Here is a 72089-nt window from a genome sequence, read left to right on the forward strand (position 1 = left end):
CCTGTTGAAGAAGGGCGCTCTCCAAGATATCCTCGACGGATCCCCAAGGCTTCTTCAGTCGACTCTTTCTTGTAAAGAAGGCATCTGGAGACTGGAGACCACTCATCGACCACTCGGCTCTGAACAAGTTTGTCAAACAAACTCCGTTCAGCATGGAGACCACAGACACGGTCAGACTGGCAGTGAGACCGCAAGACTTCATGTGTACTGTACACTGGATCTGAAGGACGCGTACTTCCAGATCCCAGTCCATCCGTCTTCAAGGAAGTACTTAAGATTCAACCTAGACAACAAGGAGTACCAGTTCAAGGTGCTGTGTTTTGGTCTCTCCACAGCACCGCAGGTTTTCACCAGAGTGTTCATCCTAATATCTTCGTGGGCACACAGGATCGGCATCCATCTCCTCCGTCATCTGGACGACTGGCTGATCCTAGCAGACTCGGTGTCATCCCTTCTTCAACACCGGGACAAACTTCTGGGACTTTGCCAGGATCTAGGGATCATGGTAAATCTCAAGAAGTCCTCTCTGCTTCCCACTCAAAGACTGGTATATCTAGGCGTGGTTATAGACACCAATCTCCACAAAGCCTTCCCATCAGACGACAGGATAGCAAGGCTGAGGAAGGTCGCAAGCCCTTTTCTCAGACGAGAAGAACTTCCAGCCCAATCGTGGTTACGTCTCCTCGGTCACCTTTCTTCTTTGGCTCGTCTAGTTCCAACGGTCGCCTCAGGATGAGATCCCTCCAGTGGCGGCTCAAGTCCCGGTGGAATCAAGGTTACGATTCCCCGGATATCATGATCCCTATGGGACCTGCGGAACGGACGGAGCTCCAGTGGTGGGTGACAGACGAGAACCTACGAAAAGGAGTGGATCTTCTCGTCCTCCCCCCAAATTTGATGCTGTTTTCGGATGCCTCAAAGAAAGGGTGGGGGCCCCACGTACTGCACCACACGACCTCAGGCCTGTGGTCAGAATCAGAAAAGTGCCTCCATATAAATCTTCTAGAGATGAAGGCCATCTTTCTGGCCCTTCAACAGTTCCAACAGTACCTGGCGGGTCACTCTGTGGTGGTGATGAGCGACAACACCACAGTAGTGGCTTACATCAGCAAACAAGGAGGTACCTTTTCAAAGCAGCTATCCCATCTTGCAGTAGAGATGCTGAGATAGACCGAAATCCACTCGATTCCGCTATCAGCTCGTTTCATTCCAGGCAAGAGGAATGTGCTCACCGACAATCTGAGCAGAGCGTCTCAGATAGTGAGTACCGAGTGGTCTTTGGATCATCTTGTAGCCAACAAAGTCCTGACTTTGTGGGGTTCTCCGACTGTGGATCTGTTCGCAACAGCTCTGAACTTCAAGCTTCCGCTGTACTGCTCCCCAGTCCCAGACCCCAAGGCTCTCTGGCAAGATGCCTTCCAACAACGGTGGGACAACATCGACATTTACGCCTTTCCCCCGTTCTGTCTGATGAGGAGGGTGCTCAACAAGACCAGAACATTGGTCAATCTTTCGATGACCCTCATAGCTCCGCTATGGCATCACGCGGAATGGTTTCCGGACCTTCTGCAACTCCTAACGGAGCTACCGAGAGAGCTCCCTCCACGGCACAATCTACTCAAACAACCACATGCCAACATCTTCCACAAAGCCGTAGCTTCGCTACGGCTTCACGCCTGGAGACTATCCAGCATCTCCTCGATGAGAGGATTTTCGCAACAACTTGCGATTAGGATGTCTGGACATCTGCGAAAGTCATCCGCAGCTGTCTACCAGGCAAAGTGGAAAGTCTTCTGTGGTTGGTGTCGCGGAAGGGGTATCTCTCCACTCGATGCCACTATTCCAACAATACTGTAGCGGAGTTCCTCGTGTATTTGTGGGAAGAAATGCGCCTTTCAGTCTCAGCAGTGAAAGCCTATCGCTCAGCCTTAAGTCTAGCCTTCATGCTCAAAGGAATGGACATTTCTTCTTCGCTGGAACTTTCCCTACTCATACGAAGTTATGAACTTACCTGCCCTCAGTCGGAAGTGAGACCTCCTCCATGGAAAGTGGTTCGAGTTCTCAGGTCTCTTAAGAGACCTCCCTATGAACCATTACGCCAGGCTTCAGATCGCCACCTAACCTGGAAGACGGTGTTCCTACTAGCTTTGGCTTCGGCCAAGCGTGTTAGCGAACTTCATGGTCTCTCGTATGACATCGCCCATTCAAGGGGATGGGGGAGGTAACGTTCAGATTCGTCCCTGAGTTCATTGCTAAGACTCAGAATCCTGGAGTAGCGGATCCTCGATTCGACTCCTTCCGAATTTCTAGTCTCCGTTCTGTAACAGATGACCCAGACCATCTCCTACTATGCCCAGTAAGGAGTTTGAGGCTATATCTTAAAAGAACAGCTGCAGTTCGTCCTCATGTGTCAGCCTTATTCGTTAGCACAGGGAGGACTAAGAGGAGGGTCACCAAGAACCCCATCTCGGCATGGATTCGTAGGGTGATTCATCTGTCCCTGAATCCAGATCCTCCTCCGTCACGTCGCCCTAGAGCACATGATGTCAGGGGCGTAGCTACGTCCCTGGCCTTCAAAAATAATTTTTCAGTGACGCAGGTCCTTCAAGCTGGGGTGTGGAAGCGTCAGACAATCTTCAGAGCCCACTACCTGCAAGACGTGACCCACAGGAGGCTCGATAGGTTCTCTATCGGCCCTGTGGTGGCTGCACAACAGCTGGTTTAAAACCTCATGCTCCTTATTGGGCAAGTAGCAGAAGGTTGAGGGCATTGTTACCCGGTTTTAGTCTGCATGAATGAAAAGGTTTGACTGGCCGTTATTCTTTTCTTCATCATCTCCTTTCTTGGGGAAAGCAGCATCCTGGGTTCTCTGCATAGCTGACCTCAAACCACTGCAGGTAAACCATGTTTCCTTGTGTCCCTAGTATTAAGTTAATACTGTCATGTCCCCATACCTCGACGAGGTGGTATTGGGAGAGTCCTAGTCTACAAGTTTCCATCTAAAGAATTCCAGATCAACTTCCTAGGATGAGTCACACTTCGTTATGCCTTCACACACAGCAAGGTCCTAGCGAGGTGCAGGGATTCCTTATTTCTTGGGTGCTGACACACTCAAATAACAAGCCCCCGGGCAAAGCCAAAAAGCCAGTACTGGCTGGGACATCCACCCTTCCTATGGGTGAGTCACCCCTATTAAATAGCGTGGTTTGTATGTCAGTTACAGAACAAATGACAAATTTGTAGATGATTTGTATTTTTCCTAACTATATAAACCTTAGCTATTTAATCAAACTTGCCCGCCAGCCCTATCCCTCTTGAAGTCCTCCCTCCAAGCAAAGTGAGCTCAAGCACAGGTGTGTGTGAGGGGGGAGTGGGGATAGCAAGCTACCCTCCCCTACCCCCGCTAACTAGCGGTTTGGGTAGTAAACAATTGTTAAATTTTAATGGCTCGTCATTTCAGCTACGCCGAAAGTAATACCCCCCTATTAAATAGCTAAGGTTTGTATACTGTAGTTAGGAAAAATACAAATTATCTACGAATTTGTCTTATTAAAATGTAATGATTACCGAATTCACAATAACAAAAGAAATACTGCATTTTCTTGTAGGGATCAATGTTTTTGGCATATTGAGTTACAGTACTTTTACTTATTACCCTGTAACTATGAAAGTAAGAGGAATTTTGACAAAATATTTTGTGTACGCATTCTCCATTGACATACGAAGCTCAATTAATTTTTTCAGGATTTTGCGTTTTTTGTCCTATACTGTACCCTCATATATTGGCTTACCGGCCGGGTCCCTAAAAGGACAAAAGTTTGTGTGTTCCGTCACTAATTACAAACCATGTCGCACTTTGTCGGGAATATACTTTCGGCGAAGCTGGAAACTATCCATAAGACTTTTAATTAGGTATAACTAGCCATCACTAGTTAGCGGGGTATAAGGGGTAGTATCGGCTACCCGCTCACACACACGCGCCTGTGCTATATCATCACTTTTGCCTTTGGCTCAGGGGAGTGAGGACATTCCGTTCTCTCTCCCACATTAATAAACTGGCTATGACTTTCTTGTTCTAGACCGTCCTGCATGCAGTCTCTCTCTGCTTGTAAGACTCCTGGTATTAAGTGTCGGGAGTGACCATCCTCCCAGTGGGTAAGATTGGTAGGTGGTGAAGAGGAAGTCTAAAGGTATTCTTCTCCTTCAGTGTCTTCCTCGAAGGCGAGAAAACCGCGCTTTCCTTCGCCGTTGGCGATCCCTCCTCTCTTACTTTGCTCGCTAGTTCTCCTCTGGAAGACAGTTGAGTACGAATGATGAGCGTTCTAGAGGTAATGCACCAATAGAACTCGCGACCCCCAGACAACTTGTAGGTGAGAACATCATCGTTTTCCTCAGCGAAGCAGCGACATCCACCACCGGGGGAGTCTCTCCTCTCTCCTGTTGGACTCCTGCCTTCCTTGGGACTTTTGGGTCTCCCCGCTAAGGAATGGTTCGTCAAGAATCTACAATTAAAGATTAACCACAGTTATCCTTTCCAAGAATCTAGAGGTAATACACCAACAGTTTTCTCATGCCCTTAGCGGCAGCTCTTGTTCCTCCTAATTCTGGAGTACAAGGGCAACCAGTGCTCCTTGTAGTTACCGGTCAGGTTTTTCTCCCCCGTTCTTTGTAATGCTGGGGTACAAGGGTGACCCAGAAACTGCTCGAACCGGTGCTCATACCTGCGGCTATGTTTCACAGGCAACTCTCGATGCTGGCCTTCAACTTGAGCTCAGTTTTTGATGGGAAGTAGAGAGTGCCACCCAGAGGTCTGCCTCCAGGTGTTGGGCAACTTTCCCTTCTGAGGGAGAGTTACCCTCCACCAGCCACTGTCCAGCAATCTTCCCGCTTGCGGGGAGAATTGCCGACAGTGGCAACAGGGGTTGGTCACCTTTAGACTGCCTTTCTTCCATACCCTCAGTGTCTTCCATCGACGAGCCTTGTAGGTTTTAACTCTTAAGGGTTATTGTCGACATCATGCCTTTGTGCACAACAAACTCTTGGAGCTTTATGAGGCCAGATCCTTCAGGATCTGTACCTCATGGGTTGTAACCTCTTACAGTACAAGGGAGAAACCTCTCGTTGGCTATATTTCTTTGGCGTTATTACCTACATCATACCTCTTCGAGGCACAACAAAGCTCGTGGAGCTTTACGAAGCCAGTCCCCTAGGGACTTGTGCCTATGTTTTCAAACTCTACCTGCAAGACGTAACCTTCAGGGTCATAGAGACATTCTCCATCGTTCCTGTGGTGACTGCACAAGTGGTCTAAACACCTGAAGCTCCGTGATTGTACAAGTAGCAGGCGGTTGAGGGTAGGCGTTACCCAGTAATAAGTCTGGGAGGAAGGACAAGAAGGACTGGCCTTGTCTTTCCTTCATCTTCTCCTCTCTTTGGGTACAGCACCTTCGGTACGCTGCAAGCTGGCCTCCTCCATCTGCAGGTACAAACCATTTCCCTTGTGTAACCTGAAATATGTTTATATATTTGCGTCCCCATTTCCCTAGCGAGGTTGGAATCAGGCAATGTCCAATGGTTAGATAATTGGAGCCCTACTACTCCAAGAATTCTTACCTGGACAAATCACAGTGCTTAGTTATCACACAATCACATGAATTTCCCAGGCCGGTACCTCACGCATATGCACGAGAATTTAGCGAGATGTCGGGGTGATTCCTCTATAAAGTTCGTGCGAAGTATGGAGGAACACGTCTGGTCAAAAACTAGCCAGTTGGTTAGGACTTCCACCCACCTAAGGGCGAATCTTTCCCTATAAAGAGCGAAGTGGTATGTATTTAGTGATGGAACAAATGACAAATTTGGAAGTATATTGTATTTTTCCTAACGATACAAACCTTGAGATCTTTATACAGATTTGCCCTGCCTTCACCTATCCCCCTGCAAGTCATGCCTCCAATCAAAAGTGGCAATACTGTATAGAACTGGTGTATGTGTGAGCCTGGTAGCTGATACTACTCCCCTAACCCCTCCCCTTGCTAACTAGCTGGGGTTAGTTATACTGTACCTCGCCAAGTTTAATGGCTATTTTCCAGCTTTGCCGAAAGTATAATCCTTATAAAGAGCTCAAGATTTGTATCATTAGGAAAAATACAAATTACTTCTAAATTTCTCATATTTGTTTAGGAACAAATCACAAATTTTTAAAGTACAGTAATTTGTATTTTTCATACCTATACAAACCTTAGTCTTTTAAGTTATACTGTGCTGTACTTCCTGCCTCTAACAACCCGCAAGCCCTAGGTGAAGGTCAAAGTGGCTTCTCAGTGTGCTGACTAGAGGCCATGGCTTCCCTGACAGTAACTACCAACTCCTCGTTGAATGTTTTAAGTGTAAAGTTCCAGCTTTGATGAAAACATAGTTAGAAATTACTTAGAATTTCTGATATTTTTCTCTAAGGGAATCATGCAATATTACATGCCATCCACATAAAAATAAGAGGTTGCTTTAGAGTGCTTGGGATATTATCGTGCATTCCATACTACCAACTCTGTCTTTTGCCTCACAATCTAGTCTAAGAGAGTGGCTAGGATTGCGGGAAAGCGAGGGTTTGCAGCTGAAGTGTCTAAAGCAAATAAAGAATTGCAGGCTCTTTGGGTGTACCTTGAGTCTGTGACGCGCTGTGCACCATCAGAACCCTTTACTGAATGGAGAACTAGAACCACTAGACACAACTTGAGGAGTTTGGATAGTATTTGAAACATGGCAGTTTAGTTCAGAATTACTGCTCTTAAGTGAAGACTCACTGGCCTTCTTAAATTTCACAAAAGAAGCTGAAGAAGTTGAAAGGTTTGAAGCTCGTAACCATCAAATCTAGACTCGTTAGGTGCTCTATTGGAGTTCAGTGCTTGAGTTGTTTATTCGTAATCATTCCATGCTGTAATCAATTGAGCTTTTAATTTGGTCATCAACCATGGAAACATACTTTTCCATAAGAGGAACAATGAGACCTTCACATCCCTCAATGATTTTTAAAAAATCACATCAGAGTGCCCGACATAAAACACAAAGAGAATGTGAATCATGATTGCCCAGAAACTAAAATTGCTAAGAAATCCATTAGACATTTCTAAAAACAGTAAAAATGTAAATGACAAAACAATCTGGAGTAAAGGGTCTGTCATTCAAACAGAATTTGATGTACAGACTGAAGACAAAGATAGTATAACTTGTCATTGCCATTGTTATTGACAATAGCTGCTAGATTGTTCCATCACCAAATGCACAGCGGGCAGTCACTGTTAGCAATTTTGTTATATGGATGACAATCTAAGGGTGTATATGACGTCATAGATGAGGAAACAAAAGGCAAACCATCGAAGTACCACTGCCCATTGTTGAGGCACTGAGTGGGCACCTGACTACTGTCTGACTGCACTCTGGCCTCTGCCCGGCGTCTAGGCCAAGTTAATCTTTCCCCTGCTTGTGCCTACTGTCTGCCTTGGACTCTTTAATCTGGTATCACTTTTTCAAAGCGGAAGAATTACAGGGAAATCAGAGTGCCGGCCCTGTATTTGCCCCTCATGTGGAAGGGACTTTACTAGAGGCCTATCTATATTGGAAGGTAAGAAAACAGGAAATTTTATAATTTCTAGGGGTTGTGGTAGCCTTTTAAAAATGTCCTTGCCTGGCAATTTGCTGGGCTGGGGTTTGAGACCCACTCAAGCCCAATAGTTTCTTGTAGTATCTGCAACCTCAACATCCTTGTGAGCTAGACGTGAGGTTTTGTGGACCCTATAGATCTACGTGCTGAGTCATCAGGAGGCCTTTCCTGGCCTTTCTTGGTCCTAGCTTGGGTGGATAAGGGCCTTAAGTGCTGATCATATATATTTATGATGTCTGTAGGGCATTGCCACTGTCCCTTGCCTCTGTGTTTCATGACCAACCTTTAAACCTTAAAAACCGAGCTTTGAGAGAGAAGTAATATGAGCATCAGGGGAGGTTCATACAAATATATAACCTTGGATAAGATCGTCTCATAAGATTATGAAATATAACATAAACCTACTAGAACCTTCAAGCTAATTGATCCTGAATCTTTATTCACAAAATAGCGAAGGTGAATATAATTGCAGTTGAAGTAAAATACCTTCTCTAGAGAGATGAAAGATACTGATAACTCACCCAAACCTTTATCAGGTTAACTCAAGATTTCCCATGAATCATGAAGTTTGAATTCATAGGGTGCTTCCTCGTTGCCTTGTACTGTACAGTATAACACATCACATTTAAGCTGCATACTTCCAAAAGCCTCAGAACATATTCAAGGACCCTTTTTTATAAACTAACTAAATTTACAATTTGGATTAATAAATTGATGAACATATGATATATACAAAGTCTGTGTAACTGGAGATGAAAGTCAACTGTATATATAGAGGGAGATTTTTGTAAGTTCTCATATGAGTTAGAACCTCCTTTGCTATTCAGCATCTGGTGATCATCTTCCCCACCGTTATCCCCACATTAAAGGGTCGGTTGCCTGATCCGTCCTCTCCAATGCCTTCGATTAAAGGCATCCTCTTCCACCAAACCTCATCTCTCCATATCATCCTTCACCTTATTTTGCCATCTAATTCTCAGCCTCCCCCTTGATCTTCTCCCCCTTACAGGTTACTCCTAAGCCCTCCTCACTCCCTCCCCACCATCCATCCTTAACCCTTTTACCCCCAGGCTATTTGGAAATTTCCAACCCTTAACCCCCAGGGGGTTATTTTTTTCCCAGCACATTTTGAAGTATATTTTTTTTTAAATTGCTCTAACAGCCTTAATTTTTGTCATAGAGAGGTCAGGTTGGTCTCATTCTCTTGGAAAATGCCTGAATTTTCTCAAAAAATATAAAAAATATAAAAAAAAAAAAATTTTATAGCATTTTTTTGCAAGGACGTACCGGTACGTCCATGGGGGGTAAAGGGATGGCTTTTGTGAAACGTACCAGTACGTCCTTTGGGGGTAAAAGGGTTAACACATGTCCACGATTAGCATTTAGTGATGACAAGTTTTGAATATTAAAGATTACACACCGAATTAAGAATCTTTCTGATATGTTCATGTAGTAAGTGCGGTATATATGGATCCTCTAACCGATGGTGATACTATTCATATATTCAGCAAAACGACTATAGTCAATTTCTTTTAGCGAGGCAGATTTGCACCGACTCGCACCGGTGCCCCTTTAGCTCGGAAAAGTTTCCTGATCGCTGATTGGTTGGACGAGATAATTTTAACCAATCAGCGATCAGGGAACTTTTCCGAGCTAAAAGGGCACCGCTGCGAGTCTGTGCAAATCTGCCTCGCTAAAAGAAATGGACTATAGTACCAAGTACTCTTCCTTGTGCAAATTCTTCATTACATTTATATAGACACTTGAAGTTAGTTAAAGTAAAACTCCAATTTATAAAGACACTTGAAGTGAGGTAAAAAGTAAAACTCCAATTTATAAAGACACTTGAAGTGAGGTAAAAGTAAAACTCCAATTTATAAAGATGCTTGAAGTGAGGTAAAAAGTAAAACTCTAATTTATAAAGACGCTTGAAGTGAGGTAAAAAGTAAAACTCCTATTTATAAAGACACGAAGTGAGGTAAAAGTAAAACTCCAATTTATAAAGACACTTGAAGTGAGGTAAAAAGTAAAACTCCTATTTATAAAGACACTTGAAGTGAGGTAAAAAGTAAAACTCCAATTTATAAAGACGCTCGAAGTGAGGTAAAAAGTAAAACTCCAATTTATAAAGACACTTAAAAGTGAGGTAAAAGTAAAACTCCAATATCTATGAACAATGTTATGATGCTAAAACCTTGTTAAATACAGCCAACAAGAAATGTCTGTAAATAAATAACAACAATAATGAGAAATGATATAAAAGTATATAACAATGTTTCCACAGTATGTAGTGTACTTTGAAAAAAGTAACTGGGATAAAAGGAGCCGGAGTACAATAGTAGAAGCAGATTTAAACAAATGTTCATCTTACACACAGTGGCATCTGCATATAGGGTAGAGGGTCACTGGACTTCATCTATTTGTAGTACGTGAATTTACATTGTGAAATTGCAGCATTGGCCACACAGGGGCATACTGTGTAAAGAAAACACATGGGAATATATTTTTCAATCCACATCAACGAGTTTAAGTCGAACGGATTTCATTCGCATTCTTTCTTAATGGACGAGTCTACTACATCATCGAGTAACAAGTGCAATCGCAACAGGCATTCTGGAATATATATGCTTGGCAACTTCCCAAATCACAACAGGCATTCGCGGAATGCATACTCTTCGCAACTTCCCAATTTGAAACAGGCATTCCTTAAATGCATATAGGTTTAAAAACTTCCCGATCGCAACAGGCATTTTCGGAATACATACTCTTTGCAACTTTCCAAATTGCAACAGGCATTCTCGGAATACATACTCTTGGCAACTTTCCAAATCACAACAGGCATTCTCAGAATACATACTCTTTGCTACTTCCCAAATTGCAACAGGCATTCTCGGAATACATACTCTTGGCAACTTTCCAAATTGCAACAGGCATTCTCGGAATACATACTCTTGGCAACTTTCCAAATCACAACAGGCATTCTCAGAATACATACTCTTTGCTACTTCCCAAATTGCAACAGGCATTCTCGGAATACATACGTACTCTTGGCAACTTCCCAAATTGCAACAGGCATTCTCGAAGTACATACGTACTCTTGGCAGCTTCCCAAACCGCAACAGGCATTCTCGGAATACATACGTACTCTTGGCAACTTCCCCAATTGCAACAGGCATTCTCAGAATACATACTCTTGGCAACTTCCCAAACCGCAGCAGGCATTCTCGGAATACATACGTACTCTTGGCAACTTCCCAAACCGCAACAGGAATACATACGTACTCTTGGCAACTTCCCAAACCGCAGCAGGCATTCTCGGAATACATACGTACTCTTGGCAACCTCCCAAACCGCAGCAGGCATTCTCGGATTACATACGTACTATTGGCAACTTCCCAAATTGCAACAGGCATTCTCAGAATACATACTCTTGGCAACCTCCCAAACCGCAGCAGGCATTCTCGGATTACATACGTACTATTGGCAACTTCCCAAATTGCAACAGGCATTCTCAGATTACATACGTACTCTTGGCAACCTCCCAAACCGCAACAGGCATTCTCGGAATACATACGCACTCTTGGCAACTTCCCAAACCGCAACAGGCATTCTCGGAATACATACGTATTCTCGGCAACTTCCCAAACAGCAAAAGGCATTCTCGGATTACATATGTACTATTGGCAACTTCCCAAATTGCAACAGGCATTCTCAGATTACATACGTACTCTTGGCAACTTCCCAAACCACAACAGGCATTCTCGGAATACATACGTACTCTTGCCAACTTCCCAAATCATAACAGGCATTCCTGGAATATATACATAGGCTTAGCAACTTCCCAAATCGCAACAGGCATTTCCCAAATACAAATTCTTGGAAACTTTCCAAGTCAAGTGATCAAATATAATATTTACAACTCAATTGGCAGTTACTTGTTACTTTCCCTTGAGAGACCAGAAACAGAGTCAAAACTAAACACTGTACTATGAGTTCATACACAGTAATGCTATTAAAAGCATTAAGTCACAGTAAAAAAATCCTACAAAATAATAATGAATTAGAAATAGAAAAACTTTATAACCTTTGAGGGATTTCATTACTAACCAGTAAACTTTAGTTAATATCTGATCATTAATTTTAACTTATTTTGGAAATTTTAATTAACACCTAACAAAATATTTTTGGACAAAGTTTAAATTAAAAAAATGGGTTCCGGTTTAATATGAACTTAACATATACTGAAGTTCGTCAAAAGGAATAAAACTAGAAGTATCCCTATTTATACAAAAATTGTATTAAACAGATGCATTTATGGTAAAACAATCTCTTTGTAACTCAACATATAAATACAGATATTTACAGGTGCTGAAAAAAAAATATACATCCTCTCCACGATAAAAGCCTTCCTTTGACAAATCTTAAATGTGACGCACTGCAGGCGCTTTTAATACACCCATATGGACGGTCGGTAGCTGCATTGCTTTGCCCTTTAACAGTACAGTAATCTACTGAAATCTTCTATTCGAAATTTTACTTTCTAAAGCCCTGTCCACACGATCGATCATGCCCGACGTGCAAACAGTGATACCAGACCACAATAGTTAGTGAAAATGAGGGATGATGACGTCAGAAGCGGGAAAACTAAAGGCAGGGATCTGGCAATACTGTATGATGCCAGATCCCTGTCTGTGGTTTTCCCGCTTCTGACGTCATTAACCCTCATTCTTACTAACTATTGTAGTCTGGTATCACTGTTTGCCCGTCAGGCATGCTCAATCGTGTGGACAGGGCTTTAGACTGCAACTCGTGTTTGAAACTATTATGAGTTTGTGATCAAATGTATTATTGCCGGAGGTCCTCGGAAATAGACGGCTTATACAGAAGTTCCACAACATACAAACCTTCGGAAATACAAACACAAATGCAACTGAAATCGTAAATTTAATTACAGTACTTCTTACTGTAATAAGATAAAGAAATACTGCAAGAAAACAATATTACATTTCAATACAGTAAGCAAGACGTCACACACAAATCTAACTGAAATCATAAATTTTATTACTGTAAAAAGATAAAGAAATACTGCAAGAAAACAATATGTTTAAATACAGTACTGTAAGCAAAACATCATTTGCAATAACCTGATACGGTATTTATTATATGAAACGGGACTATTTGCCGACTTTTTTAGCTGAAAATCGTACGCATGGGGGTCAGGTTAGGCCTACCCAAGACAAATTTAACAAAATTCGACCTACAGACCTCTTGGAACCTATTAACCCTTTTACCCCCATGGACGTACAGGTACGTCCTTGCAAAAAACTGCTATTTACATTTTTTTGCATATTTTTGATAGCTTTATGCAAAACTTCAGGCATTTTCCTAAAGAATGAGACCAGCCTGACCTCTCTATGACGAAAATTAAGGCTGTTAGAGCAATTTAAAAAAAAGAATATTGCAAAATGTACTTGAAAAAAAAATTGCCTGGGGGTTAAGGGTTGGAAAGTTCCAAATAGGGTTAAGTTTGTACGTTGTGGACCTTCTGTACAATATAACTTTTAACGCACTGAATTATTCATATATATCAAGACGATATACTGTAGTTCCATAAACGGATGAATGATATGTAGGCAATACATAACGTATGCATCAGACACGGGGAGTTCTATCGTTCATATTCTATGCGTCCACACACACACACACACACATGCCCTATAATAAAGACTAAATCAAGTACTGTACCCGATAAGAGTCTTTGCTGGCACGTGCATAATGATATGTAACTATTAACTGTTGCGTTAATTGTGCTTGATCAGCAGTTAATATGGATTGACCGGTAATTCTGATTCAAGAACTAATTTTTCACCATCTGGATACCTGTTCCCATACTTAACTAATGGCCCTAGGTGATTTAAACGTTCATCAGGGCTTAACCTATGTCCTATGTGCAACTTCCTTCTTGGTTGGATTTTAATTAGGAGTACAGTATTTTGTTTGTAGAATATGTAGATATTTTTTGTGTAACAAAGACTGCTAGAGATTTCAAGCTTCCAGCACACTATATTTCAGTGTAGAAGTGACATTGTAGTTGTGTTTGAATAAGTTACCTGGAACTGCCCTTGGCACCAAATTTAAACTCACTACCATCTAAGAATCAAATATCTGAAACCCAAGCACTAGCCCACAAGATTCAAATTTCACAAATATATCCAGTCCTTTTTTCCTGATACAGTACAACGAAGATCTTAACCCAGAATATTTGATGTATTATTGTTTTTCCCAAGTACCTTTTTGAATATCTAGGATCAGCTATGAATAATTATTGATATATAATTATATATATAAAGTGGACAGAAAGGAGGAATTAATCAAAAAAAATTTTGATCCAAAGCACTTCAGCGAGGAATAAACTTGAAAGGATTTTTAGTCGAGCTGTATTGCGATTTAGAGTTAAAAAATATCTTAAGTAGAGTATATCTTGTCTACATTAAGAACCACACCACCTCTTTATCTCACAAGACTAAAATTAAAATTCTGAAAACCCAGCTTCTCATCATGGTATTGCTGATGTGCTCTAAACTTTTCAAGAAGACTTTCAGCTCTTATTATTAATCTCTTTCAATCCAAAACCACTGAAACTTTCAGTAAACTCAAAGAGGAGAGAAAATGCCGAAAACCATCCAGTACAGTAACCAAAACTGTTCTTATGCCAACAGAAACGATGGTTTCTAACGCAGTCATCAACATTACTCTCAAGTTTTAACACAGGCAGACTGAAACCATTACTTTTCATGCTGCAGAATGCAAGCACTCATTACAATGGTACAGCGATTTTCCTATGCCCCATATGCATGACAGATCACGTATGGCATTACACGATGTCTGAAAAGACCTTGTCGTTGTGGTATGACATTTTCTTTTAAACCAATTTAGTTCAAGAAATTATATAAGAGGAATTCAGTGATACCGTTATGCTCTCCATTATAGATGAAGACTAATAGGAGTGATATATCACATTGAACACTAAATTTCCTTTCACATACACCTGGGGAATATTAAGAAAACTAAATTGGAGGCAGCATTATTTTACAACTTGCTCACTATAAGATCTCGGCTCCCTACTCGCGCAATGACTACCCGGCGAGAGAAGGGACTCCTCTCTTAATGAATGCCAACTCATTTACCTCCATTCTTCCCGTAATAGCACGGCTCCAAAAGTCTTTGTGAACTTCATTACCATTGAATCAAGAGACATTAAATCAAACTCTTGCTGTGTCACACGGTATGACCTGTTAATGAATAAAGTGTACAAGATTTTCAAAGTCAACTTTCAATGCAAGGAGATCTTGAATGGATTCTCTCAGGAAATTGGTAGACTGAAGATTCCTCATGATGGACCGAATGAAATCATTACTTAAGTAGCAGGAAATTAAAAAAGAAAAAAGTGAAGATAAAATTGTGGTCATGAACTGTCTTTGGGATATTCCATGGAGTTTTTGCAGTAGTCTACACAGCATCATCAAGAGCCACTATGGAACTTGTATCATTACTCAAAGAATTGACAATCTTCCCTGATTTTAAGAGTTATGTAAGAAATCAAAATTCTCAAATCAAATTTAATGAAGCTGTGGACACGTGTGCAATAAAATCTCTGATCATATATTTTATCTACAAAATATCAATGGACAAGGCTAGTTTTTAAATAACTGGTCATATATCATTGCAATCCTTTAACCGTAGAAATATATAGCTTTCACAAGTAACATTTAAATACTGGGCCTCTCTGTTAGAGCATCCACAGTAGTGTTATATAAAAGAAAAAATTTCCTCCAGCTAGAGATCTGGAGAAAAATTACTTAAAAGACCAACAAATAACTTATATCCAGAACAATAAAATGACTCGCCTAGCAAAGCAACGAGTACATTTTTTAAAATATGTATCAATTTCCAACAAAGCAGGAGCTATTACTTGCATACAATTACCTCGATGCATTTCCAATTTTGCCGAACTGTCTATCCTATTTACCGCGTGACCTTGCGATTTAGTGAAAATTTAAACAATACCCAAAACACCTTAACAAAGTGAAACAGACCCAAGATTGTAAGGAAACCACAGCTATTGTAATAAATACCTCTTATCTGTCAACAGATGTAACTTGCAGCCAGTCAGAAGACAGGTGGGGGGACATTAGGTCGAGAAAAGTCTTCTTGACATCTAATAAGTTTGTTTTCGATTACATGTCCTGTATGTCAGATATATTTGTACACTTGAGAAATCTTATTTAGGGATCTTAATATTCCTTTCAAACAGTTTACAAGATTTCTCCCAACTAAATCAATATACTATAATGCCTCCTCTCTAGCACAAATGTAGGAAGATCAACATTTCCCTATAAAGCTCTACAGAATTAAGAACTTCATAGACCAAGCTGTTGTCACGTTGAAGATTTTAAAAGTTAAAGAATCTGTAACTCTCTCTATTGTTTGTCAGCCGAACACCTTAATACAATAACTTTATGTCTTTGGCAGAAACTCTCGTGCATAGTTAGCAAGGCCCAAAGATCTACACAAGCTCACGTTAATGAAATTGGACAAACAAGGGGGGAGGGACTGAAGGCAAGACACTAGTTTAAAGTATGAGGCAGATAGCAATGCTACTGGACTCTGTTGATAAATGCGAGCTACATACATCATACTGTGGGTGGTATCATCAAAAATAAGACAGAATGGAATAGAGGAAAAGGGTTAATGAGGCCGTTCTGGACAAGAAATGAGTACAGTCAAGGTAAATTCTCCAGGTTGATCATAATGCAGTGGCTCAAGTGTAAAACTATAATAGGTTTGCATGAAAAACGGTATCGTCTAAACACTTAAAATATGTAAGAGTAAACCATTTCAGCTTGTAATGTATAAAGTGTACCACAGTTCATGAAATGTAGGCCATAATAAATTACACCTTGGTGTCAATACGAATCTACAGGTGAAGCGTAGCGTTGATTATATTCACACAAAATTAATACTTTATTTATAATAATAAAGTCAAAACTAACAATTTAAATCTTCAACACTACACTTTTCTCACGTTTAAAAAATTAAACCTGCTATTAAATCTCGGTTTTGATTTGAAAATCCAAAATAGCTTAGGGAAATATCTCTAAAACTTTTTTGTTTACTTTTCAAGGCTTTTCAAACCCATATCGTCACCCTCATAAACTAACTGCCTAAGTCATTTTCTCTACTTGTTGGGAAATAAAAACCAACCTTCTCATTTCCTAATTCTTTATATCATTGTGTTGAGCTTCAATTAACAAATTCTAATTCACAAATTCTTCTCTTAAGAATTTGTTAATTGAAGCTCAACACAATGATATAAAGAATTAGGAAATGAGAAGGTTTTTTATTTATTTCCCAACAAGTGGAGAAAATGACTTAGGCAGTTAGTTTAGGAGGGTGACGATATGTCAATTATTCCAGAACCGATTGTAAAATGGTGGAAGACACATACAACAAAACTATAAAAAGAGAATTTATTTCACCAATCTCTCAGGTGTCCATAGCATATCACACACACCTTTGTAATAATGACCAACCTTTCGGGGGGCAGACAAGAATGCGATTAAAATACCATAAAAGCATCTGTAACACAGAAGGAATAAAAACAAGAGGACAAATACAAACGAGGAAGAGACGTAAAAATGATTATACCTACAATAACACCTCTCTTTGTGTTCTCATTTAGATATCTTAAAAAAAAAAAAATTACTTTCCTTACTTCACGTGACCTCCAATTATGAAATTGACAATGAAAAGGGACCCGCGAGCATCCGATCAAGACGGACACTCGGCGGAGATAAGCATAATGTCAATATATTAATTCCTTCAATAATAATAAAAATTAATAAAAATAATTTCCTAGTAAAATAAACTATTTTTCTCTCTTTCTTTTAAGGCAAATCTAAACTATCCACTACAGTCACCATCATTGGGCTGCTCATATTCACTTCTCTTTGACGATATTCTGTGCCTTAGTTCTTGCACGGGTGGGGTCGATCTTGCGGTGCTTTCGGCGTCGGGGGAAGGAGGCAATGCAGTCGCTCCTATATTTTTAAGATGCAAAGGATCCGTTCCTTCCGAAGGAATGTCTTCAGATAAGTCGTCTCCCTGAGAGTGGACTCCCAGGAGATTAGCACTACTACACACGCCTCCTATACCTGGAGAGGCCTTTCGTTCATCGGCTGTATGCTGGCGAGAGCTGTTGCCAGAGAACGTGCTCACTGGAACCGCTTCATAAAGCTTACCGTCGTTACTTTCCCCGCTCGTAGTCCCTGAAGCTTGGGGACCATTAAAGTTCTCCTTGACTTTTGAGGAGACGTCTGAACCAACGACGAATGAAGGCGACTCGTTCTTGGAACTAGAAGCAAAGGCGCTACGAGCCGTCGGATCGACCGCAGCAGAAGGTTCGCCCCCCGATCCAACCTCAGACGTAGCGCCCACCGTCGAGGTGGTAGTCGTATTTGTTGACGCCGTGGTAAAAGTGGGAGCTGTGGTTGTCGTCAGTCTTCCAGCGGCAGTAGTGAAGATGGTGTTCGCCGGCTGCAAGTTCTGCACGATGTTCCTGACGTTCCTGAAGACAAAGTTCAGCGAGGCATTCCCGTTCCTGTTGTTGGCCATAGCGCCCGTGATGTTCCGAAAGACCAGGTTGACGACCGGGGGTATGTTTCCCCTGGCCGGCCTCTCGTTTCCAGCGCCGGCCGCGGCAGGAGCAGGGTTCCCACCGGTGCTCCTCTCACCGGCGTTGCTGTCGTTCGGGGATGCATTCGCAGCGGCGTTGGCGTTTTGGTTGTTAGCGTTGTTGTTGTTCGGTACGTTCCTCAAGACGATGTTGACTGTGTGAACGCGACCGAGCTGCTGGATTTGTGCTTGTTGAAGTATCGCCGGCAACTCGTAATGATGGAAGAAGTACAGCATGGAATGCTAAAACAAAAGAGAACAATGAATAACGAAAAGAAAACAGAATTTATATCATTGAATCTTCATTATTCATAATTCATAAAATTTTAAAAATGCCAAGCCAAAATATGCCTAACTAATCCAATGACAACACAAAAACAAAATTTTCTTTTATTTCTACATTATGGCAATTAATCTTATGACAAAACAAGAACAAAATTCTTATTCATTTCTACACTTTCCAGATGTTCACATTGCTTCCTCTGCAGAAGCTGTTTATCGACGTTAACCGATAATTAAATTTTGTCCCTTTTACCCTTTTAAAAAGATACATATCCCCAGTAAAGTTATGAAACAATATGGCAATTAAATTACAGTAATAAGAAAGATTGGAAAGCAAAGCATATCTATGAAAAATAGTTAAAGAGGTAAAAGGGAGACTGCCAAGACAAAATGATTCAGAGGACAGGAGTCTGCTACAAGTATTCCAAATGTAGAAAAATAGTAGTTTAAATGAGACGGTTATTGGGAATCCTCAAAAGAATGTTTTCAAGAAAAGAATTATTTAGGAAGAGATATTAAATCAACTAAAAATGCCTTCAAATTAGACTGCTAGTTATTAGGAATAAGAACAGACACCAAAAAGTTCATGAGGGAGATGGAAAAGTAATGGAGAGGTATTACAAATTGCTCAAGATACTAAGAATACCCTTTATTCTATTCCAAAACAGAAGAAGAGGGGTACTGTATAAGAAGACTAAAGGTTCATGAGTTAACTACGTTATGGTATTAAAAAGTAAGATAACTTTGTCAAAACTATTATTACTACAACATTAAATAATAAAAGACATCAGAACACTTACGAGAATGAAGAGCCAGGAGGTCATCAGAGCCAGCCAAGAATACTGTAAATAAAAAAAAAATATAAAAATTAAATAATTTTCAATTAGGATCAACGTCACTACAACTGAGATTTTTCTATTCCAACTTTCTTCCAAGCGATAAATGCTACAAATTCATGCTTCATTTTTTTCTAGTTTGTATGTAAATTCTAAGCATTCACATGTTAAAATTATTTTATAACTACCCTATGTTTAGTATCCGATTCACTTGTACTTATTAATAGTATATTTGGCTATCACTGCAAATGCTGGTGGCTAATTTAGAAATGGTTATAAGACAATACGCTTATGTACTGAATTTTAAGCAATGTATACATGCTAGGAACTGTGGGGCAGAAATCAAAAGGCCAGGTATATAAAAGTTGGGGAAACAGTTACATTAATAAAACTACACTTAAAAATATTTCGGTTTCCTTCACAGGTATTTTAACACACTGCCCGTAGCAGTGAGCCTTGATCAGCAGGCCCAAATAGCCTTACACCCTCTCTTTGTCCTTTTAACTTTTACCCAGAGCTTTTGTTCTCACCCCACCTAACTTTTTAACTACTGCAACTTTCTCTTGCCTCAATTCTGAACTCCCAATCATCAATGGCGAATATTTTGGCCAAACCAAATTTGAAAATGTGAAATCACAAACATGATATTACAATATATTTAAACTTCTTACAGCAGCAACAAAAAAGCCTTTGATAACATCGGCAGACATTTGAAATTGTTCATCGTCTTTTCCAGATAAATGTTCCATTTTCCTTCAACAACCGATACCAAATTGAACTGGAGAAAACCTGACAAATATGTTATGCTGGAAGTCATTCTACCGTACACATTTACATTTGAATAATGTAAAGAGCAATTCCTTACTTCATCAAGTAAATCTTCCATCATTTATCATAAGTTAAATATCCCGAGAGGTTGCAGGCTATGGAAATGTGATTTTGGAGAACGCTGAAAATATCATGGACCGACAGGAAAGCTAATCAGGAGGTACTGGATAGGGTGGGAGTTGGGAGAGAGCTTTTAGCACAAGTGAGAGGTAGGCAAATGCGGTTTGTGGGTCACGTAGTGAGAAAAAAATTAGATCATCTCAGTGGTAAACTCGATGGAAGGAGACCTAAAGGAAGAACTACATAAATATGTATGAATAGTTCTATCTTATTTCTCTTCCTCTTGTTTTGTTAAAGTTTTTATAGTTTATATAGGATATAATTAATCTAATGTTACTCTCCTTGAAATATTTTATTTTCCCTTACGTTTCCTTTCCTTACTGGGCTATTTTCCCTGTTGGAGCCCCTGGGCTTATAGCATCCGTTTTTTCCAAATAGGGTTGTAGCCTAGCAAGTAATAATAATAGAATGACTGCCGTAAGAATATAAGCAGCTCGGTTGCTGCAGGAAGCCCAAAATAAAAGAGGAATGGCGAGCCAGGATCGCCCACATCCTTGGGGATACGGCACCTGGACGACTACATAAAATCTACAATACTGCAAGTCATGCGATTCTTACCTGTCCATTGAAGCGATAATGGTAGGCATAAAAGGCAAAGTGATACAGGTAGAAGAATCTCAGCCAGTGGCGGCGAGTTATCGGCGTGTGACAGCATATGGCCTCGTACTGGTCGCAGACCCACACGAGCACGATGATGTAGAACGCAGTTGATGTGTCGTTGAAGAACTCCGACATGATCGCTTCCATGCCTGAAAATACAATGGTAATACAGTACTGTAATCTCAATTGGATTAAGATTAGTTGCCAGATATCGTTCAGATGCCAAGTAAATACCGAGAACAGATTCCAAGAAAGACTTACCAAGCTGTAGGAAAAATTCTCAAAAATTAATTAAGATTTAAATTCTCAAAGTTGTACATTAATTACAAATCAGTACTATTACCAAAAATCATCTATTCTCCTACAACATTTACAACTTATTAGAATCCAGGACAGAAGATTTTTTATATGAAATAAAAATTCCAAAATATATAAGAATTCAAGATTAAATAGTTTTGGTATGAAATAAAAAAATCTACAATATATAAGAATCAAAGACAATATTTTTCATATGAAATAAAAATTCTACAATATATAGGAATCCAAGATAAACTAATAAGAAATAATAAAAATCTAATTATAAATGAAAGTTCCTTTTTTAAGAAAATAAAATTCAGGGTATAATTTCCATCCTCAAAGGAGAAACCGATGCGCTCATCAGCCCTATGAGAATAAAGTGATTGACTCACTAATCGGCTTAAAAAAATAATGCAATCAATCTAGAAATTAAACAACAACATTACGTACCGACAAGAGCTAATATTACGGTCAGCATCGGGGCCGCGGGGAATGTAATGGCGACGTTAAGCTCCAACATCTGCAGCAAGTCTACGATGAACAAAAATATCTGGTGGTGAGAATACCTCAGCAGCATGGAGACGCTGAGCGTAAAGACCACCATCACGAAGGCTGCGGCAAGGTAGTTGCTCCCTCCCATCCACATGCTCACGAAACGGTAATGTTCTCCCGTGACGACGTTCCTGAAAAGCGAAGTCGCAATTAACGCTTTTCTCAACACAAAAATAATAAAATCTTAGTAACTTGTATTTTTCCTGCAAAGCCAATTCATAATTAAAATTCCCCAGAATACAAAAACATTGTTTAGCGACTCAAAATAAGAAATTAACGATACCCACTTCCATCTTGTCTTTAACCAGGAGGTCCTCGACTAAAACATTCCGAAATACAAATACAACTGAAATCATAAATCTCGGGTACTGTATCAAAAGTTCATAATGAAATACTGTAATTAAACTATTATATAATTTAATACAGTAAGCAAGATAGCATTTTCAATATGAAAAAGGGACTATTTGTTGACTTTTGCAGCTGAAAATCGTAGGCATACGAATTTAATCGACAGCTACCCTTTGCCAAAATTATAGCAAAATTCCACTTACAAACAACTTCTTGAAACCTATTAATTTTGAAAGTCGAGAATTTTCTCCAATGTACTTGGAAGACAAGAATGATAACTTGCTAGCTGCTAGCCATTAGCCATCTAGCCTCAAACCCCAACAAAAATATGAATATTGATAAGGGCAAATCACCTTCAAGGAACTATTTACGTTAACACTGCCGAAGATCAATGTCCCGTTCTTAAAATATTTTAGTTGTTCATTACTTGTTTATTTTTTATTTCCTTTCTCCCCTGGGCTATTTATCCCTGTTGGAGCTTTTGGTCATACAAGCATCTTTGCTTTTTCAATTAGGATTGTAGCTCAGCTAGTAATATGAATCTCACCTTAGATATCCCTTGTTTTCCTCCTTCTCTGCCAGGCTTTTGATGGACCCCATCAGGATGTCGTCGTACCCAAGGAACTCGTCGAGGATGAAGCGAGACAGAGCGTCGCCGAAGCAGGCGTCTTTGGTAGGATCCAAGAGGACTATCATCACAGGGATGTTCAGGCGTTGGCGCGTGGCGGGCGAGAGGCGCAGGAAACCGTACTCGAGAGAATACTCGACGATGTACTCGTCTTCTGGCCAGACTGTAAGAAAAAGTAATTTTAACTTTCCATTCGTAATGAAATTCAACTCTTCCCTCCGGCGGGACTAATATGGTGTACCTGTTTAAATAAAATAATGAATGAATATCTTTTTGCAACAGATCACCAAACCAAAAAGGTAATTTTTTGGTCAACTAAAATGCAAATCTCTTAATAGAATTTTTCTAGCATGCTGTAAACAGTATATTAAAAGTTTCATTGGACCGTGCTTTATCCAAGGCGAGACGAAGGATTATACCATGAAAAAAAACATTTTTGGATTTCAATTCCAGCTACTGTAAGATACCATGCATTATCTTCCAATCACCATCTACTTTTAATTCTAACCCTGAGAGAAAGAACAACTGACAAAAACAAAAAATGATAATGAAATGAATAGTCCTTCGAGAATAAGCTTTGAAAAATACATTACGCCCAATATGATTTCCTTCATACATGCTTGTAATCATATCACAAACCAAAATTAGGTACATCAAAAGTTCTCTTATGACACCTAAGAGGAAAAGTATTTAACATTAACCCATATAGTTGGTATTAAAGCAGTGTTGATAATTCTAAAATCACAAGTCTTTAAAAGGACTTGTATTCATCATAGCTATACAAACCTGGTCTTTCATAGGATTATAACTCCAGTGAAACTGGAACTATCATTTCAAACGTCCGAGTTACTACCACTCCCCAGGTAGACCAACCTTTAAATGGGTAGTTTTCGTAGTACCTTGACGAGAAGAGACAGTAAATCCAGATACTACCCCGTATGCGGCACTCTAAGGCCACTACAGTTACCCTGGGTCTGATGTCATCAACAGACTGTCGAGTAATTGGTAAACCGGGTAAACAGGCGAAAAGGGCAAGGCATCCAAAAGTATTCCAGTGTTGGATAGTGTCCAGACTGTTCCAGGCTTTCCTGGAACTGGATTGCAGCTTACTGGAATATGTTCTGGAACTGGAAGTTCTAGATTAACCGGGGACAGGTAAACAGGCGGAAAGGGCAAGGCATCCAAAAGTAGTGTGTGTGTGTTGGATGGTGTCCTGAATGTTCCAGGCATTCCCAGAACTGGATTGCAGCTTACTGGAATACATTCTGGAACTGGAAGTTCTAGATCAACCGGGAAGTGGAGTCCTTCGATAGCAATTCCTGAAAATCCGAAAGGTGTCCTGAACATTTCCAACATCCTTGGAACTGGATTCCAGCCTACCGAAATATTTTCTGGAACTCGAAGTTCTAAATCAACCAGGAAGCAAAAGAGTCCTCCAATGAGGATTCTTGAAGAACAAGAAGCTTATCGGCCACTCACAAAAACCAATTTCCTTACGTTAACGTTGCTGTCATCATTATAAGACCACAGTCTCGAGGGATAAAAAGCAACCAACATGCCGAAACTGCATAACCTTGGCTTCTTCCATTATTTATCCTCGTAAACAACGCTCTGCCATCAAAATTTATAAGGCAAATTAAAGGATTAAAACAAATATTAAGAACCAGTATTAAACTGGGGCTGAAATCAAAGTGAATGTTGCTCCACATTGCTAGTAAGCTGGACCTAATGTCCACCTGCCAGCAAATAAGGTTATCGCATTTTTAAAGTCAAAACTGTCGTTTCAACTTCACTGAAGTATGATGGTTTGTATTTGTGTTAGAACAAATAAAAATCATATACATACATCATCATATACCAAAGGCACTTCCCCCAATTTTGAGGGGTAGCCGACATCAACAAATGAAACAAAAAAAAAAAGGGGGGACCTCTACTCTCTACGTTCCTCCAGCCTAACCAGGGACTCAACCGAGTTCAGCTGGTACTGCTAGGGTGCCACAGCCCAACCTCCCACATTATCCACCACAGATGAAGCTTCATAATGCTGAATCCCCTACTGCTGCTACCTCCGCTGTCATCTAAGCCACCGGAGGAAGCAGCAGACTAAATAATGAACTGACCCAGCTGCAAAAGAACCTGTAGTATAGCAAAGAAAAACTAACCACGATAAGAAATTGACATACACATACCGGCTTTGGCTAGCATTTCCAAGGGCTCCTTCCGAGGAAGGGGGTTATCGTCGTGCGGCATGGTGGTGGTGGAGAGATTTTCGGTATAATTGGAGTCAGACATTCCGCTGGTGACATTGACTATGCTAGAGAGCTCGCTAATGACGTCCTCCTCTGGAGTTTCGGCCGGATCTGAAAAGGGGGTGAAAACTGTGAAGCATGCGGTAAAAGATCCAAAAAAAAATTCTTTTGCTTATTTTATGGAAAATGAATATACATAAAAAATTTAATTATTTATATGAATAGTATGAAATACAAGTTTCATATTTTACAGCTAATTAAGATTATACAGTACATCAACATAGAATTATTTTGAGAAATTGTATGTAATGGATATTTCAAAGAATACCCCATTCTACTAAACAGTATTTTATGTATAAAATACATAAACAAGACAAAGACAAACACAATCTTTTGAATATAATTTGCAAACTGACTAAACTAAAATCCTAAATGAAAATTAAGGTGACTCCTGAAAAAAATCTAAAGCAATCTTGATAGCTTGTCATTATACGACGAAAAGATGGAGTTCACATCGGAAGTAAGGACATTTAAGAAGGAAAATGAACAGTTACTGTATATCATTGATAAGCAACTTAATAGACAACCTAACCTAACGTTCAATACAATTCTTAAAACAACTTTTGGGTGAGCACTACCTAAGTATAGATGTGATAATTAGCAATTACCATACTCAAATTCATAACATAATACTGTAATACTACACAATAACAATAATTCAAAAAAGGATGGAATCTTACAAAACTATGAATTTTATACAATACAGCTTGATGATTTGTGCATCAAGAACAGGAAAACTTAAAAGTATAAAACTGTATGCACTATCTCGAGACATCAAGGAAGAACACTTATTATGAAGATAATAATTGATCTTAAGGATGAAGCCATCAAAAGTTGAAGGTTTACAAGTACTGAACTTGAAAATGTACCGACCTAGAATGAAAATTTACTAACCTGGAATGCTTTCGTATGTGGACAAGTCCAACGTAGTCGGAATCTTTTGCATTGACGCCTCGACTGCATCTTTGTCTTCTTCCGGCTGCGGGAGATAGAAGGAGGAATTTAGTCAGGTTCATTAATAAGACTACTAAATAATGTATCTAAAGAGAAATAAAATTCTCAAATAGAATCCTAGAACTTTTGAGATTCTTTTTAGCAATACAGCCCACTGACAAGTCCCCACCCACAAATTACATGGTACCTATAATCAAATAATGGATTCTCATCCCTTGCTTTTCCTATCTGAGAACAGAGGCTTTCTCTGCATAAAATATGGCTGCAAAGTTTTATAGCCCCCGGAATTATGCCCGAAATATTACCCTGGTATGTGAACATATTACTGGATCCAAGAAAAACATATAAAGAGTACCATACAGAAGTCTTCCTCTATACACATCACAATACCAAATACACTCACTTCTGTTAAGTGAAGAATGGTAAACAGTGCAGAATAGTATTTCCTAGGGACTACCTTACTGCAACTTATAATATTTAAGACATTTAAGAGAGTTCCTTAATCATGTAGGATTGAAAATCTTGCGTCTCCGTATTAGAATTCACAATACCTGAAAATATCTATTATAAAAACCCTGCAGAACCTTTAGCTACAAGTTCCACTTGCACGGTAGCAAGAATTCCTTCAAAATTTTTTTTTTGGTTCTCTTAGAGAACTTAACAGTATACGCTCAAATAAAAATCATGCACTCGCAAACCCAAGATTGCCAACCCTATTTCCCAACACATTACCTGGTCAGGGACATGAGCAGACTCTGCCTCCGTCACAGCAGTCTCTCCATCAGGAACGGCTCCTGGGTCGACTTCTTCACTCGCGGCGCCGGCTTCCATCACGGTGCTGTCTCCGTCCGTTATGACGGGTTCGCCCCCACCGAACAGCCTAGTAAATAACACACTGCTTTAATGACTGGCTTTCTTTAATCTCTAAAAGTTCAAAATTTTAAATTTCAATATAAGAGTGTCTTCTTCGAATTATAGTTCCCTAAACAATAGCATAAACTAGTTCTCCTTTTTCTAAGCATCCACTAAAGGAAAGGTAACGAGCAAAAACGATAACGTACATTACTCCCGTGCTTTAAGTGAAGTCCCCTTTTGGGTGCTGTAAGCCGAGCCTTTTTAACTATCATTTATTTGATCATCTTTTATGAATAAAATCCCTTTTTAACTTGAGTATTATGGGATCTTTACTTTGTAAACAAGAGACAACAATTACAATTGTAGCTTAGCTAGTAGTAATAACAATAATAAAAGAAACGCAAAACATTAAACAATCTCGAAAGAAAGTGAAAACTTCAACGTTGTGCTGCGAATACTAGGAAATAAATTGTCTGATAAACTCGCACAAACACCCATTGCGTACCAATTAAAATTACCCCCCCCCCAACCTGAAAAAAGAATAAAGACTTACATATCGATGTCAGACCCCAGAGTACCGAGGAATTCCAACTGTCGCTGCTGCAACCGCTCCTCTTTCTCGTAACTCTGTTCTACGCTGTAATCCTCGCCTAAAGAGAAATGAAGTTTGCCCACGAATTAGAAAGATAAGTAGCAGTTGAATGTATTATGAGCTGCAGTAACAAAGAGCTACTTTAGTTACTGCAAATGATCATATAATGAAAAGCAATTTATAAATACATTAACGGTATAAATGGAGGGGCAAGGAAGTGCTTTAGTGTTAAATATATAATAGGGGATTAATCCCTGAAGTTGCTCTATCAATTTCAAAGAAGTTTAACAGAAATCTGGAAGAAACTAATCAGTTACGGAGGTAAAGTTTTAAGATAAATGTTGGTGTCGTTTGGGGTCCAACGTAGCCTTTTGAAACACTTTACTTGTATTAATGGTGTTGCTATGCCCCCTAGAGTAATATAAATGATAAGAATTTTGTTAATCACCAAATGCATCAGAAAATGCTCGAAATATTGCCTCCATCCGAGATCAAGTCTTGAAAAATAAGCAAGAACTTTTTTTTAACTTACCTGCCAAACAATCATCAATTTGAAAAAAAAAAAATACACAATACATTACAGTAACTCTTTAATGAAATAGTTATTTGTAGTTTAGATTTTTGTCATTCCCATGTATAGTTAATGTCTACCCTACTGATTATCAAAACTTCCCCCTCTTAATACTATATTTTAAAAATGAAAGGCTATTCGCCAGTATAAAACAGACCAAAATCCAAGAGCGGGTAAACACAACCTCAATATTTTTCCACTCGGACTTACTTGGGTTGCGAATGACCTCCACCCGAAGGATGCCTTCTCTGGGCCAATCGTCGCGAATGTGGTCGAGACAGGTAATGGGTGCGCGCGTAAAAGCAAGGTGTATATATATCAGCAGGAACAGAGTCGTGAGAGCCTGAAACATGGGCAAAACATATGAGGAAAACTGTAAGAAGTCATAAAATTGAGGTTTCTGAACTCGTCTGTATTCACAGATGCTAATAGCTTGGTCTTTCACTGCACAAGCTGCCCTACTTTTTCCATGTATATTCTTCCTCCAGTGCCTTTGGTTGCTATCAACCTGGTATTCTAACCTATTTTACTTTAAACTAATCCATTTTCAACTCCCATTCGGGGAAAACAAATCTTGGATCTTCAAGCAACAACTGAATAGGAAGGACACACTTCAATATTCTCGATGATCAGCATGATGCAATACTTAGCCAACAATAGTTGGCCCTATTTTGACCACCACCAATGGTGAACTCCCAAAACAATATCCTAATCTGGCATGGGATCAATATCTAAATCCAAAACGTTGAAAGACTGTTGAAGACTAGCTGTTGACTTAATTGTTTCGGTAAAGTAAAACATTCAAATATTAGGAAACAACATGACAACCATCCATCCATATTAATACAAAGTAGAAGATGTCCTCAACTTACAAACGAATTGTTTGCAAGTTCTATTTTGGCCTAGGATAAGCCTAACCTGAATTCCATGCCTATGATTTCCAACTACAAAAGTCAACAAGTAGTCAGGTTTCATATGAAATAGATAACAGGTTATTACAATTGTTATTTTGCTTACTGTATAAAATAAATATTGTTTTCTTACAGTATTCCTCTATCTTATCTTTGTTATTTTAAGTTGGATTTGAATTTGCATCTCCGAATGTTCAAGTTGAGGACCTTCCATACTACTGTATAGCAACTATAATTCTACCAAAGCCCTCATACTTACTTTAATCAAAATGATAAACTCAAACACTCTTCTCAGGGGTTGAGGGAATGCTCTAGCGTAAGCAACGGCCAGCCTGAAGAAAAGCGCCTGGAATAATCTCTCCCTGACGTTGGCGAGACCCCCGTTGTTGTTGTTTTGCCGGTTCTGGGCATTGTTTCTGTTTTGGGCATTACTGCCCGCGTCTGCATTTTCCTGCGCCGGAGGCGGCTGCCCGGTGTTGGGAGGATCCTCACCGCCCCGGGGAGGTTGCTCGGCCGACTGCCGAGTAGACGGCGCGGGCTGCTGACTGTCTGCCGTGGCCTTGGGAATGCTTTCCGAAGATGCGGGGCGACGACTGGAGGCCCCGTCTAAAGTCGGAGAGTCGTCCCTCAGGGGCGCCGGCAGCGAGTGGTCGACCGGACTGTTACTCTCCGCCGAAGGGTGGCCAAACCCGAGTCTCGCGCTCGGTAGGGAGGGCTCGTGTATTTGCCAGGATTGCAGTTCGGTCGGGGAATTAGAACCAGAGGTATTTGAAGATTCTTTAGAAGTGACGTTCAGATCTGAAGACGAAGACAAATTCGGGGTAGCAGACGCAGCAAGTTTCTCTTCCTCGCTGGTTGAGGTAGATTCAGCCCCTTTGGAGGACTCTATAGGTTGAGTAGTGGACATCTGAAAGAAAGACCTAACTTCGTTTACCTGTAAATAAATTAGAAAAATTATTGTCGTGGTATTCAGAGAAACAGGCAAAAACATAACACTTTACATTTTATATTTTCATCAAAATCACAAGCTGTGAGATCTATTTTTTCCTAATTATACAACCCCGAGTCCCTTTAACAGGAATAGGATTCCGCGAAGCTGTAACTCGGCTTGTTAAAATTTATAACAAGGTGAGAAGTATCTCCACCTGCTTTAACATTAACCTAGGACTTAGAAAGGGGGGGGGGCTTGTTAAGGTAGTAAAATGTAACGTAAAGAACCCACGTTTATATTAAGTCAGGAAACATAAATTACTTGAATCTTCAAGTTTTATTCCTACACAAAACCAAACCTTCATCTTTTTAAGAAAGAAGCTATAACTGGCTTGTTTAAATCCCAAGATGTCAAACCACTTAAACCCATAGAAGGAGCTGAAGTGATAACTCCAAACAACCTAGGAAAAGGATGCCTCTGGTGAATAGGCTCAATTTCGAGCAAATGTCGAGACAGGCTGTCATGGAAGAACCTATATCCATCAAAGAATATGGTTTCTAAAATATTTGGAAATTTAAAATGGGTTTGCAAAAATCTCTATCCAGTCTGCCAATAAGGAGGATGGAGGAAACACCAAATCAAAATGTACAGAAAAGTACTTGCCTAAAACATCCGATCCAGCAAATAACAAAAAGATAATTACACCCCAAAAGAGAGGACAGAAAAGAGTGGAAAAAAGGGCCAGGCATTCTTACCAGACCGCTAACTTACACGAGATACTTTTTGTCCTGTGAGGACGCTAGGGTTGCCACACAACCTATGAACCAGCTACCACTGGACTGACTGTAAAAGTATCCGAGGATCTGCGAGTACACTCCCGAAGGTAGTGGGCGGCGGAGGTCGTCCGACATTTCCAGACTCCAGCCTTCAAGACTTGCGCCACTTACAAGTTCTTCCTGATGGACAGTGTTGAGCCAGTCCCTCTATCTTTGCGAGAAGATGCTTGAGAAGTTCTCTTGGATTCTTCCAAAGCCAGGGGAAATTACATTCCCAGAGATCTTATTTTTTACCCTGCTGCCACTCTGGTGCTACAGTCCGAAGGTCTGAGTCCTCTTCAGGTAGTGCCCTCACATGACAAAGAAGCAAACCATCATGATCTCCAGTCCTTTCTTTTGAGGAGGAGATGGAGGACCAGAACCTGAAGACAGACAGCAGGGGTCTGGGTCTTAGTTACAAAATCCAGAACAAAGGTAAAGTAAACCTTCATTCCTCTGAAACAAGTGACGTACGAGATACCACGCAGTTCACCTGTTTGCTTTGCCGAGACCAAGGTGATAAGGAAGACTGTCTTGAAGGTCTAATTCCTATCTGCCGGCTGTCTCAAGGGTTCGTATGGAGCCTTCGAGGGACCTCAGAACTCGCGTGACGTCCCACACTGGTTGTTAGAGTTCAATCAAAGAACGACACTGTTACAACGCTCCTCATAAACATAGACAGCTCCAAAAAAAGAGGAGAGGTCTAACTCTTTGGTCTGTAGACTTGGCCGAGGGAATTTCTTCTGACATAAGTCAGAAGGAAATCAGATATTAGTTACAGAGAGACTAACCAAAGAAGTATCCCTTCAACGGCATCCATCGCAGCAGGTATCCCACTTTCCCTAGTAAACAGCAGCTTTAGATCTCAAATATCCATATATCTCTCATGCAGTGCCTCGCAAAAAAGCCTTTTGCTCATAGATACTAGAATGCCGCAACTCATTAAGAGACAGGGATGCCACCAAGTTGTGGTGCCTCTACAGATGAGACTGAAGAAGTACAGTAGGCTGGGCCATTGGGAAGTTCTCTTGATACCTTGACCGGGAACATCAGCAGATCTTGGTACCATTTAGAGCGTAGCTACTTGGGAACCACCAGGGCCATTCCGAGATCAGGATTCATTAACAGCCTTTCGATTACCTGACGAATCAGACAGGACAACGGTAAAGCATCTGGGTTGTCTCGTGGATGTTGGAAGGTATTCTCTAGAACTACCAATGGATCTGGAACTGGAAAGCAGAATAACAAACTTGTTTATGAGCCGTGCGACGACGAACATGTCTATCGACAGCAAACCCCACAGCGCAAGAAGCCTTTCTGTTGTCAAGAGGATTCGTGGACCATTCCAGTCCTACGACATGACCCTGGTGACCATGTGTGCCAGCTAGAACATTTCTCTTGCCTGGAATGACCCTTGCTGACAGCTACAAAGCTTTGAATGTCCGCCTGTTTTGCCAACTAGCAGAGGGACCGTGAAAGTGTGCCCGCTTGCTTGTTGACGTAGGACACCACGGTAGTGTTGTCGCTCGTCAAACTGCTTGAAAGATTATAATGCTTGAAGCACTGCTTGCATTTCCCACTGGTTAACGTTTCCCAATGTGGAGTCGTTCACCAGGAGTGCGCCCAAACCCTCCTTAGATGCATCTGGATCCAAACTAGCTAACAGTATAAAAGGTTCAAGAACATAGCAAGGACTTGTGAAAAAATTTTAGAAATTCACAGGACGTTTGGTTTCAGGTTGTTGATAGAGATTAACCTCTTCAACACAAGTTGCTTTCTTATTTCGGTACAGAATTAAAAATTTGCTTAAGACTGCAGGAAAGACAACACTACGACAATCACTCATATCCCTAAACTTTTTTCATCTCTATCTTCAAGAACTCATTAAACTCAACCCAAACTGTAGCCAACAGTATAAAAAGGCTGTAGAACACAAGGGGAAAAAAAAAAAACATGGCAGATGATTTGACGCAAATTACGATATACATATTCATCTTTCAAATTCAAAACTATAAATACATTAAAGTACTTTCTCTCCTCAGATTATCAAAGTAATGATATAAGCAACTAAAAGTACGTCCCACAATTTAACATCATTTGGGCTATGTGCCACTAGATGGAGTAACTGTCTTGTCACACCAGAAAATGGCAGGCCAGTCAACAGATATTTTCAAAATAGACCAGCAGTGTCTTGTACATGGTAGGTAGAGTCGATACTTTAATTTCTAATGAAACTGAAATTTGCTATACGAAACGGACTAGTGCTGGCTATTTAGGCATTTCCCTGTGAGAGTAATGGGGGCTGGCTCATAGCTAGCCTATCATTCAACTAAAATATGAACACCACTTCATTTTCTAAATGCATTGTTTACTTCTGAGAGACTGATGGTGGGTTACTGCACACACGTTGTTTGCACTCTTTTGGCAGGTTTCTGTTTAATGTATGACAATCATTAGGTGGGTTTTTGAACAAATTAAGATCTAAATATTTTTGCTCATACTACTGAATTTTTTTACAATGGCTATTTTTTTACCATCCACTTCAGTTCCACCATGATTACAGTCCCAAGAAAAAGTCTTCCACAACAAAATTCAATCTACTTCAAAATTTAAGTGTGATTTCCTCTAATTCAGTTATTCTGTTTAAAACGTACAGTTCAGTACAGTATAAAACTATTGTTGCTCATTTGAACATAAAAAAAAATATCCTTGAAATAATGACCTACAGGATTGCCATGTGTAGCTTATTCATGTACCACTTGCCAGAACGTGGAGCAGTAAAATGATAGCATTTATTTCCGAGCGAAGCAAGCAATGGCAGAGCTAAAACCATTCGAAAGACACTATGTGAATCATAGGTAATCATTATACTTGGACACTTACACAAACCATATATTTTTCCAACTGATTTGTGTTATATATTGTTTTAGAAAGGATACACATATCATTACCATGTTATTACTAAGATTTTTATCGAAATGGCTAGCCTCACACCAGAGGAAGCTAAAAGACTATTACCAAAGTGGCTTATGAAATTTATATATGGCAAAAATGCAAACCAAATTGGTATTTGACATCATCTGGGACTATTCCAAGTAATTATTGAAAAACAAGGTTTTAGGTTATACAGAATTGCCTCTTAATAACCAAAAGCAGCTGTTACTCCAAGCAAACTTCCTGATTTTTATTACTTCTACAGTCAATCAGAATAGCATATGAGACTGTACTTCTGATTTTATTATTATTATTATTATTACTATCCAAGCTACAACCCTAGTTGGAAAAGCAAGATGCTATAAGCCCAGGGGCTCCAACAGGGAAAAATAGCCCAGTGAGGAAAAGAAATAAGGAAATAAATAAATGAAGAGAACAAATTAACAATAAATCATTCTAAAATAAGTAACAACGTCAAAACCGACATGTCATATATATACTATTAACAACATCAAAAACAAATATGTCATAGATAAATAAACTCTAGTACTGATTTTATAGCCGACTTTTGGTATATCACATCTGCTTTTGGTTATCAGGCTCCTGAAAATTTCCTGAACATCGAGAAGAAAAAAATTCCAAGGACATTATATTAGAAAATTCTATCACGACTATTTCCGATGCAAATTTTGTACATTATACTAATTTCGTGAGCCACTTTTTGTTGTCAGGACATTTCCGGCTATTTGTGTAGCAAAATGACAATAGCCTATCCTTAGAACTCAAGTTATGGACTCTTAAATTAGTAGTAACAACACACTTGCCCAAGCCGACTTATGATTGAGTTTGTTTTACTTCTCGTACTTTGATTACAGGTTGGGTCACTGCCACAGGCCCTACCTAGTCTTCATACTTTTTGAATAGTCTATTCACCACCCCATAAGAGACTTTACTGGGACTATTAGATATAAGTGAGAATTTGCTATGGCTAAAATATCTACAGTTTACTATGTAATTTACTATAATAACAAAATTATTGAATAATTCAGTACTCGTAGAGAAAATCCGTGAAAAAAGTGTTGGCGGTACTAAAACCCTTGGTGAAGTACATAAAAATTACCTAGAAAAGTTGACGGGGTGTATCTACGATAGCGGCCACCTGTATGTATTACTGTCTAACTTAAAACACGGCAGTGTAAGGGGGGTCGCAGGGAGGTGTTAGCCCCTTCGTTAGGTAAGTAGCTAAGGACACGGCTTGTACGTTAGGTTAGGGAGGAAAGTTTAGGTTAGTTGATGTCCATTTTTAATCAATATGCGAGGAACTGGTCACCGATATACGAAGGCTCCAAGTTGACATACGATGTTTCATCTTTTTAAGTGTATGTAGTATGTTGGTACATGCATAACCTTTCTTATTATTTGTCAAAAAAAAATTTTATAAAGAAAATGTTATCGATTTTAGTCTGAAATATGATAGCATCTTTTAACCCTAGCAAATTATAACTTGCACACACAGACCGTGTAAGGTCTACTATAAGGCAGCGAGTTGACAAAACAATAATAGCAACCTCTGAATGGCTAACAACTAAGGACATACTTGCAAAATAAAAATCATAACTTTTAATCCAATGGCAAGACTGTCAAACTAGGCAACTGTTAAGCAGATACTAGCCTAACTAGTTGACCTACATTCAAGTAAAGGTTACAACTAGTTAAAAAAAATACAAAAGGTTCTTTCAGTGTCAAGGTAGGCTAGCTACTAGTGGCCAAAAAAATGGCAAGATAACCAGTTAGTTGACATTTAAACAAGTCAATTAGAATAACTTGGCATGGCTAAACCGTCAAAACCCTAAATAGGTCAAATACATCATAAATTGATAGATAGACAAATCGTAAAGGAAAGAACAGTAACCAAAATATGCATTTGTCAAAAAAAATCAACAATTGAATCTCGTATAATTTTCCGACCGTAACATTCGCTGGTCTTTGATCTTAATAACTCCCCAATTACCATATATATAAATCTACCATACACAAACATTTACCAGCCGTTAAATAAGCTTACACTAGCAACTACCAGCCGTTAAATATGCTTACACTAGCAACTACCAGCAGTTAAGCTTACACTAGGAACTACCAGCCGTTAAATAACCTTACACTAGCAACTGCCAGCAGTGACTTAAGCTTACACTAGGAACTACCAGCAGTTAAATAAGCTTACACTAGGAACTACCAGCCGTTAAATAAGCTTACACTAGCAACTACCAGCCGTTAAATAAGCTTATTTCAGACTGACATAACATCGAAATATGGGAAAGGTCAACAAGCTCACGGTAAAGGGAGCGTAGCGACTCCGTAAAACACGTCGCTAAAATCATTCACAAAAAAGCAAATACACAAATAAATAAATATATATCGAGGTTAATAAATGACAAAGGTACCTACGTCAATTTAAATCGCCAGCCTGAACGGCTTCCACTAAAATATAATCACAAAAAGTTGTTTAGATCGATGACTGACGATGTCTGTAGGACTTGCTATCAGCTGATTGTTTATTCTCCCACAATGCAATACGACGATACCTGCCTAAATGTATTTTTTCATTTTCATTTTTCTCTTTCTTTATTTAATATTTGCTGGTTTTTAATATCCTTATTTTATCATTTATTTTATAATATTATTCATATATTATTGATGACAAAAATCATGATTGTCTATTCTCCCAGAATGCAATGCGACATAGTATTACATGCTTAAATGTATTTTCGTTTTGACGTCTCTATTTTATTAAATAATTTCCTAGTTTTTAATGTCCTGTTTTAATATATCATTCATAGGACTATTTATACATTATCATTCATATTGAATTCACAACCAATTCAGAGATCAAGTAAAGGTAGCTATCAGATTGAAGGCTTTTCTATGACGTCACAGGACTTATCTATGCTGATAAGATCTATCTAGCGGGGGATAAGCATCATCCTTTCATAATTATGTAACCGTGCAATCAAGGAGTTCTAGAATAAACATCTAATGATTTCTATAAATATTTTGATGTTTTATGATAAATCTAAATGGCCATACAACCATTTCATAGTTAAATATATCTAACCCATCCTTCGTACTTGCAGATAATTCTATCGAGTTAAAATAATCTATTAGATAGTGATATCTGCTCGGGACATAGTATGATAGAGAAAATCAATGTCAAAATATTTCTTACGTTTTTCATCCACGTGAAATTTTCAAATTATGAATGGTTAAATTTATATTCAAAGAAAAAAAATCTTTTAATATCTAGATTTTCTTCCTGAAAGTCTTTATATATTAATTTTGGTGTTCTTTGTTATACATATGATATTATCGTAGTAAAATAATGACACATACTTTTTTCTGAGTCAACTTCTTTTTATGAAAAACTTGTAGGCTTAAGATTAAATCAAATCGTATATAACATAGTCTATATTGAATATATAGAAATGTGTCACTTTAATCTTATTTCTATGTTATCTTTTCAACTGGCATACTTTCAGATTAACCTGTTGTTAGATTCACCACAAACTTTGCAAGAACACATGTCGTAATCAGTTCCCACCAGACATTCAAAAGACTGAAGATATTAAGGCTTTTAATTAATTGCTAAGCTACAGCCCTAGTTGGAGAAGCAGGATGCTATAACCCCAGGGGCTCTAACAGGGAAAATAGCCCAGTGAGGAAAGGAAAGAAGGAAAAATAAAATATTTTAAGAAGGGTAACATTAAAATAAATATCTCCTATACAAACTATAAACCTTTAACAAATCACGAGGAAGAGAAATAAGATAGAATAGTGTGTCGAGTGTACCCTCAAGCAAAGAGAACTCTAACCCAAGACACTGGAAGACCATGGTACAGAGGCTATGGCACTAACCAAGAATAAAGAACAATGGTTTGATTTTGGAGTGCCCTTTTCCTAGAAGAGCTGCTTACCATAGCTCAAGAGTCTCATCTACCCTTACCAAGAGGAAAGTGGCCAATGAACAATTGCAGTGCAGGAATCCCTTGGGTGGAGAAGAATTGACTATAAACGAGCAGTATGATGTGTGAGATGTTGAATGCTTACGAACGAACATGATAAACTAACTGTGGAGGTCTTGCAAAAAGTAGGGTTCCCCTGCTGTATGGGACCAGAAAAACACCCCGTAAAGTAAAAATAATTAGCTAAAACATATGTATATAAGACTTCATTATTTTTGTCTCCAAAATTATAAGTGTTTTTTCTTCGTAAGAGGGATTATCTACGATAAGTTTTTTACTTTCTATTGTTTTCATCTTTTTAACAATCTTTAAAAGATCTGGCGAGTGTCTAGGCCTATTCATAATTTTTGAGATCTAAACTTCAGGAAGTTCTTTTTAGTTTATGTAAAATACTTCATCATACTTTACATTTCTATTGGTGTAAAATTAAGTGGGTTACCCTAGCACCCTATTGAGTGGGAGTTCGATCCACTTTGAAACTCGATAATTTATATTATTATTATTATTATTATTATTATTATTATTATTATTATTATTATTATTATTATTATTATTATTATTATTATTATTATTTACTTGCTGAGCTACAACCCTAGTTGGAAAAGCAGGATGCTTTAAGCCCATGGGCTCGCACAGGGAAAAATAGCCCAGTGAAGAAAGGAAATAAGCAAATAAACTACAAGATAAGTTTAAGAATGATAACATCAAAATAAATCGCCCATATATAGGCTATGCAATAAAAACTCAAGAACAATAAGAGGAAGAGAAATAGAATAGTGAGCCTGAGTGTACCCTCAAGCAAGAGAACTCTATCCTAAGACAGTATGGTGTCTTTCATGCAGAACTTTGTAAACAATCAACACATGTGACAGAAAATTAAATTCCTGCAACTATAAACTTACTAAATAATGCTGTGTTCATAATTGGTTTCATAAAGGCTATGGAAGAAATGATTATTATGCTGTGTTATGCTGCTGAGAAACAATACTAATCACTCATCTTGAATACGTTTAAAACAGTAATTATAAGTAACTGTATTTAACGTGTGTAAAAAACCAGAAGTGAAAAAAATGTTGTTTCGTATGCACTCTCTCAGAGATGCAATTGCCTTGGTATGGTATGACAATCAATGCACTTTTTACAGTGCGCTGTAGGCATTATATATATATATATATATATATATATATATATATATATATATATATATATATATATATATATATATATATATATATATATACGAATGAATGTATGTATGTCTAAATATCTCTTAATATTCCCCTTTAAGACAAAGTAAATCTAGTCGAATTAGAAATACCCCCAGAAAACACTGAAATAAATAGGCCTAACCTTATTTCAGTCGAAAATAATCCATGTAACTCAAGAGTCCAGTGACAAATGTTTCACTGTTGTTAGGGTAGGAAATCTTATAAGCAGAAATTCCATGCGGTGCATTTTGATCATTTTATCAGTATTACTCACAGATAGATAAATGGATATCTTTAAAGCCATTCAGGCTACTGCTTGATAAGTTTTCTCCTTTCCTATTTTCTGAACAGGAGACTGTGCTATCAGCATCAAACATTAGTAAGTCTTTGGAGTGAGTATCTTTTATTTAGAGTCCAGTGGTCATACGCAAAGGATTTTTGGGTAAACCCAGATATGGAGTGATATGTAGACTTACTTTTGCCAAGGAGGTACTGCACTAATTGTTCAGTGGCCACTTTCCTCTTGGTAAGAGTAAAAGGGACTCTTTAGCCACGGTAAGCAGCTCCTCTGGGAGGACACTCCAAAATCAAACCATTGTTCTTTACTTGCTTACTTGTTTTGGGTTTAAATCCAACCCTCCACTGAAGTCGAGTGAACTACTTCTCAGGCGGGTCCATATCGATCATCTAACGAAATATTTTCATTATAACTTATACAATTCTTTGATTGTAGCATCTTCCAAATCATATGATCTTGTGAAAAGTAATGTCATTAGTTTCTTCTTAAATTCAATTGCTCCCTTTAGGTCCTTCATTTCAGTTGGCAGTTTATTATAATGTCTAGGCGCACAGTAGCTAAAAGCCCTTTCACCAAATTTACTATTTGTTCTTGGTTCAGATAGCCTATGTTTGTCACTCATGTGTCTTGTGTTAACATTTGTTTCTAGTTCTAGTTTGTTCAGGCATTCTTTTAGATATTTTGGTTCATTTTGGTTCAGTATCTTAAACGTTAATAAGAGTAGCTTGTATTCAATTCTCGCCTTTACCGGGAGCCAGTGTAATTTAATTAGTGCAGGGGTAACTCTTTCCCTATTGTGTAGTCCTTTTATTAATCTAGCGGCTCTGTTTTGTAATCTGAATTTTCTTCAGCTGATAATTTGGTAAGCCATAGAACAGTGAGTTGCTGTAATCAATTCTTGAAAATATGTGGTGATTAATGAGTATGACCATAGATTTTTCATTTAAGTATTTACTAATAAATGCTATGTTTCTAATATGATAGTTACAATTTCTTACCACATTATTTATATGTTCATTCATTGTCAGTCTATCATCCATGATTACTCCAAGATTTCTGACAGATTTCTTTAGGTCAATGATCGATTGACCTATTTCAATTCCTTGAAAGCATTCCATTCTTTTTATATCTTTTTTCATTTCCAAAAATAATACATTCACTTTTATCTTCGTTGAGCTTGAGCTTTTTTTGTTAACACCCAAGCCTTAATTTCATTCATTATTTTAGGAAATACAATTTTCCTCAGTTCCAGTTCATCAGAATTAAATGGACAATCACATTGCCGGTGTATTGAATAGATATATAGGACAATCTTATAAACCTATCGGATTAAAAGGTTAAATAAAAACACAGCTGATTAATTGTCAGATGCAGAATTCATTTATTACGACAGCAAAGCCACAGCAGCTGTGTCTGTCACAGACATTGCACTAATATAAAAAAACGGAGCCTTTGTAGGGTGACGGCCAGATCCCGTAGAAAACGGAAATATTCTGAACTGGCCGTCGTTCTAAAAACGATTTTGACGGGAGAAGCTAACTTGAAAAACCCAACTAACCTATGCTAAAAGCCGTATCCTTACCCAGGGGGGCTTCGTCCCCCCGGACCCCCCCCCCCCTTACACAACAGTTTCCTTACCTACGAGTACGACGGGAGAAGTTAACTTAAAAAACCCACCCAACCTATGCTAAAAACCGTGTCCTTACCCAGGGGGCTGCGCCCCCCCCAGACCCCCCTTACACAACATATTTAAGATCCGTAGACCATTTCCTAACGTTTTTATTCAATACAAGATAACAGTCGGAGCGATAATAAGCAAATTAGGACGCTTGGCCGTAGCGCTACAAACTACCCAAAAAAACATCATTAAAATAAATCTGCTCTATATAAACTATGAAGATAGACTCATGTCAACCTCTTCAACATAAAAAAAATATTCACTGCAAGTTCGAACTTCTGAAGTTCCACCGATTTAATTGTCTTACTAGGATATCTTTTTGAAGAAGTTTTGTAAAAAAAAAAAAAAATAAATAAACGTCTGAGAAGGTATCTAATCAATTCTAATAATGAAGAAATGTGGGTAGAAAATTAGAAGCAACGTATTCAAAATTCTATATCCATTCAAACATCGGCAAATATAACTTTTTATTACTGAAACTTCTTCTCAATTTGAATAAATTACACACTATCAATATTCATGCTAACTGAAGATTTATACCTGCCACAAGATTAGTGATATAACAATGATATATATTTAATATTGGGAATACTAAATCCTCATAAGAAATACAATCGTAATGTCATAGAATAATGTTTGTTTACGTTTGGAGAATTAGCTTTGTTACCAAAACAGTCAATTCGAGGAGAAAATATTTTCATATGTTTTGCCATATAATATGAATTATATAATATAAAACATTTAGTTAGTTATTAATAATTTCTATTTCTTATATTTATAGAATTAAATAATTAATTTATAATCAAGAATTTATTCTAATATAGAATAGTTTCCTTTATGAGCTTTGAACTCATTTCATCATTGCCATCTTCCATGTCAAGAAAAATAAATTAAGATTGAAAATTTCTGACTAAATTGCAAATTTGGGCATAAATAAAATATTTTATCAATTTTATATTTACTTTAAACTTTTATCACAGTTGTTAAATATTTTATAATAAGTCTTTATATGATATATAAGATGGGTTTTTACTAAAGACGGCAAATAAATAGACTTTTCTAGCAAGTGTTAGAAATCAAAGGTTATAAATGCCTGGTATATGTTACTGTGTAGAAGTAAGAATTTTATTCTAATATTGTATCTAATTATAAGGATTTACAGAAAGAGATATAAATGTATCTAATATTCATTAAGGCATTACTTTTAATTTAAATATATGTACTGTAGTCTATATAACTTGATTATTTGCTTAGACCCATTTAGCAATTTATGATCATGATAGAAAAAGTTTAATTCTATTATATCTCAATTTGCATAGTTTTGGGTAGTAACTAAGCTTAAATGTATAGATTTGGGTTGATTTTATGCATTTAAAATAATTTCAATTAGAATTTATTGTTTCAACTTGGAAAAAGTGTAATAATTGCCAATAACGATAGAAATGTAATGGAAACAATGTATGCAATTGTAAGACTACAAATTGTTTCGATGATATCTAAGTATCCTTATATATAATAATTTCTTAGATATATTTTAATACTGAACTAGTCTACTTATATTATAATACAAATGACTTGATATGTTAGTGATTATCAGGCATAAATCTGTGAAATAATATAGGTTAGATTGACGAAGTTTGACAGATTGGAAAGTTTACATTGTTACCAAAACCATAACTGTAAAATATACGTTTTCGTCTATTCATTTCATCGAATTTGAATTCTAAAGCAAAAAAATAATATAAAAGTATTTTATTGTTATTTTATATAACATTTCATCCAAAAATAATATTTTTAAACGAAAAAATATCCTAAACTTACATAGTTTTTCCTTTCACTATTTGTCTTTTCTACCAAGTGTTAGAAACAAAATATTATAAATGTTGAGTATTTTATGTCCGTAACACCGTTGTTTTAGATAAAGTATTGTCCTTCATCACAAATAAAATACAAAACTAGATATAAAAGTGTCTACTATTCATTTTGGCATTTTATAAACCTGGATAAATATTTTATAAACAGTAGAATAAGTTGTTTAGGTATATTTTGTGAATTAATGACCATGTCAGAAAAAGTATCAACATTGTTCTTCGCGCTTATATGCCTTGTTTTGGCGGTATCTATGTTTAATTTTTATCCATTAGGATTCATTTGAGTAATTTTTATAACATTCTATAAATACTTTCTTCTATTTCAACTTTAATTAGAAGCAGTTATAGCCAACAACGAAAGAAAGGTATTAGAAACAGTATATGCAAACGTCCATTTTGCTCGAACACTGATCAGTATAAGACTACTCATGTGGGAGAATTGCCTCGATAATAATTAATTAATTACTATTAGTGCATTTATATATGTTAATGTGTTATTTGAATATGCATGGCTCAATATATTGGTGATTATTAAGCAAAAGAGCTGCAACATGACTGATTAGGTTGACAAAGATATCTTAGCAAGTCTCAATTGTTACCTCCCCTTCGGTTTTGTTTTCAATCAAAAGCTTAAAATAAAGTATTGTATCATTTTATTAAAAATTACAAAAGTAGATACATAGATATTTGTTATTATTTGGGGTGTTCTATAAAGATGAATGTCTGTTATTTATATAATAGAATAAGTTAATTGGGTCTACTTATCAATTTATGACCCTTTTACAAAAAAATATCATTACTTTAACATTAATTTTCCTAGTTTCTTTTTCAGATAAGGAGGTGTGATCTTATAAATCAGTATTTATTTTAGATATTTCAAAGAACTTATAAAGATTTTATTGTATTTTAACCTCAAAATTATCTAATTTTTGCCAATAACGAAAGAAATACAAGAGAAACAATATATGCAAACGTCCACTTTTACTCGAACATCAGGTAAAATAAGAAATTTTATGAAAATTTCTTCAATAATAACTAATATCTTTCATCTATCATCTTATTAAAGATGTTTTACTACTAACATATTCTATTCATAGTTTTGAGTATAAATGCCTTGATATATTGGTGAGTATTAAGAAAAAAACTCTGAAATAACGTTAACGAAGATGTTTGTTTACATTGAAAAACATTGTTACCAGATAGATAATCCCCAAATAGATATATTTTATTCGATTTTGACATCAAATTGTAGATTTTAGACATAAATTAGACACTTATTAAATTCATTAATATACATTATGTCACTACATTCAACAAATATATATTTTTAAATCCTAATTATAAAACATTAACATAGTCTCTCTATTCACTATTTAGGTAAATAAATTTTGTTTGATTTCTGTGCGTTATTTACGCTTATTACGTCGTTTTCCAGGTCCTTAGAATAATATATACTTAAAAAATAAAGTATTTATGTTATATTCCTTTGTATATTATACAATCAAGGTCATATAACCTTTAAATTACGATAATATGGAAGAATTATTTGCACCGCATATCTCGAGAAAATCTAGTTTAGTTTACCCTATAATAAAAAATATTCGTTTTCTTCAAAGCATAAATCATTTATTATATCAAAGAAAACGTATTATTCTTACATGAAAATTTCAACGTAGCATTATGAGAATTGTTATTTTGAGTTTAAATATATATTTTGGATGTCCCAGAGAAAGGACTAAAGCCAGTTGCTTAAAAGAGAAGCGAACTATTATCACATTTGGTGACTGTATATATTCAACAACACATTTATACAGTATATTATGTTTTACAAATAGATATTTGCTTATATATTTTATTATAAAATGAGTATATGAATAAGTATGAATAATCTCTGCTTCTCTCTGTTTTCCTCACTAGATATAAATACACCAATATTGGTAGTGTGTGTATATACTTAAATACACATTTATACAGTATTTTATGTTTTACAAATAGATATTTGTTCATATATTTTATTTTAAAACGAGTATATGAATATATGAATAAGTATGAATAACCTCTGTTTCTTTCTGTTCTCCCCACTAGGTGTAAATACACCAATACTGGTAGTGTGTGTATATATGCTTAACTACACATCTATACAGTATTTGATGCTTTGTCTATAGATATTTCATATTTGTTCATATATTTTACTACAAAACGATTATGTGAATCCGTATGCATAACCTGTTTCTCTGTTTCTCACAAAGTGTAGGCTAGATACACCAATACTGGTATATTGGTAGTCTGTGAGTACATACGTAAATACACATTTATAGTGTTTTATATTTTACCAGCAGATAATTGCACATAAAATATATGTGTGAAAGTTACACTCAAATGTATATCCAGGTTAAAGTTAATGGAACTGTTATCAGCGACAATATTTTTCTCAACCATAGAAAAATGCATTAAAACCCTTAAAATCGTAATTATAGACATTTATTACTGTTTATTATTCTATTTTCTTCTCTTTTTGAAAGATATAGATATATTATATGCAACTTAAAGTGTTATATGGATTTAAAAACAAAATAATTGGAAGGAACCTAACCAGTATAAACAAAGTCAGGATTCGTCACCTTAGTCGGACTAAAAGTCCGTCATATTTTGTTAATTTTTTACAGGTATTTGAGTTTTATCTTACATTTTTTTCGTGTATATTGTATGTACGAGTTGCATAGATGCATTTTATGACATTTTTTCAGTTAATAGTAGAGTAATTGATCATATTACCTAGAAATTGTTATTGAAGTTGAAAGTTCCCCCTGGTAGCCTATAGACGCCATTTGCCTCGTAAATTTAAATTGTTCTTTAACATCAATTCATGCTCAATTAAATCTTTTTATTGTCTAAGATATTTCAATTTAAAGGTAACTAAAAGAGGCAAATGTGCCACTACTTTTTTAAAGTTATTGAAAAATTTGACTGATTCTGGTGAGTTTAATGCATGCATATGTCAACACTCAACCTCATTATTATAATCATTTCATCCATTTCTTTAATCTCTACAGGAAGAAAATGTTTAATTTCCAGAATGTTAGAAAAAAACTAATTTAAGGCCACTAAACTATCCTATTTCGACCTCTATTCATATTAATGTAAAACGTATGTTCCTTATATACTGTGTATTTCTCTCTTATGGTAAGTAATTTATTAAAATTTTCTCTTATACTAATATTTAAAAGGTTCGAGTTGTTACTAAATGTTTTTTTGAGTAAAGCTGAGAGTAAAATGTTAATATAAGGTTAGTTATATTAACACTTAAAGGAGATGAGTTCTTGTTTGGTATTTTCCAAGACAACATTGCAGTCTATTGAGTATCGCAACTACAGGACTATTAATTTAAATACATTTCTTGTTATGATAGTTATATGTATATAACTTCATATGTAACATTCAGATTAATTAGCTATTTGATTATAGCATATCTCTTTTGACATTACTTTTTTTAGAATTATTTATTGTTAATTTGTTCTCTTCCGTTATTTATTTCCTTATTTCCTTTCCTCACTGGGTTATTTTTTCCTATTGGAGCCCCTGGGCTTATAGCATCTTGCTTTTCCAATTAGGGTTGTAGCTTGGATAGTAATAATAATAATAATTAGGGAGTAATTAACACATGGTATTTTTGTATAATAATCTAATTTTATTGTTTTGTTGGGTTCTGATGTTACCATCCACAAAACTTTAGTTTTCTTATTACCGCCACCCTACATACCCCAACAGTAATGGGGTCCCCAGGTGGGAATCGGGTTTGTGGGTGGCGGGAAATGAAAACTAGCGATGTGCCGAAGATGATAAAAGCACAACTCAACAATACAAACTAGAAATAATTTGTTCCCACAATATATATATAAACCTAGTGCTCGTTACGAAGGAGTGTTATTTCAGCGACACCTGAAACTATCCGTTAAAACTTTTTCGAGGTGTAACTACCCTTCACTGGTAGCAGGGTTAGACCAACCACCCCATTCACAACAGCGCTAGTAAACAGCCACTTTATTTCAGCTTGGAAGAGTTAAGACGTAGTCTTGATCTCCCGTCAAATCCTTTTAACCGCTTCCGATTAAAAGCAACTGGCTTAAATTTTTAAAAATTCTTCTTCTTTTCGGATGGCGACTTGGACTTGAAATCAATCGATCAATCCGTTAGGTGTGGAGTCCGTCCCTTACCATAGCGAAGCAATGGTAGCCACCACTGGCGAAAGTCTCTTCGATTGCAGCTTGCAGCAACACCTACCTTGCTTGGGACCTTCGGGTCTCCCCCGCTAAGGAATGGTTACTGAGGGTGTTACAGTTTACCGCAGCACTCTCTACTTCTGCTCATTTGTTCCCGCAGCTCCGGCGTAGGAATGAGAGCAATAGCAGACAGGTTCTCTTCGGGGTTTTGCAGTAGGGGGATTCCTTCGGGGGAACCCAAAAACTAGCTTCGGCTACATTTCATGTGAAGCAGAGAGTGCTGCCCTGAGGTCTGCGAGGTATTTGATGACTTTCCCATCCGAGGGAGAGTTAACTTCCACCAGGTGTTGGGTTGCTTTCCCTTCTGAGGGAAGTTATCCTCCACCAGCCACTGTCTAGCAATCTTCCCTCTTGCAAGGAGAACTGCTGACAGCGGCAACAGAGGTTTGTCACCTATCTCACCTGCGGGAGAGACTGCTTTCGCCTGAGATTTTTCCCTCAAGGGAATTTCTCTGGCAGAAATGGGATTCGTTCATGCCCCGCTCTTACTCTTCGGAGCTTGGTGACGAAGGAGTTAGGCGATTGCTTGCAGTTCCTGCTCATCGCCACCTTACCCTTAGGGTACAAAGCGACTCGTGAGCAGTTTCTCTTTGGGGTCTTTGCCGCACATGGTGATGCCTGCCAACCGCTTGTGGTTGCTGCCTCTCCCATCAACAAGTCTTATAGGCTATAACTCTAAATGGTTATTGCCGACATCATGCATGTTGGACACAACAAAACTCACAGAGCTTTGTTGTGCTCTCATGGCTTCAACCTCTTACGGGGTAGAAGCTGCTAGCAGGCTATAACTCTTCAGGGCTATTACCTACCTCATGCCTGTGGTGCACATGAAAGCTCGTGGAGCTTTGCGTGGCTAAGCCGTTCGGGACTTGCACCTCATGATTTCAACCTCTTATGAGGAAGAAACTACTCATAGGTTAAACTTTGGGGATATTGCCTACATAGTACCTGTAAGCATAACAAAGCTCATGGAGCTTTGTGAGGCCAAGCCTTTTGTGACCTGAGCCTCGTGGTTTCAGCCTCTTATGATGGAGAAACTGCTCTTCTTAAAAGTCCAGCACAGCCTTTTTTGTTCCCTTACAAGGGGATGACATAAGGCTACTCACCAACCCCGTGTGGTGGGTAGGATGAGCGTGTGTACTTCGTAAAGACCTTAGTTTTGCAGAGAAGTCATGGGCAGTGTTGCCCACCCATCCACTGAGCTCTTCTGAGGTGGGTGGGTGAGCTTTTCTGCCTAACAAAGGTCAGCTAGCAACCCGGGTTGCTTGCCTTAGTATTACTTACTTTACCTATACCCATTTTTACAGGTAAGAGTCGACTCTCTCCTCGTCAGCTTTCGCTAATTCCTGGCAACGTTTACTAACGATCGCAAACTTGGATAAACCTGCCTAGTGTTTGTGTTCTTTGCATACTGGGCCAACAAACCTTTACATACAAGACTACGCTTCTTCATAAGAGGTGAGCCCAACTGACACTAAGCATAACGAGGTTTGCAGGCAAACTCCCTTCTTTTGGGAGGTTTACACAACTACAGACATTTGCTAACACCACATAAGGGGCTGAAACAAACTCCTATGGTTGAGCATGCGCGTTCGCCAGGACAAAACCCTCAGGGTTATTTCCGCAAATACGCTTTACTCCCAATCAGTTGCAGCTGCCTCATGCCATCATTGTGTCCCTAGGCACAAGTCTTGTTAGACCCCAAGTTTTGTGAAACGTAATTCTTTGGGGTTTACTTTCTCAGGCTTGTTTTCTCTATGGAATGGAGAGCTCTTTGTAGCAATCATACAACAGGCTAGTGATACATACCCTTGCAAGGTTATGTTTTACTAGCCTCTAGTCCTGAGGGGATAGTGTCAGCTTCTGCTTACGAACGATAGCAAACAAGTACTGTATTCACTTATGGGGACACTTGTCCCACCCACAATGCAGGTAGACAAACACTTAATACCAACGTAGGTTTGATCGCTGCACTAGCTTCACATATTTTTCATGGACACATGCTCACGAACATGTTAACAATGCTGCAGCTAGTTGACGAGCAATTTCTTAGGGCAATAATGTTGCAATTCGTTGCACATACATTATTCATGCAAGCGGGCTAAGGCTCTTTTTCAAACACTACCCGAAGAAGACAAAAAATTATGTCTGCACATAACCGCATGCGGGCAAGCAATCTATTACTGCCAACAAATGCAGTTCGCTTTACCAATTGCATGCATTACTCTCATGGGTGTAGGTACACACGTGGAGATGACAATGACTGTACCATCATACAATTAGAATGCTCTAATAAATCATTAAATCTGAGTGTGGTATTCCTTACGGGAAGTCTGGCTATGCGTTATCCTCCTTCCTTCCTGTAACCAGACATAGGCAGTCTACCTTCTAGTAAATTCTTCCTTCATTTGTTCCGTAACTGAAATACAAACCACGCTATTTAATATGGGTAATTACTTTCGGCGTAGCTGAAATGACGAGCCATTAGAATTTTAACGAGGGTTTACTACCCCACTGCTAGTTAGTGGGGGGTAGGGAGGGTAGCTTGCTAAACCCCCCCCCCCCACACACACACACCTGTGCTTGAGCTCACTTTGCTCTTGGCTCGGGTGGTAGTCGGACGTGTCCGCTGTCACCCTCGCCTTCTTTGACAGCCATTGTTAATGCTTTTTGCTTTTCCTTTGACAGGTGTGCGTGAAGTTGGCCTCTGCTATGCGAAAGTGTCCTGGATTACCCGACCGCCCTTGTAGCACGTATATGTCGGCGGTCGATACGGACCATCACACCCTATGTCCTTATTGTAGGGGCCAGCGGTGTGATAGAAATAAAGTGTGGGGTGAGTGTAGGGAGTGGTCTACCTCCCAGTGGGAGAGGTTTTCTCGGCGCCGGAAGAAGTCCAGACGGGATATTTCTCCTTCGAAGGTTTCTTTGAAAGGAGAAAATCCCAAGGGCTCTTCCTCCGTGGCCCAAACCTCCTCCGAAGCTCCCACTCGATCGGTTTCTTCCGAGAAACTGTCGAGTGGTAGAGTAGGCCTTAGTTCTGTTGCCCGATCTCAGGGTTTGGGAGAGGGAGTTGCCTCCCATAGCGAGGCAGCTCCTCCTCCTCCCCCGGGGTAGGATTTAAATATGCCTGTGTCTAATAATGATTTGTTTCAGCTTTGGGCTTCCTTGGGGCTTTAGGGTTTGCCCTCCAAGGAAGCCTTGTTTGACATGATCAGGTTGGGGGCAGCTGTCAAACAATCGCCGACTTTAGCAGAGGTTGATCCTCTGTCTATCGTCGACGTTGTCGTGGCAGAGGCTTCCGATGAGTTATAACAAACCTCTGCTCGTGATGATCCTGATGTAGCTGAAGGCTTAGTTCCCCCCTCTGAACATCCTTCGAGGGAGGAACCAAGTCCAACGGTCTCTCCTGCTGGTGATTCTCTCCCTCGGGGGAGTTCACTCATAGAGACTCCTCTTCGGAGGACTGTTGATGGTCAGCCCGCTGACCCCACGGCCCCCAGAGGGCGTATAAGGCGTAAAGCCCGCCTTCCTCTTCACCGTAGAGGCCTTCCTTCACCTCACAAGGGTGTTAGGAGGTGCCTCTTCGGTTCATCGTCACCGCAGTCCGCCGCAGAGGAACCTCACTGTCGTTCTCCGACTCTACCAGCTACAACCCTTGACCTCTCTGCAGATCATTCGCGATCTCCTTCGGTGGAAGGTTGTCCTTACAAAGGGCACGCCGACCTTCCACCTGCCAGACCTGCTGACCTGCCGTCGCCGTTCCTGGCTGCTGACACGCTGTGGGCGCCAACACACCCCTTTGTAAAACGGGCAACGGTCCCTTCGGGGCATCAAGGGCGTACGCACAAGTTAGTGCATACGTCTCTTACGCGCCAGGTCTCCCCTGCCCGCCAACGATCACCTGCGTGCCAGTGCTCACCTGCGCGCAAGCGCTCATCGACAGAAGTTGCTCCTGTTAAAGCATGCTAGCGCTCACCTGCGCGTCAGCGCTCACCTGTGCGCCAGCGCGCTACTGCGCCACTCTGCGCCAGCGCGCTACTGCGCCACTCTGCGCCAGCGCGCTACTGCGCGCCATGCGCGCCTTTGTTCTCCTGTGCGCCAGCGCTCGCCTACGCGCCAGTGTTCGCCTGCTCGCCAACGATCTCCTGCGCGCCCACGATCTTCTGATCTGGGCGCAGTGGGGAAGTTATCTTCTTCCCCTGCTCGCCAGCGCTCACCAACGCGCCATCGGTCCCCGCCTGCGCGCCATCCTTCACCAGCGCGCTCTCATGCGCAGTCTCCGACGCACGCCCACGAGGTTTCGCACCCACGGCCTGCGCGCCCACCACCACAGCCAGATGTGCGCTCTCATGCGCGCTCACGTGCGAGGGATATGTCTCCTGCGCGCGCGACCAACGTTATCGCCTGCACGGGCTCTTCGGCTGGACCCTGCGCGCCCACCCGCGCGCGCGAGCGTTTATTCATCCTTCAGCGTGCCCTCTGCCTTCTCCAGCCCGCGCGCCATCGCCATTGCAATCGCTCTCGCGGGCACGCACGAGCGAACAGTCTCCCGCTCGCGACCCAGGGCAATTCCTATCGTGCGAGCGCCAGCACACTCCCCAGCGCGATCCCACGTGCGAGTCTGCAGGACAACGCGCGGCCAGGTCATCATTGTTGCGTCCCCCCCCCCCCCCCCCCCTGCAAGCGCAGAACAGCGCGCTCGCCAGTGGGAGGGAGGATTCCAGATAGGTCCGGGGACTTTTCTCCTTCATTTTTTTAGGCGAACCCCCTTTTGGTAACTCCTCCTAGGGATCGGTCGATCCCCTTCCCTCCAGAGAGAGTTTCTGACAGCTGGTTTGGGTCCTTGGTCAGAGTGGTCATGCAGGCTTTTAAGCCTGTTCTCTCTGAGCTGGGCCACAAATCATTGGCAGCTTCTACTCCCCTGAAGAGGAAGAGAGGAGTGTCTAACGGGGTAACTTCTCCGAGGGCGAAGCTGACTCCTCGTAAGTCCTTGAGGAAGGCCTCCTCACCCCCCCAGACTTTCACTCACTCCCCTTCGGACGAAGATTTTCCGTCCTCAGGGGAGTCATGCGAGGTGAGACGTTCCCCCATCACACCAATGAGGGAAACCCCACCTCACGCTGGAAAGTCTTCTCGGGTAGGGGTGGAGAAGAGCCTCCCACCGTCGCTGTTGGAGTCCTGCATCCCTCCCAGGAGGGAGTCGAAGGACTCCAAGACTTTGCAAAAGTCATCTTCAAGGATTAGACCGGAGCCAGCCAGAGAACATCCACGAGTCCCCCAAGAAGAGCCTTTGGGGACAGGAGACTTCGCTGCTAGCCCTTCAGGAGGGGAGCTGCAGGAGTCAGAGTATGCTTTCTGGCAGGTTCTGACCCTTATGAGGAATCTCAATGGGTTTGCGGATCCAGAGATTCCCCCTCGTGAGGGCAAAGACATGGTCTTGGACCGAGTCTTTGGTACTCAAAACCCTCAAAGGTCAGTGCGGGTTTGGCCTGGTCTCAAGGGGTTAAGAGTGCCAGAGACAAGGTCGAAGCCCAGCTCTCCGAGCTTGCCTCCTCCAGCCGATCTAGCGCCGGCAACAAACTCCTCCCACCTCCTCGTGTCCATCAGAGGAGGTACTTTGACATCATGGAGGAGACTTGTTTAGCTCTTCCCCTACACCACTCTTTGGAAGAGCTTACCAGGGGAGTCCCTCTAGAGAGAGACTCCAACCGGCAGGTCTCGTTCTTGGCAACGGAGATCCTTAGCCAGGAGAAGTTAGTGAAGTGTGCCATGCAGGCAACTTCGTGGCTGGACATCTGGCTAGGGTCCCTAGGCATCCTGTTATGTTCAGAGGACTTGTCCAAAGAAAGTATCAGAAAGGCCATGGAGACCTTTTTACTCTCGGGCACTCGCACGATCGAGTTTCTAGCCCACCAAGTCTCGAACTTGTGGGCTAATACCATCTTGAAACGTCAAGATGCGGTGTCTGAGAGATTCCATCAAAAGGTCCCCAGTACCGAGATCAGCAGGCTCAGTCATTTTTCCATCATGGGGAAGAACTTGTTCGAGCCTAAGGACGTGGAGCAGGCGGCTGAGAGGTGGAGGAAGTCCAACTAGGACTCTCTCCTACATAGGGCTCTAACATCGAAGCCCTATAAAACTCCAGCACCCCAGCAACCACATCCTTCCAAGACCACAAAACCGGCAGCTACAGCGAAGATGACGGTGTCTAAGTCCTTTCCTGTCAAGGACAAGAAAGGCAAAAAGTCGTCCAGGGGAGGAAAGAATCCTAGAGGGAGCGGCCGAGGCCGCAAACGCTAGGATTGGCAGTCCCCCTGCATGTCCACCAGTGGGGGGATGCCTACAAAGTTGCGCAAACAGGTGGCAGCAACTCTGGGCCGATTCCTGGACGATTTCCGTAATCAGTCAAGGATATCGCGTCCCGTTCACAACATCTCTACCTCCCCTGACAGCGATTCCAGTGTCGTTGAGCTCCCTTGCCATGGGATCGGCAAGGGGGCAAGCCCTTCAGGCAGAAGTCCAAACCATGTTGAAGAAGGGCGCTCTCCAAGAGGTCATCGACAGGTCCCCAGGCTTCTTCAGTCGACTCTTTCTTGTAGAGAAGGCGTCTGGAGGCTGGAGACCAGTCATCGACCTCAGCTCTGAACAGCTTTGTCAAGCAAACTCCGTTCAGCATGGAGACCGCAGACACGGTCAGATTTGCAGTGAGACCAAAAGACTTCATGTGTACACTGGACCTGAAGGACGCATACTTCCAGATCCCAGTCCATCCGTCTTCAAGGAAGTACTTAAGATTCAGCCTGGACAACAAGGTGTACCATTTCAAGGTGCTGTGTTTCGGTTTCTCCACAGCACCACAGGTTTTCACCAGAGTGTTCACCCTAATATCGTCGTGGGCACACAGGATCGGCATCCGTCTCCTCCGTTATCTGGACGACTGGCTGATCCTAGCAGACTCGGAGTCAGCCCTTCTTCGACACCGAGACAAACTTCTGTGACTTTGCCAAGATCTGGGGATCATGGTAAATCTCAAGTAGTCCTCTCTGCTTCCCACTCAAAGACTGGTATATCTAGGCATGATCATAGACACCAATCTCCACAAAGCCTTCCCATCAGACGACAGGATAGCAAGGCTGAGAAGGGTCGCAAGTCCTTTCCTCAGACGAGAAGAACTTCCAGCCCAATCGTGGTTACGTCTCCTCGGTCACCTCTCATCCTTGGCCCGTCTAGTTCCCAATGGTCACCTCAGGATGAGATCCCTGCAATGGCGACTCTAAGTCCCGGTGGAATCAGGGTCACGATTCCCCAGACGTCATGATCCCTATGGGTCCTGCGGAACAGATGGACCTTCAGTGGTGGGTGACAAACGAGAACCTACGAAGGGGAGTGGATCTTCTCGTCCTCCCCCCAGATTTGATGCTGTTTTCGGACGCCTCAAAGAAAGGGTGGGGGTCCCACGTTCTGCAACACAGGACCTCAGGCCTGTGGTCAGAATCAGAAAAGTGCCTCCATATAAATCTGCTAGAGATGAAGGCCGTATTCCTGGCCCTTATTATTATTATTATTATTATTACTATCCAAGCTACAACCCTAATTGGAAAAGCAAGATGCTATAAGCCCAGGGGCTCCAATAGGGAAAAATAGCCCAGTGAGGAAAGGAAATAAGGAAATAAATAACTGAAGAAAACAAATTAACAATAAATCATTCTAAAAAAAGTAATGTCAAAAGAGATATATCATATATAAACTATTAACAACGTCAACAACAAAAATGTCATATATAAACTATAAAAAGACTCATGTCCGTCTGGTCAACAAAAAAGCATTTGCTCCAACTTTGAACTTTTGAAGTTCTACTGATTCAACAACCCGATTAGGAAGATCATTCCACAACTTGGTAACAGCTGGAATAAAACTTCTAGAGTACTGCGTAGTATTGAGTCTTATGATGGAGAAGGCCTGGCTATTAGAATTAACTGCCTGCCTAGTATTACGAACAGGATAGAATTGTCCAGGGAGATCTGAATGTAAAGGATGGTCAGAGTTATGAAAAATCTTATGCAACATGCATAATGAACTAATTGATCGACGGTGCCAGAGATTAATATCTAGATCAGGAATAAGAAATTTAATAGACCGTAAGTTTCTGTCCAACAAATTAAGATGAGAATCAGCAGCTGAAGACCAGACCGGAGAACAATACTCAAAACAAGGTAGAATAAAAGAATTAAAACACTTCTTCAGAATAGATTGATCACCGAATATCTTAAAAGACTTTCTCAATAAGCCAATTTTTTGTGCAATTGAAGAAGACACAGACCTTATATGTTTCTCAAAAGTAAATTTGCTGTCAAGAATCACGCCTAAAATTTTGAAAGAGTCATACAAATTTAAAGAAACATTATCAATACTGAGATCCAGATGTTGAGGAGCCACCGTCCTTGACCTACTTACAATCATACTTTGAGTTTTGTAAGTAGGTCAAGGACGGTGGCTCCTCAACATCCGGATCAACAGTTCCAACAATACCTGGCGGGTCACTCTGTGGTGGTGATGAGCGACAACACCACAGAAGTGGCTTACATCAACAAGCAAGGAGGTACCTTTTCAAAGCAGCTATCCCATCTCGCAGTAGAGATACTGAGATGGACCGAAGCCCACTTGATTCCACTATCGGCTCGCTTCATTCCAGGCAAGAGGAATGTACTCGCCGACAGTCTGAGCAGACCGTCTCAGATAGTGAGTACCGAGTGGTCTTTGGATCATCTAGTAGCCAACAAAGTCCTGACTTTGTGGGGTTCCCCGACTGTGGATCTGTTCGCTACAGCGCTGAACTTCAAGCTTCCGCTGTACTGCTCCCCAGTCCCGGATCCCAAGGCGCTCTGGCAAGATGCCTTCCAACAACGGTGGGACAACATCGACGTATACGCCTTTCCCCCGTTCTGTCTAATGAGGAGGGTGCTCAACAAGACCAAAATATCGGTCAATCTTTCGATGACCCTTATAGCTCCGCTATGGCATCACGCGGAATGGTTTCCGGACCTTCTGCAACTCCTAACGGAACTTCCGAGAGAACTCCCTCCACGACACGAGCTACTCAAACAACCACACGCCAACATCTTCCACAAAGCCGTAGCTTCGCTACGACTTCACGCCTGGAGACTATCCAGCGTTTTCTCGCTGAGAGAGGATTTTTGCAACAAGTTGCGATTAGGATGTCTGGACACCTGCGAAGGTCATCCGTATCTGTCTACCAGGCAAAGTGGGGAGTCTTCCGTGGTTGGTGTCTTGGAAGGGGTATCTCTCCACTCGATGCCACTATTCCAGTTCTTTGTGTATTTGTGGGAAGAAATGCGCCTTTCAGTCTCGGCAGTGAAAAGCTATCGCTCAGCCTTAAGTCTAGCCTTCAGGCTCAAAGGAGTGGACATTTCTTCCTCGCTGGAACTTTCCCTACTCATACGAAGTTATGAACTTACCTTCCCTCAGTCGGAAGTGAGACCTCCTCCATGGAACGTGGTTCGAGTTCTCAGGTCTCTTAAGAGACCTCCCTACGAACCATTATGCCAGGCTTCAGATCGCCACCTAACTTGGAAGACGGTGTTCCTACTAGCTTTGGCCTCGTCCAAGCGAGTCAGTGAACTTCATGGTCTCTCATATGACATCGCCCATTCAAGGGGATGGGGGGAGGTAACGTTCAGATTCGTCCCAGAGTTTAATGCTAAGACTCAGAATCCGGGAGTGCCGGACCCTCGGTTCGACTCCTTCCAGATTTCGAGTCTTCGTTCTGTAACAGATGTCCCAGACCATGTCCTACTGTGTCTAGTAAGGAGTCTGAGGCTATATCTCAAAAGAACGGCTGCAGTTCGTCCCCAGGTGCAGGCATTGTTTGTGAGCACTGGGAGGACTAAGAGGAGGGTTACCAAGAATACCATCTCGGCATGGATTCGTAGGGTGATCCATCTGTCCCTGAATCCTGACCCTCCTCCGTCACGTCGCCCTAGAGCACATGATGTCAGGGGCATAGCTACGTCCCTGTCCTTCAAGAAAAACTTTTCAGTGACGCTGGTTCTACAGCGGGGGTGTGAAAGCGTCAGATGACCTTTACAGCCCACTACCTGCAAGACGTGACCCACAGGAGGCTCGATACATTTTCTATCGGCCCTGTGGTGGCTGCACAACAGCTGGTTTAAAACCTCAGGATCCTTAATGGACAAGTTGCAGAAGGTTGAGGGCATTGTTACCCGGTCTTAGTCTGCATGAATGAAAAGGTATTTCTGGCCCTTATTCTTTTCTTCATCCTCCCCTCTCTTGGGGAAAGCAGCATCCTGGGTTCTCTGCACAGCTGACCTCGAACCACTGCAGGTTAACCATGTTTCCTTGTGTTCCTAGTATTAAGCTAATACTGTCACGTCCCCATACCCTGACGAGGTGGTATTGGGAGAGTCCTAGTCTAAAGTTTCCATCTAAAAGACTACAGGTCAACTTCCTAGGACGAGTCACACTTCATACCTTCACACACAGCTTACGTAGGCCGCAGTCCTTGCGTAGCAAAGTTCTAGCGAGGTGCAGGGACTCCTTATTGTTGAGTGCTGACACACTCAGATACTGAGTCCCCGGGCAAAGCCAAAAGCCAGTACTGGCTGGGACTTTCCATCCTGCCTAAGGGGTAAGTCACCCATATTAAATAGCGTGGTTTCTATTTCAGTTATGGAACAAATGGCAAATTCGTCAGTAATTTGAATTTTTCCTAACTATACAAACCTTAGCTATTTAATCAAACTTGCCCGCCAGCCCTATCCCCCGTGAAGTCCTACCTCTAAGCAGAGTGAGCTCAAGCACAGGTGTGGGGGGGGGGGGGTAGCAAGCTACTCTCCCTACCCCTCGATAACTAGCGGTGGGGTAGTAAACCCTCGTTAAAATTCTAATGGCTCGCGTACGCCGAAAGTAATTACCCATCTTAAATAACTAAGGTTTGTATAGTTAGGAAAAATACAAATTACCTACGAATTTGTCATTGTTCCGTAACCGAAATACAAGCCACGCTATTTACATTGGGTTTACCTTTTAGCGCAGCTGAAATGGCGAGCCATTAGAATTTAACGAGGGTGTATTACCCCTGCGCTAGTTAGCGGGGGGGGGGGGGGGGTAGGGGAGTGGTAGCTAGCTACCCCTCCCCCCCCTCACACACAGATGAATGCTCACTTTCACTTTTGGCTCGGACTGTGACAGACGTGTCTGTCTTGGTCCTCTCGTGGCAGCCATTGTTTGTTTTGTCTTTACTTAATCGCTTACTTTTCTTTTACTCAATATATATGTAACCATGTTTTCATGTTTGTATATATATTTGAGTATAGAAATCAGTAAGTTTCCTTTTCAGATTTGTGTGTGTAGTGTACGATATCTACGTGGTGTCCTCGGCAGTTAGGCCACCACGGCGTAATTTTATGGTTGGCAATCGAGTTTGACTTCGGTCTTTCTCTCTCTCTCTCTCTTGAGGTCATTCACCCTTTTACTTCGTGTTACTACGCCCTTGTAGCTTCCTTTCCGTGTGGGGGGGTTGCTACGCCGTACGTTTGTCTCAATTAGTTTATGAATCTAATTGTAGTTGTTTTTTTCAGCTTGTAGAACGATTCCTTTCGGGGTTTTCGTTCTTTCTTTAGTGTTCATTCATTTTTAAATTACATAATTACATAGTTACATAATTATAATTGTTATAATTCTGTTTTGGTTACAGCTCTCCTTCCGTGAGTGTAAGTGGTTGTGAGGGCACGTGCCTGTTGTGTAATTCTTGTTTCCTTTCCCTCGGGATTCCTCTTCGGAGCCTTCCCGGGGGAATGAATGTGTACTAATGTTTTTTTGTTTTATTTTTTTACAGTTACCGATCTAGTTCGTTTCTGTAATATGGCAACGGTGTGAGCTGTCTTGTTGAGTCCTGGGGATTCGGCTGTTGCTGCCTCCCCCCTTGTGTTTTCGTCAGGGGCGTGTCTCCTTCTACTGGAAGTAGGCTACTCCCGTGACGACGGACAGCTCTCCAGTTCATTTTAGAACTCTCAGGAGGCTTGCCTCCTTGGGCAGGTAACTTTCCTTCCGAGGGAAGTTTTTCCTGTCCAGGCTTGAGTTTTTCCCCTTATGGAGGGTTCTCCTCTTGCCTTTTTTCGTGCGACTATGCTCTTGGTGCTGGGCGGTCACACCTGCAGTTTCGCTCAAGGGGCTGGGCAACTGCAGGAGCTCCTCTTCGGAGGATTGCTCCTTTTAGGTCACTGCTGACCAGTCTCTTCTACGAAGTGTTTCTCTTTCGTTCGCGAGAGAGTACACTCATAGAGACTCCTCTTCGGAGGTTTCTTCTGTTGCTGTTGGCCTCCCTCGCCGTAAGGCCCACCGTCCGCCTCGTCGTAAGGGCCTCTCATCTCCCTATAAGGGTGCTTGAGGCGCCTTTTTGAATCTCCGTTTGCAGCCTACAACTCCTTTTTCTCGATCTTCCGCCTTGGTGCAGATGGACAGCAGTCTGATCTCGTCTTCCGACGGGCAACGGTCTTCCCGACGGACAACGGTCTTTCCGACGGACAGCGGTCTTCCCGACGGACAGCGGTCTTCCCGACGGACAGCGGTCTTCGACGGACATCAGTCTCCCGGCGGACAACGATCCCTTTGGGGCAAAGGGTTGCCCCCACGGGGGTTCTTCCCTTGCGTGTCAGGGTTTCCCTGCGCGCACTTCTGCTGTGTTCTCTCCTGCTCCTGCTCAGTGTGAGCACACAGGCGCTCTTCAGCTCATCAGCGCTCTCCTGTTCGTCAGCGCTTTCAAGATGATCATCCCTGCGGTTCCCGTTGGTTCCTGTTACGCGCCCTGTGCGCCCACGTTCGCCCTCGCGATCTAGAACTTCGGTTCAGGTCGGGGTCAAGGACTCTTCTTCTTTGCGCAGGCTTCCACGCGTAGCCTTCTGGTCGTCAGCGATCATCAGCTCGTCAGCGATCATCAGCTCGCCAGCGATCATCAGCTCGCCAGCGATCTCCGGATCGCCCACGTGTGTTACAGCCGGCACGCCAACGTTCTCCAACACTTCTGAAGGAACATGGTTCGCCAGCTACTAGCTCACCTGCGCATGCTGATCGTCATCGCGCGACCCTCAACTGCGGATGCTGATCGCCATCGCGCGACCCTCAACTGCGGATGCTGATCGCCATCGCGCGACCCTCAACTGCGGATGCTGATCGCCATCGCGCGACCCTCAACTGCGGATGCTGATCGCCATCGCGCGACCCTCAACTGCGGATGCTGATCGCCATCGCGCGACCCTCAACTGCGGATGCTGATCGCCATCGCGCGACCCTCAACTGCGGATGCTGATCGCCATCGCGCGACCCTCAACTGCGGATGCTGATCGCCATCGCGCGACCCTCAACTGCGGATGCTGATCGCCATCGCGCGACCCTCAACTGCGGATGCTGATCGCCATCGCGCGACCCTCAACTGCGGATGCTGATCGCCATCGCGCGACCCTCAACTGCGGATGCTGATCGCCATCGCGCGACCCTCAACTGCGGATGCTGATCGCCATCGCGCGACCCTCAACTGCGGATGCTGATCGCCATCGCGCGACCCTCAACTGCGGATGCTGATCGCCATCGCGCGACCCTCAACTGCGGATGCTGATCGCCATCGCGCGACCCTCAACTGCGGATGCTGATCGCCATCGCGCGACCGCACACCTGCGGATGCTGATCGCCATCGCGCGACCCTCAACTGCGTATGCTGTTCGCCATCGCGCGATCGCCCTCCTGCAGATGCTGTTCGCCATCGCGCGACCGCCGACCTGCGCATGCTGATCGCCATCGCGCGACCCTGGCATGCTGATCGCCATCGCGCGACCCTGGCATGCTGATCACCATCACGCGACCCGGCGCATGCTGATCACTGCTCGCGATCGCTCACCTTCACATACTGCTCGTCAACGCACGATCGCTCACCTGCGCATACTGCTCGACCATCGCGTCGGCATAACACAACGCGCCATCGCCAACCTGCGCGTTAGCGCTCACCAGCTCACCACCGATCGCTTGTTGATCCATATCACCAGCGGTCCTCCTCGCCCACGCGGCAGCGCGTTTCCTCGCCATCGCGCTAACGCTTGCGTTCGCCGCCTCGGACTCGCTCTCATCCACCTGCCCACCCTCACGACCGCTCGCCCGCGCGACCACTTGTCCGTGCAACCGCGCGACCACTCGCCCGCGCTCCCACACGCCCACGTCCCTGCACGTCTACGCTCATGCTCTCCAATGTTCGCCCACGCGCGAACCAACGGTTTTTCCATCGCGCGGACGGATGGTGTTCCGTCGCGCGAACCTACAGTGTTTCTTCGCACAAATGTCGGCTTATTTCTTGCAGTATCCATTGCTCGTCTATGGGTTATCGCTCGCTGACCACCAGGAATTTCCGTTGCGCGAGCTCCAGGGCAATTGCGACCACGATTCCCAATGGGGTTTTCGCAGCATGACCAGCCTGGCGAGTTCTTCTGGAGCGTATTTCCAGAACACGGCCTCACCCCGTAAACACAGCATGGCACTTGCAAGAATAGGAGAAACTTAAGGGAGATCTGAGCAACACTCCTCTATTCCTGAACCTGGGTTAGCCCTTCCCCGTCATTCCCTGGAAGGATTTTTGGCGGGGGGGGCTTTCCGTTCGAGATTTCTCCATTGGACAAGGGGTGACTGCTTACCTCTTCCTCTGGGAGCTTACCAGGTTCTTTCCCTCCTCGGTTACGGCCCGAGGTTTGGTTCAAGGAAGCTACAGGAAGATCAAGGGTACTTTCCTCCTCTCGAGCTCAGGCACCTTGGCCTTTCGTCGTTAAGTATCTAACTTGCGGACAAGCTCGATGTTGTACCATCTGGACGCGCTGACTGAGGGCTTCCTTCGGGTGTCTCATCTGTGGAGGTCGATGACCTCAGACACCCCTCCATCCTTGAGCAGAGTTTGTTTGTGCCCAAGGACAGAGACTTAGACAGCTACTGTGCGGAGTAAATCGACTTCCGGTTTCACTCCTCCAAGGCGCTTTCTTCCAGACTCTGCAGGGCTCCAGCGCCCTTTTCTTTCAACCACGTCGGCCTAAGTTATCGGCTACGACAACTGGGACAAGGTGTCCAATTGCAGTTTCCTCCTGTCAGGAACAGATGGAACGGGAGACTCCCCCGGGGGGGGCATAGTCCTAAAAGGAGTTCACGAACTCTAGGATTGCAGGTTTTTCGCTGGGAGGATGCTTAAGGTTACTCATCCGAATGACAGCTTCCCGATGCCCATTCCCGCACAATCTCTGTGATTAGCCAAGGATATCGCGCCTGCCGTCTCTGTCAGCGAATTCAGTGTCTCTGAACCTCTATGCCATAGCGTCAGCAGAGTTGCCCGGTTGGGCAGAATGATCCATACCTTAGGCGAAGGTCTTCCTTAGGATCATCGACGGCTTCACCCACGGCCCCCTCAGTCGATCCTTTCTTGTAAGGAAGGATCTGAGAGGGGATGTCCATAGTCGACCTCTCAGCCCTGATCAAGTTTGTCGAACAAACTTCGGCCAGCGTAGACCAGCAGAATCGATCAGACTGGTAACGAGGCGACAGGACTCCTTAAACCCTGGATCGGAAGGATGGGTACTTTCAGTTTCCATTCCATCCATCTTCCAGGGTGCTCGTCGAATTCAGCCTAGACTGCAAGTATTCCTGCTTATGATGCAGTGTGGCTATCCCGCCGTGGCATAGCAGGTTTGTTTCCCCAGAGAACTCTCCCTGCCTTCCTCTTGGCCGCTCAGGTGCAGGCTTCCGCCTCCTCTGCTGTTTGGAGGGCTGGTCAACTCCGGTAGGCTCGGGTTTCGACCTTCTTCAGCGCCGGGACAAGCTTCCGGATGCTTACCATGAGTGTGGGCTCATGGTATTTTGCTTGGAGCCTTCTCTTCCTCTGCCTCAACATCTGGAGTATCTGGCCATGATATTGAGTCAACGGCCTTACCACGTTGGAAACCCCGCTTCTCGTCCGTCCAGCGAGGTTAAGCAACGTCGGTACTTGGATGGGTGACCACCTGGGGACGCCAGATTCTGTTACCACATCCTCCGAGCCTTCCTTTCGGTTGACTGTGGCAAGACTGAGGAGAGTCGCAGTACCTGTTCTCAGTCAAGCAGAGCTTTCAGCCCTACCTTGGAACGTTTCCTAGTTCTCCTTTCCTCATTGACCCGTCTATAGTCCGAACGGTCGCCTCAGGATAAGTTCCATGTGGGGCGATCCAAGTTCCGGTGGCTTCAGGCAATGTTTAACCGGACTCCCTGGCCCTATGGGACCAGCGGAACTATTAGACCTGCAATGGGTGTTGACCTATGGAGCCTCTTGATGGTAGTGGATATTCTCGTCCTTTCCCCACATTCTTGATGCGGTTCTCGGACTCGTCAAAGGAAAGGGGGGGGGGCATGTTCCGGTCCAGGCCTATGGTCAAGACCTGAAGGATACCTCTCCATCATTCAGGCAGGCTTAGGGGCATTAGTCTGGCCCCTCTTCAGATCCTACAGGTCCTGCCGAGTCACCCCGTTGCGCGTCGACTTCATTCTAACCAGCAGGGGACGCATTTTCACACCTTCACATCTTGCAGTGGAGATACCGGGATGATTGAGATTCTCTCAATACCACCATCGGCTCTCTCATTCCAGGCAGGGGAATGTTTCTCTCAGACTATCCGAGCAGAGCCTCGTAGAGAGAGTGTACCTGGGGGTCTTTGACCTGGGGTAACCAGCAAGTGCTGGTCTGGGGGACCTGATCGCGACAGCTTGGAACCTCAAGCTTCCGCTATTCTTCCCCCCAGTCTCAGACCCCGAGACTCTGGCAAGATGCATTCCGGTGATGGTGGGACAACTTCGACGCCTGCGTCTTCCCTCCTTTTTGTCTGTGGACAATGGGTCTCAACAAGACCAGGTTGTCTGTCAACCTTTCAATGGGAGAGCTCCACTGGGACTATGCGCAGAACGGTTTCTGGACCCTCTGCTTCCCCTGACGGAACTCCCGGGAGAGCTTCTCCCACGGCGCAGACTACTCAAGCAACCACACTGCGACATCTCTCCCGAACCGGGGCGTCGCTTCGGCTTCATGCCTGGAGACACTACGCTTCCTCCTCAAGAAGAGACAACCCGCTACAGTCGCGGTACGGAGGTCGCGTCATCTGCGATAGTAGTCCACAGGAGTCTCCCAGGCAAAGTGAAGAGTCTAAGGTGGTTGGTGCCGTGGGAGATATACTTCTTCCCTTGAGGCCACTTCTCCAGCAATAACGGTCTTATTGCCTTTCGGCGGGAGGAAACTCCTTTCCGCTCTCGGCAATGAAGCCTGTCGCTCAGCCTTTCCCTGACCTTCAGGCTTAAAGGAATAACTTTTTCCTGCCCGCTGGATCTATCCTCGCTCATGCGAAGCTATGATCGTCCCTGCCCTAGTCGGAGGAAGACCTCCAACTTGGAGCATGGCTCGGACTTTTAGTCCTTTAAGAGATTTTCTCAAGACCCTTTTACGACAGGCCTCGGATTGTATTCCGCCTTGGGTCTTCTGCTCACTCTTGCCACGGCCGGTGTGTAAGCAATCTTCTTAGTCTCTTACTACTCCCCCCTTTCTAAGGAAGAGGGGAAGGCAACATCCAGGCTCGCTCCTGAGTTGTTGGCTAGACTCAGAATCTGAGGGTCCCGGCCCTTCGGTCCGATTCATTCAAGATTTCGAGTCTCCATTCTGTGTCTGATGTCCCAAGACCTTCTCTTTCTTGCCAGTAAAGGAATCGAGAGGTTAGCGCTGGGAACAGCTGCAGTTTGTCCTCAGTTGCAGCCGATTTGGGAGCACAAGGAGGACATGGGGGGAGAGTCACCAGTATACCTCTTCAGCCCGGACTCAAGGACATTCATCTCGACCTGTCTCCAGACCCTCCCCCGTCACGTCGCCCTACAGCACGATGTTGGATACATCGCAACGTCCTTCGCCTTCGAGTAATACTACTCTGTGACGCAGGTGCTACAAGCTGGAGTCTGGAAGCGTTTAATGACCTTCACAGCCCGCTTCCTGCAGGGCGTGACCCACAGGAGTCTCGATACGTTTTCTATCGCTCTGTGGTGGCTACACAACAGCTGGTCTAACCTCAGGCTCCTTTTTGGACAGGTAGCAGAAGGTTGAGGGCATTGTTATCAGGTTCTAGTCTGCATGAACGAAAGAAGTATGTCTGGCCCTTACTTCTTTCTTCATCATCCCCTCTACGGGGAAGCAGCATCCTGGTCTCTGCATAGCTGACCTCGAACCTCTGTAGGTAAACCATGCTTCCTTGTGTTCCGAGTATTGAGTCAATACTGTCGCGTCCCCCATACCCTGACGAGGTGGTATTGGGAACGTCCTAACCCAGAGTTCCTTCTGGAACTCCAGGTCAACTGCCTAGGACGGGTCACACTTCTTCCTTCACACACAAGCTTACGTAGGCCACATGGTTCCTTGCGGAGCAAGGAACTTGTGAGGTGCAGGGACTCCTTTTCTCGAGTGCGACTCACTCGGATTCTGAGTCCCCGGGTAAAGCCAAAGCCAGTATGGCTGGGGACTTTCCACCCTTCCTAAGGGGTAAGTCACCCTTTGTAAATAGCGTGGTTTGTATTTCGGTTACGGAACAAATGACAAATTCGAAGATAATTTGTATTTTTCCTAACCATACAAACCTTAGCTATTTACACATATTTGCCCGCCAGCCCTGTCCCCCAAGACAAGTCCTACTTCTAAGTGAAAGTGAGTATTCACCTGTGTGTGAGGGGGAGGAGGGGTAGCTAGCTACCACTCCCCTACCCCCCCGCTAACTAGCGCGGGGGTAATACACCCTCGTTAAATTCTAATGGCTCGCCATTTCAGCTACGCTAAAAGGTAACCCTTTGTAAATAGCTAAGGTTTGTATGGTTAGGAAAAATACAAATTATCTTCGAATTTGTCATATTCGAGGGTTACATTCCTTATGGGAAGTCTGGTTATGCATTACCCTCTTACCTTCCCGTAACCAGACATTGGTAGTCAACCCTCAAGTGAACTCCTCCTTCATTCCAGGCAGTTCCTTCCTAACATTCAGATCGGCCGTATTAGTATTAAGATTACAGTACTTATACTCTGAAACTTTGCATAACCGAGTCTGTTCCCTGGGGGGGAACATTCGGAACTTATGCCAGTTTTGTCGATTGGAAATGAAGGAATATGGAACTTATTTGTTGTTTCTAAGGGGTCTTTGTCATTGGAAGAAGCAGGTCTGAATTTCGAACGTTGATCAATGTTTTCTAATCGAGTAACGGACGCAATGGTCGTTTGGGCTGCCCCCATACAATCATCCCACTTCTGCGGTCTGTTGCTGGTTTGTAGCTGGACTTAGGCAGCATACAATTACCTGTCTTACAAAGTATTGAAGATGTCTCAATCTTGACTTTCAGAAGTAGTTGTGCTCAATCAACCGTTAGCGAGCGGACTCTTGCTCAGCAGCGATCGCTAAGCAGGTTCACTATACAGTATTACTGTATCATCTTCCACTGAAGAGAACTGGCCACTCTAATGTTACCGATCCGTTAGCCTACTTACACGACCAACTCCCATTGGACTGAAGGCAGTTGGAGGACAGAGTTCCCCTCCTACAGAACAGTTGCTTGTAACTGATAGCTTGACTCCACAGCAATCGACTTGAGATGTTAACTTGCTAGGCAATCTCTCGGGTCGCTCAGGAGCTACCAATGAGAATTGAGCTTTCGTTTGAGAGTCAAGGTTCCTTGTTCCTCTCAATTGAACTTGCCAACCCTTCAGGGTGGAGAAACAGACAATATCCCTAGGAGCTGTTGACTACCCTACTGGGTAGTTGACTGACTAGGTAGCCCAGAACCCATCCCAGTTTCCAATAAGTCAGAAGGGAAAACTTTTTCCTCCCAGATAGGTTGCTTGTACAACCCATCTCCCGCAGCCTTACTTGCCTTTTGCAAGTGAATGACTCCTCTTGTAAGAGTTCATAACGCTACCCGCCAGGCTTCTGCAGGAGTCAGGTCATTCGAGAGTACTCTGGTCCATTCCAAATTTCCTCCTTTACAGATTTGTCTCTACTCATACGGAATTTCAAGCGCGCCTGCCCTCAGTCAGAAGTCAGATCACCTTCTTGAACCTGCCCTCAGTCAGAAGTCAGATCACCTTCTTGAACCTGCCCTCAGTCAGAAGTCAGATCACCTTCTTGAACCTGCCCTCAGTCAGAAGTCAGATCACCTTCTTGAACCTGCCCTCAGTCAGAAGTCAGATCACCTTCTTGAACCTGCCCTCAGTCAGAAGTCAGATCACCTTCTTGAAACGTAGTGAAAGTACTACGCTCACTGAAAGGAGCACCAGCTCATGACTTGAACCTGAAGAGGGTCTTACTCCTAGCCCTGTCCTCTGCCAAGAGTGTCAGCGAGCGACATGGTCTGTCCGATGACATCGTCCATTCAAGGGGATTGGGACAAGTGACACTCAATTTCGTGTTTGAGTTTATGACTAAGAGACTAAATCTGGCTGTAGCAGATCCTAGGTTTGGGCCCTTCTAGACTGAGAGTCTCAGTTCTGTTGCAGGTGACCCAGACCATCTGTTATTCTGGCCTGTCAGGGCGCGGAAAAATACTTAAAAAGAACCTCCAGAGCCTGTCCTGAGATCAGCAGGCTCTTTGTGAGCACACGGAGGACCAAGAGGAAGATTATTATTATTACTTGCTAAACTGCAACCCTAGTTGGAAAAGCAGGATGATAGCTATAAGCCCAGGGGCTCCAACAGGGAAAACAGCCCAGTGAGGAAAGGAAACTAAGGGAAAAATATTATTCTAAGAACAATCTTCCTCTTCTTCTTTGTCTGCATCTTTTCCCGCTTTTATGTGGGGTCGATTTTCTGGCCAGCGTTCTCCATCTAGCTCTGTCCCACACTTCATCACCGGTTAATCCCTTTGATCGAAGGTCATCCTTGATACAGTCCATCCACCTTCGCTTTGGTCTCCCTCTCCTTCTCCTTCTCTGTACCTCCATTTCCATCACTCTCCTCCCAATATATTGTTCATCTCTTCTCATGACATGACCGTACCACCTCAGTCTACTTTCTTGGATCTTATCTGATAGTTCTCTAACTCCCATGGTTCCCCTAATTACCTCATTCTGTATCTTATCTCTTCTTGTCACCCCACACATCCATCTCAACATTCTCATCTCTGCCACATCCAGCTTCTTCTCCTCTGTCTTCCTTATTGCCCACGTCTGCGTTCCACACATCGTTGCCAGTCTCACAACTGTCCTGTGCACTTTACCTTTCAACTTAAAATAAATATTAAAACAGATTTGTTCCGTAACCGAAATACAAACCACGCTATTTACATTGGGTTTACCTTTTAGTGCAGCTGAAATGATGAGCCAATAGTTTTAACGAGGGTTAATTACCCCCGCGCTAGTTAGCGGGGTGTAGGGAAAGGGTAGCTTGCTACCCCCCCCCCCCCCCCACACACCGATGACTTGCTTCACTTCACTTTTGGCTCGGCGATGAACAGACGTGTCCGTCCATCGTCCTCGTTGACAGCCTTTAATCTTTTTTCTGCTTTTTCTTTACTACAGCTTGTGTGTGTGTTTGAAGTTGACTACCTATTATATTATCTTTACTATGCGTACGTGCCCTGGTGTTGCCGGCCGCCCTTGTGGGACCTTTATGTCGGCCTTGGATACGGATCCTCACACCCTTTGCCCTCAGTGTCGGGGCCGACGGTGTGACCAGGAAAACGTGTAGTGAGTGTAGGGAGTGGTCTGCCTCCCAGTGGGAGAGGTTTGGCCGCCGGCGTAAGAAGAAGTCCAAGAGAGACCGTTCTCCTTCGGGGGTTGCCTTGAAGGAGGAAGGTTCTCGGGACTCTTCTTTCGCCGCCCAAACCTCCTCCGAAGCTCCCCCTCGTCCGGCTCCTAAGGAGAGTCGTCCGAGCGGTAGCGCAGGCCCTAGTTCTGTTTCCCGACCTTGGGTGGGGGGAGAGGGCGTCGCCTCCCATAGCGGGGCGGTTCCCCCTCCTCCTCCGGGGGAGGTTATTGATAATTCGTTGTCTAATGATGATCTTTTACAGATTTGGGCATCCTTGGGGCTTAAGGGCTTGCCCTCCAGGGTCGCCTTGATTGACCTTGTCTCGTTGGGGGCCGCCGTTAAGCAGTCGCCAGCGGTAGCAGAGGTAGACCCTCTGTCTATCGTCGACGTCGTGGTGGCAGAGGCCTCCGACGGGGCGGGGCAATCCTCTGCAGGTGCAGTTGAGGATGATGGTGCTGACGGCTCTCCTCCCCCTTCCGTACATCCTTCGAAGGGGGAAGTGAGTCCTACGGGCTCTCCTGCTGTTCAGCTTCCCTCTAAGGGAAGTGCCTTGACTGAGACTCCCCTTCGGAGGACTGATGGTCCTGATGATCTTCCCCGTGGCCGCCTTCGCCGTAAGGCTCACCGTCCGCTGCGTCGCAAGGGCCTCCCTTCCCCTTATAAGGGGGTTAAGAGGCGCCTTTTTGGATCATCTTCCTCCGAAGGGGACTCTCCTCGTCGTACTCAGCCTACAGCTCCTGCTCCTTTTGACCTCTCTGCAGACCGTTCTCCAACTCTTGCTAGAACTTCACCTTCTGGGGAACTCGTCACCCGACGGGCAACGGTCCCTTCAGGGCAAAGGGATTCTTCCCTTTCACGTGCAGTGTTAGCGCACAGGCGCTCTCCTGCTCGTCAGCGCTCTCCTACTCGTCAGCGCTCTCCTGCTCGTCAGCGCTCTCCTACTCGTCAGCGCTCTCCTGCTCGTCAGCGCTCCTGTTCGTCAGCGTTCTCCTGCTCGTCAGCGCTCTCCTGCTCGTCAATGCTCTCCTGCTTGTCAGCGCTCACCTGTTCGCCGGCGCTCTCCTGATGTTCGCCCTCCTCGTCAGCGCTCTCCTGAGGACATCCTACATACTGTGGTTCCTGAAGAGCGCTTAGCGCGCCAGCATTCTTCTGCTCGCCCTTCTGCAGTGTTAGCGCACAGGTGCTCTCCTGCACGTCAGCGCTCTCCTGCACGTCAGCGCTCTCCCGTTCGTCAGCGCTCTCCCGTTCGTCAGCGCTCTTTTGAGGATCATCGCCCTCCTGCTCGCCAGCGCTCCCCTGTAGTCTCTGACCATCCTGCAGTCCCTGTTGGACACCCTGCGCGCCATCAGTCTCCTGAGCTCTCTCGCGATCCTCATCTTGTGTCTACTCAACATCGTCCGCGTTCTCCAGCGCGTGTTTCTAAAGCACATTTGTTCCGTAACCGAAATACAAACCACGCTGTTTACAGAGGGTTACCTTTTAGCGCAGCTGAAATGGCGAGCCATTAGAATTTAACGAGGGTGTATTACCCCCCCGCTAGTTAGAGGGGGGGTAGGGGAGTGGTAGCTAGCTACCCCTCGCCCCCTCACACACAGATGAATGCTCACTTTCACTTTTGGCTCGGACTGTGACAGACGTCTCTGTCTTGGTCCTCTCTTGGCAGCCATTGTTTGTTTTGTCTTTACTTAATCGCTTACTTTTCATTTACTCAATATATATGTAAACATGTTTTCATGTTTGTATATATATTTGAGTATAGAAATAAGTAAGTTTCCTTTTCAGAGTTGTGTGTGTAGTGTACGATATCTACGTGGAGTCCTCGGCAGTTAGGCCACCACGGCGTAATTTTATGGGTGGCGATCGAGTTTGACATGTCTTTCTCTCTCTCTCTCTCTCTCTCTCTCTGAGGTCGTTCACCCTTTTACTACGTGTTACTACGCCCTTGTAGCTTCCTTTCCGTGTGGGGGGGGGGGTTGCTACGCCGTACGTTTGTCTCAATTAGTTTATGAATCTAATTGTAGTTGTTTTTTGTTTTTCAGCTTGTAGAACGATTCCTTTCGGGGTTTTCGTTCTTTCTTTAGTGTTCATTCATTTTTAAATTACATAATTACATAGTTACATAATTATAATTGTTATAATTCTGTTTTGGTTACAGCTCTCCTTCCGTGAGTGTAAGTGGTTGTGAGGACACGTGCCTGTTGTGTAATTCTTGTTTTCTTTCCCTCGGGATTCCTCTTCGGAGCCTTCCCGGGGGAATGAATGTGTACTAATGTTATTTGTTTTATTTTTTTACAGTTACCGATCTAGTTCGTTTCTGTAATATGGCAACGGTGTGAGTTGTCTTGTTGAGTCCTGGGGATTCAGCTGTTGCTGCCTCCCCCCTTATATTTTTGTCAGGGGCGTGTCTCCTTCTACTGGAAATACTCCCGTGTCGACGGACAGCTCTCCAGTTCATTTTAGAACTCTCAGGAGGCTTGCCTCCTTGGGCGGGTAACTTTCCTTCCGAGGGAAGTTTTTCCTGTCCAGGGTTGAGTTTTTCCCCTTTTGGGGGGTTCTTCTCTTGCCTTTTTTTCGTGCGACTATGCTCTTGGTGCTGAGCGATCACACCTTCAGTTTCGCTCAAGGGGCTGGGCAACTGCAGGAGCTCCTCTTCGGAGGATTGCTCCTTTTAGGTCACTGCTGACCAGTCTCTTCTACGAAGTGTTTCTCTTTCGTTCGCGAGAGAGTACACTCATAGAGACTCCTCTTCGGAGGATTCTTCTGTTGCTGTTGGCCTCCCTCGCCGTAAGGCCCACCGTCCGCCCCGTCGTAAGGGCCTCTCATCTCCCTATAAGGGTGCTTGAGGCGCCTTTTTGAATCTCTGTTTGCAGCCTACAACTCCTTTTTCTCGATCTTCCGCCTTGGTGCAGATGGACAGCAGTCTGATCTCGTCTTCCGACGGGCAACTGTCTTCCCGACGGACAACGGTCTTCCCGACGGACAGCGGTCTTCCGACGGACATCAGTCTCCCGGCGGACAACGATCCCTTCGGGGCAAAGGGTTGCCTCCCACGGGGGTTCTTCCCTTGCGTGTCAGGGTTTCCCTACGCGCCCTTCTGCTGTGTTCTCTCCTGCTCCTGCTCAGTGTTAGC

At 42.5% G+C, this 72089-nt stretch overlaps 1 protein-coding gene across 2 annotated transcripts; it reads right to left on the minus strand.

The window, feature by feature from the left end:
* Positions 1-17180: 17180 nt before the first annotated feature.
* On the minus strand, positions 17181-36325 carry LOC137636728 (uncharacterized). 2 transcript variants are annotated; one of them, XM_068369116.1, is made up of 12 exons: positions 36203-36325; positions 29337-30011; positions 28377-28509; positions 27557-27653; positions 26881-27028; positions 26089-26173; positions 25075-25245; positions 22805-23048; positions 21808-22040; positions 21019-21209; positions 19477-19518; positions 17181-18637 (listed from the first exon to the last, which is right to left on the minus strand). In XM_068369116.1, exons 2-12 carry the CDS (start codon positions 29982-29984, stop codon positions 17624-17626), a joined length of 3006 nt encoding a protein of 1001 aa, XP_068225217.1. In that variant the 5' UTR covers positions 29985-30011; positions 36203-36325; the 3' UTR covers positions 17181-17623. The 2 variants fall into 2 exon arrangements, with proteins under 2 accessions (XP_068225217.1, XP_068225216.1); XM_068369115.1 differs by having other exon boundaries at positions 26881-27043.
* Between the last annotated feature and the right edge of the window lie 35764 nt (positions 36326-72089).

This window comes from Palaemon carinicauda, unplaced genomic scaffold (assembly GCF_036898095.1).
Source record: "Palaemon carinicauda isolate YSFRI2023 unplaced genomic scaffold, ASM3689809v2 scaffold37, whole genome shotgun sequence".
Lineage (NCBI taxonomy): Eukaryota > Metazoa > Arthropoda > Malacostraca > Decapoda > Palaemonidae > Palaemon > Palaemon carinicauda.

Coding starts and splice junctions, on each gene's coding strand:
- LOC137636728 (XM_068369115.1), bottom strand. CDS start 29,984: ATGTCCACTACTCAACCTATAGAGTCCTCCAAAGGGGCTGAATCTACC. Junction 26,174..26,880: donor CTGCTCATGTCCCTGACCAG/GTAATGTGTTGG, acceptor TATCTCCCGCAG/CCGGAAGAAGACAAAGATGC. Junction 22,041..22,804: donor GAAAACAAGGGATATCTAAG/GTGAGATTCATA, acceptor TTCGCTTTTCAG/GAACGTCGTCACGGGAGAAC.